Source organism: Amblyomma maculatum, chromosome 5 (assembly GCF_055883805.1).
Source record: "Amblyomma maculatum isolate TAMU_Amacu chromosome 5, ASM5588380v1, whole genome shotgun sequence".
Lineage (NCBI taxonomy): Eukaryota > Metazoa > Arthropoda > Arachnida > Ixodida > Ixodidae > Amblyomma > Amblyomma maculatum.
The window spans coordinates 116,144,814-116,208,379 of record NC_139348.1 but is presented as its reverse complement, the minus strand read 5'-3'; the positions used below and the strand labels follow the sequence as shown (position 1 = coordinate 116,208,379).

The following is a 63,566-nucleotide window of genomic DNA, read 5'->3' as shown; positions in this document are numbered from 1 at the left end:
GTAAACTGTCCTTCAAGATCTGCGAATACCTGCCAGATGTACTCAACCCTATTTTTGTTCTGCTTATTCAATTCTCGTGGCCCTGATCTCTGGTCATTATCTGCACTAAGTACCTAAGTACGGGTTGTGTGACGTAACCCAAACGGCTGCGAATGAACACACCATATCGCTACGCGCATTGTGTTTGTTTTTTAGGACTCCTAGTCTGTTCTCCCTCTCCCGCTACTTGACACCGGTGCGTCATTTATTCTGTTGGCGTCAACGCTCCATGAAAACTCAGAAAAGGGTGGCCTTTAAACGGACAGATATTTTTTACAGTGCACTTCCAACGCTTCGATGCTTGTTTTGAGCTCATCTTCTCTAGCGGGACTGATTAACAGTGCTTCCGTTTCCTAAGAAATAATTTTATACCCACCGTTCTGCTTTGCCGATATAGATTGTCGATCATAACTTGCAATCCGTGCACTCCGTTGCTAACTGTAGCATTGTCATTAGTGAGCCCCAGATACTAAGATATTCTTCAGAAACATTTCAGCCTCTTTCTTATCGATATATATTGACAACTCCTGTAATCACGTGAATATATTATTGGAGAAATCGGGACTTTCTGTCTGCCATTAATACTGTTTCTGTTAGAACATTGCTGGCTTTGCGGCCACTTTAGATATTTCTGGTGCTTTTTCATAAGCTTCCTCTGCACCCCACTCTCCTTACGCCTGTACTAGCGCTAGTGACTCAACTGAGTCAGAATTTTTTTATATATCTGTGAAAGCTATATACAGCTGCTGGTTGCATCTTGCATATTTCTCCATTACCGGATTGACAGTGAGAATATGGCTCACTGAGGAGCTATATTCACCTTCCATATTCCTCATATTCCTCCACATTGGTCCGCCAGAGCGAGAGCCCGGTCGTTTGGTTTACTGAACACTCTAATGTTTAGCTAATCTGGGTAGGTGGTCCCATAGTATACTCTTGTCAACAACGGACAGTAAGCTTATCGGTCTTAACGTTTTTTCACATCACTGGCATCCCCTACCTTAGTCATTAAGATTATGTGAGCATTCTTTCGAAATTCTCGCACGCTTTGAATCAGGATAGATTATATACATAGGACGGCCAACTATCCCTGCACAATCTTCCCCCTGTCTTTCAAGAGATGTATAGTTTATTTTTATCCTTGCCAATTGTTTTCACTGCTTGCACTGCTTGAAAGCCTTTTTTTTTTCATTGCTTCTATTCTTACCATCGAAATGTCGACTTCTTATGCCCCATTGCCTCCGCCATTACTGTATTATCTATATTAGTAACGTAGGTGCCCTCCTTGTCACATCTGATTTTCGCGTATTCCTCGTTTCCTTGTGACCATTTTTATAGGCTAACGCCCACTCGTCAACGTATACGCTCAATTTTTCCTAAATATAATACCTTGTGTCGGATAATTTACACTCACTGAATGACATTTTCACGTCTGCCAGTTCTATGGTTAGAGGCTTGAAAGTTTTTTTAGCCTTTTATCCGGACCTCTCATTTATTGAGATAGCTTACCGGTCTCCTGCGTAACTACCGCAGCATCCAGCAGGTAACTATATATTTACAAATTATCGTTCCTATCTTGAGCACATAAGTCGTTACCCTCAGTTCGAGCGAAATACCTCCCTACTGAAAAACCAAAAGTTCTATATGGCAATAACCTCATAAAATCATCGCGTAGGCTCTTATACGGTTCACATCATTATCATAAAATATCGTACATAATTATGATAACGTACAAGAAGCTATGAGTCCTTATGCAATTATATGCGAGTTGTATGTGATTTCTTATGTGGATTGAGTGAGATTGTGTGAGAAAATGTGAGGTTATTGCCCCATATAATTTTTTCAGCAGGGCTGTCTTGCAGCTGCATACTCAATTACTTCTTTCCCTGCTACTGCTAACTCATTTATGGGCTCTTCCTAACAAATGTCTTGCTTTCGTGTCTTGGACATAGCACATGTACAGTTTGTGTCTGTATTTTTTTTCTCGCATGCGGCAGCGCTTACCTCAGGCCATTTATGGGCTCTTCCTTACAAATGTCTTGCTTTCGTGTCATGGACATAGCACATGTACAGTTTGTGTCTGTATTTTTTTTCTCGCATGCGGCAGCGCTTACCTCAGGCCAAGGGCCCGCTTCTTTGTCGTGCTTCCCTCTCCTATCGTCTCCTCCTCATCGGGACGCGCCTCTCGGCCACCAGCACCGCTTATCGGGGGAAGGGGAGCAAATCACAATACAAATGTGACAGCAGACTGATGTCATCGCTACAGCTAATGTGGAGGCTCTTCCGATGCGCTCAGTTTTTCAGTGACCTAAGACTGTTGCGGGCGGGCCTCAGACAACCTACTTACTGTGTACTATAGTGTATATATCCTAATTTTTATTTTCATTCTACCAATTCTTTCTTCCTATCGGTCACCTCTTTAATTTCCTCTTCCTTACTATCCCTTTATTTCTGCCGCCCAAGTTCATGTGCTTCTGATACTAAAGAGCAGATGCTGTGGCCGGCAAACTTCTCTTCCTTATGTTTTTAATGTTTATTTAATAAATAACCACTTACCACTTACAAGTATAGGCTAATCCTGGATCTTACCCTACTGTGGTCATTACATCTGACTTTCACATCCCGCATAATGTTGTGTTCCGGTTGGGTCCCGCTATTCGGGCTCTTTCAAGTCCACTACCCGTTTTTCCGCTCGCAAAAGAATGTATATGTATACTAAAGTTCTATCAGATACTGCGTTCCGCGAATTTTGCTCGTAACTCACCCCTGCTATTCCTGGAACCTATGCCAAGTCACCCACTGCCTGGCCTCCTGGGTGCTTCTTACCTGCTATCGACACTGAAGTCGCCCATTACTACAATGTACTGCGTTTTTATTTTATCCATTGCCGATTTCACGTCTTCATAGAAGCCTTCGACCAGCTTGTCACCCTGACTGCATGCACGTGCGTAGCCTATACTACCTTCATTCTGCACCCCTCACTAGGTTTAGCTACGGTAACTCTAATGCTAAACAAATCCTCTGTGTCGTCGACTCTGCCTTTATAGACAGGGAATCCTCGGGTCAGCTCTCGTCTACCCACTAATTCAAGGTAGCACTGTTAAAGCTCTTCTGTATGATTAGACAAACAAAATTGCAAGGTCTCCTTAGAGATCTGTTAAGAGGTGAACAGCGAAAGCATAGTAGTAGTAGCAGTAGTAATTAATAGTCATTTTAGTCAATACTACTTATTACTAGGCATTCTTAGTCATTTCTAATCACTTGTAGTCATGTTAGACATATTAATCATTACAAGTCATTAGTAGTCAGTACAATTAATTAGTAGGTCATTTGAGTCGTTACTACTCATTACTAAGCATTTTACTGATTTATAATCAATTGTAGTTGTTACAAGTCATCGTTAGACTTATTGGTTATTATAAGTCATTAGTAGGTCTCTTTACTCATTACATGCCATTAGTAGGTCCTTTTACTCATTACTACTCATTACTATCCATTTTAGGCATTTGTAATCAAGTTGTAGCCATTGTTAGACATATTCTCACTACAAGTCATTAGTAGTCATTACAAGTAATTAGTTGGTCATTTTAGTCGTTATTACCGGTACTGAACATTTGTCATTTCCAGTCAATTACAGTCGTTAGACATATAGGTCATTACAAGTCATTTGTAGTGATTATTAGTCATTACTACTGATTCTAAGCATTTCAGTAATTTCTAATCAATTGTAGTCGCTGTGGTTAGAATAATAGTATTAGGAATTATTAGCAGTCATTGCAAGTAATTCGCTGTCATTACAAGTCATTAGTAAGTCATGTTAGTCAGTAATACTCAATGCAAAGCATTTTAGTCATTTCTAATCAGTTGTAGTCGTTACAAATCATCGTTATACATATTATCACTGCAAGTCACTAGTAGGTCATTTTAGTATACTGACTATTCAACATTTTAGTCATTTCTACTCAACTGTAGTGGCTACAAGTCACCGTTAGGCATATGGATCATTACAAGTGACTTGTAGTCATTGTTAGTCATTATAACCTTTACCAGTTTCTAATATAATACCTATTAATCACAATCACTATCAATCATTTTTCCTTCTTTAATCTGTCTTCATACGGTGGACACTTCCTGATGACGCATCCGGTGGTTTCTGCCGATGCACTATGAGCCTGGAAAGGCCTTCGCTTTAAAACATTACAATCGCAGCTAATGATCAGCTAAAATATTTAATGGCCCTGGTACAGCCAAATATTAAAAACCGATTAATACACAAGCTGAGCACCATAGCCCATAGTCAGCAGCTGTTGCCTTTAAATTTTATGCGAGTGACAAGACTTAGTCTGGGCAGGAATTTCCTTTTTATGGACAGGAGGAAAAGAAAGACCTCTTAAAAATTATTGACGGAGCGAACAACAAAACGCTTTTGAATGCCACCTAGAGTTGTAACGCTGGTGATTTCAAAATCTGGCAAATAGATGCTAACAGGCAATTAGGCGAAATTCTGGTAACGCCACATTGTATGGACAGATTCTCCATACTATGGAGACGTTCAAATAAAATGCCATGAACAAACAACGCAACCTGTCGAAATATGCTATGCTCGCACAGTTTTTATGTGTACGTATACGTAATGAGAAGAGAGGAGTCGCTGGAGAAAGATTTGATGTTGGGAAAAGTTGAGGGTCGCCGGAGAAGGGGTAGGCAGCGAACACGATGGTTAGAAGGCATCCTCGAGGCACTGCAGCAGATGAAGTTATGTGATGTTAGGAAGATAGTGAGAGACCGGAAAACATGGCGTGACATGGTCCATAGGGTCACGAAGAGTCGGACACGACTGAACGACTGAACTGAACTGAATTTTTTTTCAATATCACTATGATCAATACATATTGTCTTTTTGAAAACATTAGAATCAATGTATTCAATTCAATTTTCATATCTTGTATATTATTGTAAGATATGCAGGCATACCTATAACGTTCACAGGTTTTATACCAACAGCTACTCTAAAGCCTGAAAAATGTTGCTCCATTTTAAAGAACCGTTTAATGGCCTCGTATTTAATAAAACAACGTTAACAGTGGTTCCATAACCCTCTCGATTTCCGATGCAACGTTTAGGTAAGATGGGAAATCCCATCCCTGCACAAAACTCTAAAACAAATACCAATACCAAAACAAACATGTCACTTCCTGATGTCCCATCCGCGACTCCTTCACGCTCGACTCCACTCACAAATCCTCTCCAGATGAGTCTGGTTCTGTTTACTCTACTAACGCGGCGACACCGGTGTCTCGAACTGGCTCGTGTTCACTATTTCCAGACGTTCCCGCCGCAGTCATTGTGTAAACTCCCGCGCTGTTCCCGCCCAATTGTTCCTACTCTCGCTCTTTCTCGAAATAAATCCATTTCCCCTCCCCCCGCCAAGAGTGCTCAGTTTCAACAAAATAAACACAAACGCACGCCCACAAACCACCCACCGCTCTCGCTTAAAGTGCAAGAGCTGCTGAGACAGCGTCAACAACAAAAGGCAGGAAAAGACAGCGAAGCGCCAGGAATCCCTCCCCCTCTCCATCTCCGCCCGCACCCCTTTTTTCAACAGTCTAAAACTAAACTCAAAAACTGGAACGGGGTATTCGAGGCAAAGGAGGGGGAGTGGTCGAAGGCAGAGCCGACGCGCGTGGAAAGACGCGTGCTCTTTCTCGTTGGGAGACGACGCCGGCAGCTCCCAACACCGAGAGTCAGTGAGCCGCGCCGGTGAAGACCACACAAAAGGCCGCAGGTTTGGCCCCAATTCCGAGGGCGGCGCTCCCTCACTCGAGACAAGCACGCACACGCCGACGACGCCGACCGCGGACGAGCTAGCGAGCTCCCGACCGCGCCCGGAGAGGGGGGGCCCAAAATAGTGGGCCACGATCCCAGGAGCCGACAAGGCGAACAGCCGGCGCTCGGCGCGCTCACTGTGAAGCGAGCAGGCCAGCGTCGTCTCATCGGAGTTAGAAATTGCAGGCACAAGCGGTGTCCCAAGCCGACGCGACACGAACGGGCCGGTGCTGGCTTCTGTTCCCCGCTGTCTTTGTTCACAGTGAAACCTAGTTCCCGATCGCACCCATTCGCTTGGAGATGAGCGGTGAGCCGGGTGACGTGCGTCTCCGGTCACGCTGCCGGAGACAGTGCGATATTCGGAAGATCCGGTGTGCTATTCAGAAAAGCCGGCGTGAGTAGGGGTGGGAGACTGCGCTGATAATGCCTGTGTACGACGAGAAGTTTTCTCTGGTGGCGGCTCGCGTTCGGCAGCTCTAGCAATTGCTGACAACACCTCGTTCTTGTTGGATGAGGAGAGAGAGCAGAGAAGTCGGATCTGAAGAGGTCTGGCTAGCAAGACTTGTGCGAGCACGGCTCCTGTGTGTTCGTGCATCCAAATTCGGTCATGAACTGCCTGTTAAACCACGTGGAACCGTGACGGAGTCTTGTGAGATGTAGATTTCGCTGCTACCACGTGCTGCCTCTGAGAGGGCCACAACTGATGTTCCTGGAACGATAGTGGGCTCTTGGCCAAAGTAAGAAACCACGCGGTCAATGATTCCTCGCCGTCAGCCCAGTTACTCTGTCCCGTCGCCTGTCGTCGTAGTCTGGCAAGAGCGCTAAGAGACCGGGCAGCAATGTTGATCGTGGCCAAGCTCGTCGTGCTGGCAGGACTGACACAGGCGTTGGCTTCCAACTGGCGAAGCATCCGCGGAGACCGTCTCAAAGCGGGCCTGTGTCCCGATTCGGATGACGACCTCTGCTCCAATGGGCGGCCCGACAGCTCGCGGCTGACCTGCAAGTGTGACTACGCGTGCGCTAAGTTCGGTGACTGTTGCGTGGACGCACCGAGAAGTCCGAACCCCGAGCCGACCCATTCCTGGCGTTGCCACCCCAGCGGATTCTTCTCACTGAGAACGTGTCCCGCCCAGTGGCCCGAGAACGATGCAGTGCGAAGTCTCTGCGAAGGTTGGGAGGACCGCGGCGACGAGGACGATACCGGGATCCCCGCCTCTAAGCACTACCTCGAAGATGTACCGGCGTTCTCATCGGAATCTGAGCGCATGTACTGGAACGTCTTTTGTGCGGCCTGTCACGGAGACGCTCTTCGGCTCACCACGTGGCCCGCGAGTATCGACTGCGACAGCGACCCACTGGGCGGCCGAGGACCCGGACCCGTGGTGATCTTCGACGAGAGGTCTCTAAGACAGCTGGTGGCCGTCGGCAATCTGACATACGTGGGCGACAACCGGTTCCTGGTGACAGACCGCAACGAGAAGCACCGATGCATGCTCCGAGTGCAGCGGTCCAGCTGGAAGACCTTCTCGCAGGCGCACCTGCTTCGCTCGTGCGCGGCGGGTGCCGACGTGGCTCCGCGCTGCCCGAACGGAAGTGCCGAGCAGCTGGTATCGCGTTGCGGCGCCTACACTGCATACGTTCATGACCGCGTTGCGCGCAGGAACTACCGCAACTACCACTGCGCATTGTGCGACGTGACGCAGAAGCAGCGGCTTTCGTGCGGCGCGTACGCGGATGAGCTCGAACCAAAGGGCAGTGTTGTGTCGTATCAGTGGCAGATCGAGTTCCGCGTATGGCGCAACCCGGAGGACGCGCCGCTGGAGTGCCGAGATGACAGCCACATGAGGGACGACCTTACCGGGGCCTGCCTACCCGTGGGCTGTGCACCGGGCATGGTGCAGGGACCCGAACGAATGTGTGTGCGCGCTGATGTGTCGCAGCCTGACCCGTTCGAGAAGCCGATGCCCGAGTGTCCCGTCATCCAGCTAGGGTCGAAGTACGCTGCCCTGCTGCGCAATGGGTCGCTGCTACTGAACGTGAGCCGAGGGCAGGTGTTCGCCCCGGACCAATTCCGCCTAGTGGCAGAGGTGAGTGCTTGACTGGAGAAATTTGCAATGACCTTCATGGTAAAGAAATTTAACACGCGTCAGTAAGGGTGTAATGGTTTGTAAGCATTTACCGAAACATTGTTATGACTTACAAGTGAAAGCAGAACAACATTCACTGAAACTCCGCAGTTGTGGAAAAACTGGTCTTTGAGTGAGGATGACACCTTAGACCACCACTCGTAAGGAAAAGTAGCTATTTACGATGAATTAGAGGACTCCTAGACGGGTAGTTGATTTTTTTTTTTTTACTGTCTTCATTTTCTCAACTTTCCCGTTTAACCCGGAGTAAAAACCTGTCTGTTACTTTCATACTCAGAATATCTTCCAGTAAATGCGTACACTCCGAGGTTACCGAACAATAAAATGTAAAGCGAAATTTCCTCATAGTGTTAGACGAATTTGGACTTATTTTTGCACAAATCAGTACAGACCAGACCGCAGGCACAGCTGTGAAACCTCAGTGTATGCGTTCAAGCTGGCAGGCAGAGGTGTTGAGGGAAGAAAAGCGACAGTCGTTTAGTGTCGCCATCAGGCTAAAAAATACCGCTACAAGTTAAGGGGTTTACGAGAAAAACAAGTTTGTCTGTACACCATCACTCGGGGGTGTAAGAGCCGGAAGTCACACGTGAGAAGGCTATATATGTGCGTTTCTAAAGGTAATCCCTGCCAAAAAAAAATTAATTTGACAGACGGGTGCGGTAACAGAACTAGAACCGAAGCTCTCATGCTACGTATATCGCTTCGGTACGTTAAATGCCACAATTCAAATTTTTCGGTCTCACTTTCGTGTAGACACCAGTGAAAGAAGGAATACAGAAAGTGATGCCGCGACGGAGTTTTCCGAAACAGTATCGGCCGGCTGGGTTTCTTGCCTGCGCTGACATCGAACAGCTAGTGTCCGCATTTTCCCTTTCGCCTCCATCGAAACGTGGACGCCGTGGCAGGGTTCGAACCCGCCTCCTAGCGCTCAGCAGCCGAGTGCCGTAACCAGTGATCCACTACGGCGGGCAGTTTTCTCAAAGTGTGAGTGAAAAGAAGACGTCTTGAGCTTTGCTAAGTGGATTTGCATTATGCTCCAGGAAAAAAAAAAAAGCAGCAAAAAAGAACATGGTTCTTGGGTTACCTTTCATATTTTTAGTTGTCGATATCGGTATCCTCTCTTCGGATAGCTTATTGCGTTCTGCGGTATAAACCTTCCCAAGCAAAGCGGTCACCCCGAGCGGCAACACTGACGTCATCAACGAAGAATCACAAGCATGGCTCTAGCAGGTAGCAGGTGACGTGTCCGAGCCCTGGTTGTTTAAGAAGAAATTAGCGCTAATACCTGAACGGGGACAGAAGAAAACACACTAGTTGGTCGGCGGGTAGTGTGACGTCACGAGGCTACGTGATATGGCAGGAGCTGTCAACTTCCGAATTAGATGCCTTACCACTTAACCACGCAGGCTCGTTTGTGACGATTGATTAAACTCGCGTTTCATATCTATGATGGAAGATCTCTCACATATGTGGTAGCGTATACGACAGTATGCTAATGGGTATTTATGAGATAAATAGAGGCACAAATTAAGGGATTAATGATTGAGCGACTAGCAAAGTGCACATGCAAGAGTAAGGGTCCGTGAGAAGTGTAGAAGAGGTGAACCATTAGAGACCTCTATAGCGAAGCGGAGTTGTTCTAACGTAGAAGCATGCTGATTCAACGGACGCTTCCTGCGCACGCCGACAGGCAATTACGGCCACTGCACGTGCGCTGTGCTATTCTATGCCATGATATGCTATGCTATGTTATGCTGTGCTGTGCTGTGCTGTGCTGTGCTGTGCTGTGCTGTGCTATGCTATGCTACGCTATGCTATGCTATGCTATGCTATGCTATGCTATGCTATGCTATGCTACGCTATGCTATGCTACGCTATGCTATGCTATGCTATGCTATGCAAAAACTTCGGTTACGCTGTATCGTCGTGCCCTTCAATGCGGATCTTGAATGTCGCCCAATTCTTTTTTTTTTTCGTCTTCGCTATGTCTACACTCAGCGCACTCAAGTAACTAAACGCAGTGCCAACTAGCCTATTTTCTCGCATTAGTGACCCAATGCGTGCAGGAGAATGATCGACTAAGCTATAAGCTATACTACTATACGCTAGCTGTTATCCACAGAAGAGGAACACGCAGTGTTTCGTTTCGAATTATCTGTTGTATTTTTTGTTGTTTTAGGTGAAGTAAGGGTATCAACTGCCCCACTTTTGGCGAACACCTAAGCCACGTGTGAGGGAAGGCATGAGCGAAGGAATGAAGAAAAGAGAAGGACATGCTCTAGTAGAATGCTCTCGATCAATTTTGACGACTGGAGTGTAGACAGGCACGTATGACAATATCTGCACTTCGCGGATCAAGTGCTCTTGCTGTTCTCAGCATGACATCCACAGCATTCACAAAAGGAGTAAATTGAAAAAAAAACATAACTGATCGGATGTTTATACTTGTACTAATGCGAGTTTCAGTACCAGCTTGGGCGAAATGTTCACGCCAGACACAACGTTTAGTAACTTAAGCAAGGGTGATTTTTGCTGAATGGGTCACAGTACTAAGGTGCAGTCATGGGAATGAAGGGTAGAGGTGCGAAGTGAAAGAGGAGTAGAGGTCAGCGTGCGCTCACCCGACCTGACTTCACGTAAGGTCACTTGTAAGGGCAGAAAAGCCGTTGGGGTGGTAGTAGTGGTAGTAGTAGTAGTAGTCTGCACCGCGTGTCGGAAATAATTGAGGGCTGCGTAAAAAAACCCTCGTAATGGTAATTTGTGGCTCTAGTGATTGATGATTGACTGGTGTGCAATAGGTGATAAATTATTGAAATCATTGTAACGAGTGGATTAATTAAATAAATTGGGAAAAGAGGGTTCAGAAGTGTCAAAATGCTAAGAACAAAAAGCAAATGCTTTATGATGCTAATTAAGATAATTCCGACTGCGTAATTGATTAATTTATTGAAATAATTGAACACAATACAAAATTGGAAAAGGGGGAGCTCAGATGTGTCACACAAGCAGACTGTTTCGGGCGGCAAGCGCCGAAAGTCAAATGCAGGAAAAGATGCCAGGGATAGAAAAGCTGTTACCTAACCTAAATTCATTTGCTACAAAATTCTTTGGCATACCTATGCTGTAAATAATGCCTGTATGCCCAATTTCTATACAATTTATGTTATTCTTTCCACTAAGGGGCAATGTGAAAAATAAGATAATCAATTCAGTCGAAACAATTTATTTTTGCAGCCGATAGGTGTTCATCTATATTTTGAGAGAAAATTATTGCCAAAAATAAATAATAAATAATAGTTGGTCCAAGGAAGGGAAAGGCGCCGTATCCGTCACGCTTGTTTTTGTGGACACCTGAACCGCGCCGTAAGTTAAAGGAGGAAGGTGGGACTGAAAGTGGATAAAAAGAAAGAAGAGCCGTAGTGGAGGTCTACGGAGTAATTTCGACCATCTGGGGATCTTTAACGTGCGCTGAGATTCGGCGCATATTTCAGAAATAACCTTTTTCATATGCGGGTGTCAAAAATTACAACCGAATTAATCGCACTTATGATAATCTTGGCGCACTACGAAATTCGTGGGTTTCCAAACAATGAGTACTACACCACTGTAGTATCATTATGAAGAGGAGAGGTAAAATGTTACATATTCCGTTGGGCGCAGCGCCCCGCTTATCCATTCAAATGCGAAAGCGTACGACACGAGACGGTAACGAGGCAAACGCAGGAAGAAATTGCACTTCGTACTAAGCCCTGATGGGGCTGACAGGTAGGTCACCGCCGCTTGCGGTGGGGACTAGCCTGTCCGAATTTTTATCTGTTGTAGGCCGTCATTGCACCTACCACCGCTTCGGTGGTGGACGACGGCTGTTGTTGCGGCGCGCGTCTTTCTCTCCCTCTTGCTTTTCTTTCTTCTCTATTTTCTCTTCTGTCTGCACGAGGCAGCGGAGGTGGCTCAGCTACAGAGCCAGTAGCAGACCCGTGCATTTTCTTTTCCTTCTTCCTACAGCCACAACAACAACAAGAACAGAAATTCTAAGGCTGTAGTTGGTGTACAAGAAATGGGTTGGGGTTTGGTTGGGTTGTGGGGTTTAACGTCCCAAAGCGACTCAGGCTATGAGAAACGCCGAAGTGGGGGGCTCCGGAAATTTTGCCCACCTGGGGTTCCTTAACGTGCACTGACATCGCACAGCACACGGCCACCTTGCTTTTCGCCTCCATCGAAAAGCGGCCGCTGAAGCCGGGATTCAATCCCGCGTCCTTGGGAACCGTAGTCGAGCGCTGTAACCACTGCGCCGAATAGCATTGTATATGTCACACTTTCTCCGTGAACGCCTGATTGATTGATTGATTGATTGATTGATTGATTGATTGATTGATTGATTGATTGATTGATTGATTGATTGATTGATTGATTGATAGGGAAAGGTGCAGTAACAGTCACTTGTTTTTATGTAGACACCTCAACCTAACCGCGCCATAATGGAAGAGAAGGTGGGAGTGAAAGAATAAGGAAAGCAAGAGGTATCGTTTTGGGGTGATATGGAGTAATTTCCATTTCAGCTGGGATCTTTAACGCACTGACATCGCACAGCACACTAACATGTTTTGTGTTTAGCCTCCATCAAAGCACGGTCGCCGTGGCAGGACCGCGGCAGGGTTCCAACCCGGGAACTCCGACCAGCCGAGTGTCTTAAATACTGAGCCACTGCAGTAGGTAAACGATTTTCTCAGCTCTCACATTGCGTGCAGTTTCTGTAACTAATATTTGCAGAATTTCGCAAGCCGTGATAGTAGAATGAATGTGTTCGTTGCACGTGACTCCTAAGACGTTGAAGCGTGCTACAAAGCTCCTAATTTCTCTATTTATTTTGATAGTTCTAATAATATTAATAATTAGTTCGCAGGAAAGAAAAGGCGCAGTATCTGTGACACACTTTTCTGTGGGCACCTGAACCGCGCCGTAAGAGAAGGGAGGAAGGTGGGAGTGAAAGTGGAAAGAGAGAAAGAGGAGCCGTAGTGGAGAGCTACGGAGTAATTTCGACCACCTGGGGATCTTTAGCGTGCTCTGACATCGCACAGCACACGGACGCCTCTTCGCTTCGCCTCCATCGAAGCGCAGCCGTCGCTGTAGTAGCCGGGCGTCTTACCACTGCACCACCGCGGCGGGGCCTTTGATAGTTCTTAAATTGGTTTTAGTGAAAACAGTTGTTATGTAAATATGCTCGGTATTTTTTTTATTTTTCACAGTTATTTTGCGCCTTAACGACGGAATAGCTTTATCGCACGCGAGCGACCTTTTTCAAACATGCTGACAATTAAAACTAATTCATCGTTAATTTTTCTGCATCGTAGGGGTTACTTTACTAGAGTACGTGTTAGTTGTAGAGAGAGAGAGAGAGAAAGAAAATATAAAATATAAATGCAGGGAGGTTAATCAGGCGATGCCTAGTAGGGTACCCTACACCTGGGGAGGTGAACAAAGGGAGAAAAGGGAGAGAAAGAGAGCCGAGGCCAAAGAAAGGAGGAGTATGTCACATGTACAGAGATCTATAGTAAAAGAGGGTAGAGAGCGCACAAGATGAGCAGCCAGGCCAGACTCCTCCAGGGAGGCCAGCAGGAGCCGGTGGGCTGCCAGGGGACTCCTGGCCGGGAAAAGCACCTGGTCCTCCGTGGCAGCAGGGAGTCCGAGGGCGAGTCTTGAACTCAACCCCGAGTCCTTTAGATAATTAAGGAGCACCTCCAATCATCCTTCAAAGTTTTAATTAGTAAGCAACTATACCAGCTAGGTCAATTTTGGAGAAGGAGGAGGGAAAAATTAGCGATACGAATTGTCAAAAAAAAGTGCAGTAGTGAAATCAACATAAAAAGTTACAAAACTAAATTCATTTTCTCTCATTTCATAATTGTCCAGTCCTCTCAAGAGATATGCTTTGCGCAGCGACAGCACTATCAATTTACTATGATACAAACCCGCCGACGCGTGCATTAATGACCTCCCGCTAAGGGTCAGTTGTCACTGTATTTGGCTTATCAATAAGCACGACTAAGGCATGGGGGTCGAATCCCTGCCGCTGAAACTGCACTTCGATAGAAGCGGAATGCCAGAACCCTCGCGTGCTGACCGATGTCTCAGCCTCTCAGTGAACCTTACAGGTGCCGAAAGTAACCAGAAGCACACCACTGTGATGCCTCTTTTGGTTTGGTTTGATTTGGTTTGTGGGGTTTAACGTCCCAAAGCGACTTAAGCCAAAGGATATGAGAGACGCCGTAGTGGAGGACTCCGGAAATTTCGACCACCTGAGGTTCTTTAACGTGCACTGACATCGCACAGCACACGAGCGCCTTGCTTTTCGCCTCCATCGGAAAGCGGCCGCCGAGGCCGGGATCCAATTCCGCATCCTTGGGAACAGTAGTCGAGCACCGTAACCAAGAGCAACGTGTGTCCCATTAGAATGAAAGGTGGCACTGTCGTCCGCTGTCGGCGTCTGTCTATTGCACGAAATTCAAATAACGTCACTACGCCAGTGTACAATGTTACACAACATGTACAGATACATGTGTAGTCATGAATTGTGAAACGCAGCGTACTACGACCTGATTCATGGCTCATAATCCTTACACATAACTCGAACTCAGGATGACACCTAGCATTACTCAGCGCTTTAGGGAGAAACGCACTGCAAGATGCAGATTCTGCACAAACGTTACACAATCACACCTCTTAATCATGACTCATATTTATCATGCAAAGTGGAAGGACTCAGCAAATCAGAAGGTAACGCATTGTAAATTGTAGCTTCTTGACAAACTTAACGCAGTCATGCCTCACGGTCATGACTTCTAATTATTGTACAAATTAACATGGCTCAGGGTTTTTCGAAACACATATAAGCACGTACTCAATACTCGAACAGATGCAACATGGATATTTAATGATTTCGCCTTCTCACACGTAAGCAGCCTTAAGTGCCTCGCCCATTTTTTGCTTTATCTCCTTTCTCTTAAGCAGTCCCCTCAGAGCGTGGATCAGGTGTCCGCTGTGAATTACATCTTCATTTTCCTCATAACTACCCAACAAAGACCTCATATTCCCTCTCAAATGTGTTCGAGCCACTTGGCAAAATACACTGATAATACCCGAGCCGCTATGCGGCTAGGCATAACACTGCGTTGCTCCTATTGCGAACTGAGCATTGAAAAATGAAATGTACATGGATGATAAGGGTAGCATGCAGCCTTGCAATGTAGGTTTATACCTGAATAAAAGACATTTCTGCCACCAGTATTTCCACGCCTGATACCATCAGCATTTGTGCCCTTGGCTCCTGCTGACATGTACTTAGCGCAGAAGCCAAAGGTCACGAGTTCTAGATTGATGGCGTTCCTCGGCGCCGACGGTAGGAATAAGAATAGAACGGGTGCTTACGACGACGCTCGAGTATTGTACAGAACGAAATAGATCAACAGCAAAGTACGGTGACGACACCAAAGGCAGACAACTGAGCAAATTGGTATACATTCATCTTACGATAACAAAGGCACTGCATGCACGAACACAAGGAAGAGGACACAGCGCTTAATTGTAACTGAAAGGCTTTATTTGGAAACAATATATACATAAACCACCACCAATCCAGGGCAATCACGTATCATCCCATGCCAGAGAAAATGTTACCGTGCGTTCGTCATTCGTGTATCTAAACAGTCTATATTCCTTCCGGAAAGACTAACCGATGGATCACTAACAAGTGAATTCTCGTATTTTGATATGAAAAAATTGTGGTTTAACTCTAGTTAATCCTAGTTGAATTGCGATAGCAATGGCGGAAGCTTCTTTTGCCTGCTACACTATTCCCCTATCACGCCCTACCAGTGTAAGGTGTACATTATTAGGGACACTTGAGCTTATCCTTTAAGAGTATGACGCGAGAGCATAAGCTACCAGCCCACATATAAATGAGAAGGGTTCAAGGCTGCTGAATCGGATGTGGAGCGAAAGCATTAGCTGCAGGTGACCGAGCGTTCTTCGTCTTCTCCGCGGCTGTTCAAGGTCAAGCATGGCCCTTCCCGGGACCACACGATGGGCCGAAACCTGGCGTAGTATTGCTATCGCAATAAATAAAAAAAACACCTTCCACTATCTTTTATGTTAACCGATCTCGGTGACGGAACAGAACATTCGGTGACAAAACTGCTTTGGGGGACATTGAGGATTGCAACTCGTCTCCAACTTTTCACAATTTCCTTCATTGCTAGATAGTCGTTTTTTTTAGTCGCCGTGTTTGACAGTCAATGCAGATTAACGTGCCGGCACAGCTAACATGAAATCTTCAACCCCATTCCCGTCCCCCAGCTCTGCTCGGTTATCTATGTACCTCTCGATAATGCTTCTTTTTAATCACTACAGATCTTAGCTTAGACGTCTCACATTCAAACTATCCTTTAAGACCGTCGCTGATGTTATCCATGTAACGGTCAATCTAAACGCATATCAAAAGCACGGAGAGTGTGTTTCCGTTCAAAAGCAAATTACGTTGTTCACGTTCTCCGCACACTCCTACGCACCGCCTCCGGGCCAGTTCTTGGTCGAAATTTGAGAGTGCATAAAACATGGTTGATGTCGCCTACGCAAGCAGCCTATGATTGCAATTATTATAATTACCCTTTCGTTTCGTCCACTGCACGCAGGTCAATGAACAGAACAGGACAATCGGATGGTACGCCCTGGTGTGCGCCTGCCACCGCATCAGCTTCATGTGGACGCCCCCCTTGCTATTCGTGGCAAGGCTGGGGCTTGGAGTGTCGATTGTCTGCCTCGCCCTCCTGCTGGCCACCAGGCTGTTGGAATTGCACGTGCGCAGACACAAGATGGCCGCCTGTATGGCGGCAAGCGCCATCATCTCGCAGCTCACCCTGCTCCTGGAACCGCATATCGAACCTTTCGGCCGGGGCTGCGCGGCGCTCGGTGTGGCGTTCCACTACTGGAACCTCGCTTGCGTCGCCTGGACAACCGCCTTGGCCGGCGACACGTACCAGGCTCTTCACGTATTGCGGAGTATGCGTCCGGACGGACGCTCAATACGTCAGCTAGGCCTACTCTGTTGGCTCGGCCCCGCAGCCATTGTGGCCGCCGCGCTAGCCATCGACCGTCTGCAGCCGGAGTGGCCGTTGAGACCCCTCTATGGCGAGCCGCTGTGTCTGCTCAATGACTCCCTCGGCGCGTCGGTTTTCCTAGGTGCTCCCATCGCAGTCATGCTTCTGACTGCGGCCGCGCTGCTAGGCCTCGTCGGTCCGCGGCTGTGCGGCGGGCCACAGCCGCAGACGAAGCCGGCTAAAGCCGAGTTCCGGGCCGACCGCGTGCGCTTCTTCCGACTTTTGGCTCTAGTGCTGCTGTCATTCTTCATGTGGTCGTCGCCGCCGCTCGCTGTGGCATTGCGGCTGCACCAGCTGTGGTACGCCTTCCTCGGATGCTTCGCCGCCCAAGGTGTGGTGGCGCTCGTGGCCTTCGCGCCGCTGGGCCGTCTGGCTGCGCGGCTGCGTGGTACTCGGTCGGCCGGCGTGCTGGTGAGCAGTTCGTCTGTGGGTCACTTGTCGGATCCGCAGGTGCCGCCGCTAGTGGCCACCACTGTGCCGGCCGACACCAGCCCTTACCGCAAGCACTTGTCACAGGCATCGGCGGCGGCGGCGCAACAGAGTTCACCCACCAGGCGTCAGTCGTGCAAGCCAAACCTGGAGCGACGCTTCAGTACCAAGAGGCCATTGGTCATTGAAGACGAGCTAGAGAACAATGGGAAAGCGTGAATACTGGACACTTGTTTCTGTTGGATGTTCCTCCGATGTGTGGTTTTGAGCGAACTCATGCAAGAAAGCCAGCACAAAACGCATTGTAGCTGGTACCTGATCGAGTACGCACTCAAGTGCATATCGCATATCCACACTACACTTTCCTTGTGAATCACTATTCATAAGTGCCACGATTTCGGCTTAAAATCTCCTTCGCCGCATCCAGGCCGAAACGTACTCAAGTTTTTACTGCAGTACGCGGCCTTCACTTGAGGACATGGCGCGGTGCAAATGTTCTGATCAAGCGATCGTGTCTACGCTGCTAAACCAAGAGACAGAATGCACTTCTCGTTATGGTCAACAAAAGCAGTCAAACGTTGGTGCATTAACCCCAGTCACGCAGAAAATGACGACGCCCTGTGTAGTCAGTTGGATAACGAAGTCAGGAACAGGTCGTACTATCGAATATGCACTGCGGCTAGCAGTTGTATATGACAGATAAATACTTTATAATGATGTTTGTGGAGCACAAGGTGTAATGCGAAGAATTCTACGCTCACAGCCTGCTAAGCGAAGGTGCTAGCTAGCGAATCATCCGCCATCGCAGTTTGTGTGCAAGGTACTCCAGGTGCCTACGGGCACCTTGAAATGACGCCGGCCTTCTGGTAGCCCTCATTGCTTATGTGTCACGTATTCAGTGGACCCGGTGTACTAAACCGACACATTGTGGCTCTTAAATACTCTTAAGTAGAGTGCACCCAAATGCCGGAGGAGGTAAAAACATAATGGGCAAGTTTTTGCACACCGCAGATTTTTTCTGTTACGGATATGGAACTACAGTGCAAGTATACCGTTACTCCTGGAACTGCAGTGTCGTTGGCGATCAGTTCAAAACTTTTCGGCGAACAACTAAGCTATTAATTTGTTAGACTCGCAGAACGCAAGAGGTCGCCTCTATAGCTGTGCGAGAGTAATAATTTGTGGGAATTGCCCTGACAACGGTCTCCGTCCTGCCTTAACACGGCGGACTGAATAGAGCTGTTGATAATGATTACCTACCCATAAGATGCATTTTTTCCCCCTTCAGTTTCGAAGGTTTCTTCTTATTTTCTTTTGAAGATGCAAATAGAAATCTTAAATGCTTGTTATTCATGCTGATCTGCTCTGCGCGAAGGCTCATCGAGGGCAACGGTAATACGTGAGCTACCAGCCGAAAGACATCCCTGGCTGCATGTAGCTTGTCTCTCCATTAGCGCCTCGAGATGACAGTGGGCACAGGACTGCGTATGCTGCAGCCCCCTAACCTCACCCCTACCTTCCGCCCTCCTCACATTATCGCAAATTGCAGAGCCGTAATTAAAATACCGCGTCGTTATGGCAGGACGCGCTCGCGGAATCCTCGGGCTGTTATAAGAAGCAGGCCGGGTTGAGACAGCACTGGGGCGTAGGATCGAGTGAAGAGGCGTTCGCGACATTTGCGGTCTAGCGACACGCCTCGACCGAAACCGAAGGATGAGCGCTCCGTTCAGAAATACTTCCCCCGCCGTCGGGCGCCGCGCGGCCATCAGTCAGTAAAAAAAAAAAAAAAGTGTCGCCTCCCCAAAAATAAAGCGAGGGTTCAGCGCGCGTGTTCAAGCGCAACCCTACGGCCCGACGCCAAGAAAGTTATACTCATCTCGCGGTTCCACAAGCGTCTCGTATACGTCGACGTCGTTGCGAGTCAGCGACGATGGTGGCTCACATCTTTCCTTGACAGCTAGGTGACGTCAGACCCGACCGGGGCCGGAAACGAACAAGGGCCCCTAGTGCATGTGCTCCAATCGTGAGAAGGGTGTTGTCAGAAGCCACCGAAGAAGACGAATGGAGTCGGTCATCGAAGTTACCAAAGAACGCCTGTCGTTATAAATGTGCGTTGTGCTCGTTCTGGACATCCCAACTTCGCCGTTGTAGCTAAGTTTGCAGCATGCTCGACTTTTGGCGCGGCAAAAATGCCCGAAAGAAATTGGCACCGTTAGACGGGAAGCGTTAGCTTGGCGTCAAATGGCAAAAAAAAATAATAATTATTAAAGCGATGTGTCTTTATTTATCTTCCTTTTGTCGCTGGGCTCGAAGACCTAAACTCAAACCACAGCAACTCGACTGGCCATTTTTATTCCCCAAGCATGCTCATCACTTCCCCAGCTGTAACGCTTTGGTTCATTAGGAGCCTTTTGCAAGCTAAGTCATGTCACTTGTCAAGAGAGAAAGGATGAAATGTTGGCTTGAGCAAGAACATATGCTCTCGCCAAGGTTTACGTCAATCAACCCTATGGCTGTGACAATATATGCATGCAATATGCCCCATCGCAGTGGCTCACTGGCTGGGCGCTCGACTGTTAAATCGAAGGATGTGATATCGAATCCTGGCCGCGACGGCCGCTTTTTATTTGAGGCCAAAGGCAAAGTGCTCGTGTATTGTGCGATGTCAGTGCACGTTGGAACCCTAGGTGGTCGAAATTTCCGGACCCTTACACCACGGCCTCTCTCCTACCATGAATCGTCTTGGGACGTTAATTCCTTTACACCAGCCAACCAATATATGCAATTCTCTCATGGCTTCATTTACCTACACAACAATCTTTGGTTGAAACATTTCACTTTCTATTCCATGATTAATTCAGTTTTTCACTTCTTACTTTTGTATGCTCATTGCTTCTTTTATTTTTTGGAAAACAAATCGCTTGCATCAGGTTTCTTTGCTGCGTGTCTGATACATAAACGCGCTCAGCAAGTAATCCCGCGTACACTGTGTCGTCCTGCGCTGCACAGTGCGGGTGGCGATGCTATGTGCGAGTTCGCGCATGCACATGCTAGTCAACGCTTCGTGCTTGTGATAACGCGCAGCTGGAGCAGAGCGACGGTGTATGTGACGCAATAAGTGCAGAAAGCGTCTAACGCTGCTATGCAAAGACATATATATGCATGGCCGGATCAGCTTCTGTCCTTTTGATGCTTGTCTGAAGCCACTTCATATCTTTGTATATGCGCACATCTACCTGTTAATAAAGATAACGTTGCAACTTCGAAAACGATTGGGGCTCAGAGTTCTCAACTGAGAGGCGACGACGAACTCATCAGAAGCATACCTCCGCAGATGTATCAACAACTATGCACTGCGGATGACCTCATATGCCGCATAGATATGTGGCTAAACAGAAAATAACTTATTCGAAGAGGAAATGCTTGGTAACTATATTACGCTTCGACAAGCAGTGACGCAGTGCGTGGTTAGGGAGTGCGGCTGTCAAAGCGAAGGACGCGGGATCGAATCTTAAAAGCGGAGACCACTTTTCGGCTGAGACAAAAAGTAAGGTTCCCTGTGCGATATCAGTAAACGCTAAAGAGCACCAGGTGAGTAAAAATCATCCGAAAATCTCCAATACGGTATCTCTAGCTAATAGCCTGAGTCTCTTTGGAATGTTCAGCCCTGTAGGCGTGAACTACTCTACCGGTGTACACTTGGACCAGCAGGTGGAGTTGCCTGAAACCTGCCGCTAAAGTAACTGCCTCTAGGGTGCTAGGAAGGAAATGATGAAATAAAGAATACAGAAAGAGGTGCATAGCGGAGGGTTCCGGAATAACCTCAGCTACCTGTGTTTCTTTTAAATTGTGCTGACAACAGGACCCTGTACTTCTCTTGTGTTTCTGTGTCTTGCGCTAGTTTAATATGTTATATTCGCACCAACTATCCCAAATGGTCCCCTTGCTAAAACAGGACCCTGACTATGAAGAAAATTGAGACGCCACGTGATATTTTGATGTGTAGACTGTATAGTCAAAATAAAATAGAAGAACATAATGAGAATGGGGGCCGCACGTGGCAAAAGCAGTGAGAGCATAGAGCATTTAGTTTGCCGTCTAGCCGGAAGTGCAGAAGAGCTTGCATATCCACACGCACGCGCACACACGCACACATACATACATACATACATACATACATACATACATACATACATACATACATACATACATACATACATACATACATACATACATACATACATACATACATACATACATACCTCCTGCGTTACATGGGTCCTGCCCATGTAACGCCCTGCGAGAAAAGAAAAACGTTTTATGGCTCCCGGACAAGATGGGTTCCTGACCACATGTGTGTGTGCGTGCGTGCGTGCGTGCGTGCGTGTGTGTGTGTGTGTGTGTGTGTGTGTGTGTGTGTGTGTGTGTGTGTGTGTGTGTGTGTGTGTGTGTGTGTGTGTGTGTGTGTGTGTGTGTGTGTGTGTGTGTGTGTGTGTGTGTGTGTGTGTGTGTGTGTGTGTGTGTGTGTGTGTGTGTGTGTGTGTGTGTGTGTGTGTGTGTGTGTGTGTGTGTGTGTGTGTGTGTGTGTGTGTGTGTGTGTGTGTGTGTGTGTGTGTGTGTGTGTGTGTGTGTGTGTGTGTGTGTGTGTGTGTGTGTGTGTGTGTGTGTGTGTGTGTGTGTGTGTGTGTGTGTGTGTGTGTGTGTGTGTGTGTGTGTGTGTGTGTGTGTGTGTGTGTGTGTGTGTGTGTGTGTGTGTGTGTGTGTGTGTGTGTGTGTGTGTGTGTGTGTGTGTGTGTGTGTGTGTGTGTGTGTGTGTGTGTGTGTGTGTGTGTGTGTGTGTGTGTGTGTGTGTGTGTGTGTGTGTGTGTGTGTGTGTGTGTGTGTGTGTGTGTGTGTGTGTGTGTGTGTGTGTGTGTGTGTGTGTGTGTGTGTGTGTGTGTGTGTGTGTGTGTGTGTGTGTGTGTGTGTGTGTGTGTGTGTGTGTGTGTGTGTGTGTGTGTGTGTGTGTGTGTGTGTGTGTGTGTGTGTGTGTGTGTGTGTGTGTGTGTGTGTGTGTGTGTGTGTGTGTGTGTGTGTGTGTGTGTGTGTGTGTGTGTGTGTGTGTGTGTGTGTGTGTGTGTGTGTGTGTGTGTGTGTGTGTGTGTGTGTGTGTGTGTGTGTGTGTGTGTGTGTGTGTGTGTGTGTGTGTGTGTGTGTGTGTGTGTGTGTGTGTGTGTGTGTGTGTGTGTGTGTGTGTGTGTGTGTGTGTGTGTGTGTGTGTGTGTGTGTGTGTGTGTGTGTGTGTGTGTGTGTGTGTGTGGTCAGGAACCCATCTTGTCCGGGAGCCAGCTTAGCAACGGCGTCGCATGCGCTGCTTACGGAACAGACGGCAGCAACGGATCGCGACATATGAGAGGAGCAGAATAAGCTTACTTTCGCAAACTGCTCGAGCTGCTGTGCTGCACTGCATGGCTGACGTTCACGTCGTTCTCAGGATGGAATTCTGTGCAAGGCCATCTCAGTCTCCACATTAATGAGCTTTGTGTTTTGTGCACAAACTTGACGTGCTCGGTGACTGCAATCGCGACGATCGTTCGATGCTGTGCATTTCTGGAGACGGCCACTTATCACTCAGTGGCCTTCGCGCAGTTCATTCACCAGGATTCAATTTACGGCGGCGACTGCAAAGTGATGGTAAAGGTTTAGCGAGGATGTGTTGCGTTTCTGCATAAGTGTGGGTGCATTCAAGACAATTGAAACGCGCAAACGGTCCCCACGTTGAATATTTCAGTTTATATGTGCTTTTTCAGGCTCTCTTCAATAACACAATACACGGTGGAAATTCGATTATACGTCCTGCATTTTGCGACAACCCCTATTTTACGACAGACTGACATAAACTCGGCAAATCTCCATAGGAGATAATGCATTGGAAGCCTCGTTTATACAACGCAAAATCACATATGTGCCTGACTAATATGACGGTCGGCGGGACCCGTCTGGAATTTGAGGGGCTTGGGGAGCACTTTATTGGTAGACTTCAGGTCATCTCAATGCATTCCAAATAAAAATTGAGGTAGAGACTTGATCAAAAACGTACGAGGCAGTGAGTCTGCTTGAGTAAGAAATGCAAAAGCATTAGTGCTTGTTGCTACTAACGCTGAATCACATGACACGTTGTCACGTGACTCCGGGTGACATTATTCCTTTTTGAAGCTTTCCTGAATCAAGTGAAATCTATTAGTTCACTCTGGTATGGCATAATCAATTTTTTCAAGTCATCCTGAACCACATGACACTCCTTGTCGTGACAGTCATGATGCCAAATGATTAGTATCGTTTACGTTCACATGGCATCACATAACCCATTTTCCACCCTTTTCCTCATGACTATGGCAAGCGACTGGTCACATTACACGACTTGTTATAACGTCATACGTCTGGATATTATGCTACATGGTTTGGCACTACACTACTAACGATGATCTATGACTGATGAGATAACATACATCGTCCTACGACGTCACGTCATCTTTTTGGACCACGACTTCCGGCGCAGCTCACTCTGCGGGCAACTTTCCAGAACAGCTTTTGCTTCTAGTGAGATATATAGGGGAGATGATCTTACCAAGGGGCACTGCGTCACTATATATACCAGAATACACGCAGCGAGGAGGAGGAAACAACTTTATTCAACGCACTATTAAGCGTCGCGAATGTCCTGGGCCAGAGTCACCAAAGCCAACTGGTCCTTCAGCTGGTCACAGGCTAGCCACGCCCGCCAGGTTGGGGGAGGAGGGTGTGGAAAGCGAGGTGACTGTATTGCAACAGGGCAGGAAAACATGCAGTGTTCTAAGTTTGCATAATATTCAGAACAATTTGGGCATGTGGGAGAATGTCTGATTCGGTATAGAAATGATCGCACAGGAGTAAGGATTGTATTTAGTTGTATGCTTCTAAGTATGCGTATTTGCGTGGTAGTGAGGGATTTAACAGGAAGAGGAAGTGTACGAAGAGTTTCCCTAATGTTGTCATAGTGAGTGTTGATTTCTTTTTTGTAGTGAAGAGTAGCGTCCCACGTGGGTGGATAATTGGGCTACGGGCTACGTTTTTCTACCTGAGCTTGTTGTGGTCATTTATCTTTAGCAATGACAGACATTGGGAATGCACACCTTTTGTTAATTTTTGATCGACCGAGACGAATTCTGCCCAATAATCTGTGAAGCAGCATGCAGCGGTCTCAATTTTGTCTATACATATTCATACATGCCTCATCGTTGTCGACAGAAGGTAGTCAGCATAGGTGTCACGCTTTCGAGAGTGAGAGTTCAAAATAAATTAAAAACTGGCTGTGGTTTGACCAATGGTCATCCCTAGTAGGATCGCGGAAACAACGAATTAGGAAGATTTGCTCGCTTAAGGTGATCAGCCTCTGCTCGGCTCAACTTCTCCATGGCACTGCACCTGTCTAGGGGGAAATGAGGCCGCGAATGCGGCTGCCCTAGCACTCATCTCCCGGTTACTCCCGCAGACTCCATGGAACAGGATAAGGGCTAACTCCTCGTCAGATTTAAAGAAATTATATATTATTACAAAGATAATCATCGCCGATACCATACACCTGCTAAAGGGCTCGAGAAGGCGAACGAATGCGCGCTCCTGCGACTTTTTTACCAACACAATGTTATGCCCGGCTATTATGAAACACTTTGACCCCATGGTCACCGGCACGTGCCAGCACTGTGGCGAGGTAGCAGATACTACATGGTGTGGGCCTGCCAGCAGAATTCAGCTTTTGGCGAACCTGCCTGACTCTATGTACCAGTGCCTACTCGAATACATTAACGCAATCTGGACAGGGGAAACCCCCTTACCCATCGATTGGAAAACGGCACTTGTGACTTTCATCCCGAAAGCTGGCAAACCAATCGACACGGATGACCTCCGCCCCATTTCTCTCACCTCCTGTGTGGGCAAACTAATGGAGACTATGGTGCGCGATCGGTTATCCGAGTATCTTGAACACAGGCACACTTTCGCGGACACCATGTTCGGATTTCGCCCACAGATTCGCACAGGATGTCCTTCTCCAACTTGACAGAGAAATTCTCAACCCATTCGAATGCCCTCACAATGGCTTGGTTATACTCGCCCTAGACTTGAAAGGTGCTTTCGATAGTCACACGCGAAATCATACTGACCCACCTAAGTCAAGCACACTGTGGCAGCAATACTTTCAATTATATAAAACAATTCCTTACAGACCGACAATCCTACATAAAATACAAGACAAGGAGCACGGACCATTCATGCTCAGCACGCAGGGCACACATCAGGGCGCAGTTCTCTCCCCGCTGCTTTTTAACATTGCCATGATGTGTCTGCCGGCCCAGCTGGCTGAGGTCGAAGTCGTGCACCCCGCGCTCTACGCCGACGACATCACCCTATGGGCCACGCAGGGCAGTGTGGGCGACATTGAAACCTGCCTGCAAACAGCGGCAAGCATAGTGTACAGCTATGCCCGGCGCTGTGGTCTTCAATGTTCCCCCCAGAAATTACAGTTTGTGCATCTCCGTCCCTCTCCAAGATGCACCAGAAAAATCTCGCTCTCGCTTGCGAGAGGTCCCATTGATGAATCAAAAGAAATCAGAGTACTCGGTCTCTTCATTCATCACCAAAGACGCCCTGACACAACACAAGCCAAGCTCCGCCAGGTGGAGGTGGGCCGTATGGTCCGCCGGGTGTCTAACAAACGCGGGGGGTTGCGAAGTAAGTATGCCTTGCGGCTGGCAAACGCCTTCGTAACCAGTCGAATCCTGTATTCGACTCCTTACCTCTACTTCTGAAAGCACGAGGAGGATACCCTCGAGGTGATCCTCCGAAAAATCATGAAACATGCCCTCGACCTCCCAATCTCCACCTCTAACAGTCGGCTCATGGCCCTAGGGGTGGTGAGCACTTTCAGGGAGCTTCGGGAAGCACATTTGATGAACCAATATGCCCGCCTCACACAGACTGTGTCAGGTCGCTGCCTTCTTGCCCGGCTAAATAGTGAACATGAACAGTTCACAGAGCAGAGGCTCCGCATCCCAGGACTCTGAAGACGCGCCCTCAGAGTGCGGCCTCTCCTGCCAACATGTCACGAGAAGGCCATAATGGGCGGCACCTGGCGCGGGCGGAAGCCTTGGCCCGCCATTATGGCAACAAATCGGGTGTGTTCTATGTGAATGCCTCGGGCCCCCATCCAGGGGGCTGGTATACGGCCGCAGTCGTTCACAACGGGAACACAGTCGATGGCCTTACCTTCAAGGCCAAATCTATAACACACGATGAAGAAGTAGGCATTGCACTCGCCGCCTCAGACCACACTTCTAAATCATCACCGACTCACGAGGGACTTGTCGGAACGTCGCGCAAGGGTGGACCACCCCCTTAGCCTTAGAATATATCAAAATTGCAGTCGGGACACGGACCCCGCGTGCCGATATCTCGTCTGGGCTCCTAGCCACCAGGATCTTGCAGGGAACGAGGCAGCTGACGCAGCCGCCCGCGCGCTTTCTCTCCGGGCAGTTTCCTCGGGACTCGAATCGGCTGAGGACATCAATTCCAATCCGACCTACACATTCAAAGATATTGTATTTTTTATCAAAACTCGCATCGCAAATACCCCAACCCCCCAAAGGGTTAGGAAAAGCGAACGAGAGGCTGCTCCTGCGTCTCTTCACCAACACGATGCTGTGCCCGGCAGTACTTCAACATTTTGACTCCCAATTCACTGGCTAGTGCCGGTACTACGAAGAGGTGGCTGACACCTACCACATGGTATAATCCTGCCAACAAAATCCAGCCCTTCCCCCTATCCCTAACCCTTCCCGGAAGGACTGGGAGGCAATCCTGCTCGGCTGCTGCGACCTACAGGCCCAAAGGGCTTTAACGCGGCTTGCGCGGGCGGCGGCAACCGCCAAAGGGGTCCCTGACTAGGGTCTCCACCCAGTACTGTAAGGCCGAGGCCCTTAAGGCTCCGCGTCAAACAAACCTTCAAAATGTGTACAAAAATTTGGAGGACGCTTAAGCTTCGCCTTCAAGAGTGGAACGCGATAGCGTTATTGCACCTCGAAGAGAAAACTTATTAAACGCAAGGGTATTGGGGCATCCTCGCACCGGTACCCGCGCGGCCCGAAGGGGAGAAGCGGGTGAGCGAAGATAGTGATCTAAAGAAAGGAAAGACGCTTGATTCTACAATCCGTGAAGGTGCACGGCGAAACGTCAGGGGCGAGTGGCGCGCCACGTGTCGGGGCAGCGCCGCACATTGCGAGGAGGGGTTCTTCTGTGTTTGCCGCAAGATGACTCTGCATGTGCGCAGAGCGCAGAAGAAATGTAGCGGAAACGTACTTCGCTACTCGTGTAACTGCGACTTCCGTAAGTAACATGCTCATAATTACCGATATACACCGCAGTATAACGTTCTACGGCACGTTTCTAAGGCAACACCGCATTCACTAGAAGCGCTTTTGTACCGCTTTCAAGCATCGAACTCGTGACTTTTACTGATGTATTTGTACCAATTCATGCAATAAAGAAGAAAAAAACTCGTGGCTGAGTGGTAGCGTCTCCGTCTCACAGTCCGGAGACCCTGGTTCGATTCCCACCCAGCCCATCTTGGAAGTTGCTTTTTATTTATGAAGTGCATGCCGGGATTTATCGCTCACGGCCAACGCCGCCGCCGACACCGGCTTTTCTGCGACACGAGCTCCTTAACGCTATCGCGTTAATAAATGTTTTTACCACCACCAAGCGGCCCTGCTTGGCTGCTCAGATCCTCAAGCCCAAAAAGGACTTAGTCCAGAGGGCCAGGACGGCGGCTTCGACCAAAAGTGGCCCCGGACTAGGGACACCACCAAGTATGTGGGCCTCCCTAGGGGGTCCACACCTCTACTTCAAATAATTTTACTACTACCACCCCCACCGGCGCGGTACCACCTCGCATGCGCAGAGCAATGACGTAACTGCGCATGCGCGGCGCAGCGAACGCGGCAGCGGCGGCACCTCTGAGTCACCCGCGCAGCGGAGTCGGCGGCGGCTCCGACGTGGCTCTCAAGCAGTGCTCTGTGTGACATCACTCGTTCCTCGCGCATGCCCAGCTTGACTCATCGGCGACTCCACGAAATGGCTCACCGACTAGCGTAATGTTCCTTCCGCGTCAATAAATTTTCTCCACCGGGAATCGAACCTTCGCCCAGCACTTTCCAACTGCGCCACGCCCCGGATCCTGAAATGCTCTTTATATATTCCCCTTGTCTACCGCGAGTGACCGATACTACGCCTTTGCTTTCCTCTAAACGAATTAGAGAACGCCGGTGAACTTTGATGCGTTAAATGAAATGCTGGTTGTGTTCGATAAGGAGCGCGCGATGTACCGTCACGTTAGGTCATGACGTCACCAGGCGATTCATGCATTACGAAGCTGACCCCGCCGGGCGTCCGATCCAGGCGTCCGTGCGGCGCCTTTCATTTGCCGCTTCCTCGAATGCCGCACCACACAGCAAACAGAAGCAGACCCAGCTGTCTAGCAGACGTTAGTACAGTAGGCATCAGCGGCGTCTGAAATTGATTTATAGCATAGAAAAGGCGCAGTATCTGTCAATTATCCGCGTACACATGTACTACGCCGTAAAGGAAGGAAGGTGGAAGTGAAATAAGAGAGGGAGATAGAGGTGTCATAGTGGAGGGCTACGATCCACCACGCTATAATGGCTTTCGCCTCATCCCACTTTAGTGGTGCCATGTGCCCTCTAGAATTTTTCGATTTGGCAGTCCCCAAACGCAGTCTCATACATTGGATTACTCACCAGTTCCAAGTCCATTTAGTGCCACAGTCTCTCGCACACACTACACGTGTCCAAACTGATTGTTCACAGTCTGCTTCAAACGTCCGGGTAGCAGTTGCACTATCGGAAACTCGAATGGAGCGATCAATCACATTCGAGCTTAGTGCACGCCTAGGTGCACTGACACCCCAGGTGGTCGAAATTACTCCGGAGCCCTCCACTACAGCACCATTTTCTCATTCCGCTTTCACTCCCACCTGCTTCCCTTCCGTTACAGCGCGGTTCAAGTATCCACAGAACAAGTGTGACAGATACTGCGCCTGAGAATCGGTGTCGTCCGTGTATTGCGCGATAGTTGTGAACGTTAAAGATCCCCGGGTGAACGAAGGAAGGAAGGAAAGCAAAACTTTATTCAGCCCTTTGTTATTTTTGGGCGGTTTTCGGGGAGTCTTCAGAGCTCATTGTTGCATCCCTAGGAGTCTCCTCCGTCGACCTCGTCCACACGACGTGCCTTCAGCTCCTTTTTTGTTGGTTCCCGTTGACTGAACTCTTCCATAGGCACCATTTCGGCGACTTAATTTGCTCAGTCGGTTACGCTCGGCAGTCTGGCATTACCGTTTGGCAAGCAGTTCCTCTCTCTGGGCGTCTTCGCTATTCTCTCCGCTTTCTTACCCTCATTCTCTGTGCTGCTGCTATGCACCGCTTTTTACGCTCTGCCTGCGGCTCAGTTTCAAAATGTAAGAGAATCGGTGTCGTCCGTGTATTGCGCGATAGTTGTGAACGTTAAAGATCCCCGGGTGAACGAAGGAAGGAAGGAAAGCAAAACTTTATTCAGCCCTTTGTTATTTTTGGGCGGTTTTCGGGGAGTCTTCAGAGCTCATTGTTGCATCCCTAGGAGTCTCCTCCGTCGACCTCGTCCACTTCCACCCAATGATCGGTTGCCCTCAGTCCAGGGCTTCGCTGGCCACTTCCGCCCGTTGAGCTCGCTGTACCAGACCTTGCTGGTCTTCGCAGCAGTCGCTGGATAGAAGTCTCCCGTTACTCCGCAACCCTCCACTACGGCTCCTATTTCTCTCTACATGTTCTCTCCCCCACAGATATATTGCGTGCCCCGCTGTGCTGGTGCAGTGGTAAGACGCCCGACTACTGTGCCGGAGTACTCGGGTTCAAACCCGACCTCGGCAGCTACGTTTCGATGGAGGCGAAACGAAGAGGTGTCCGTGTGCTGTGCGATGTTAAAGATCCCCAGGTGGTCGAAATTACTCCGTAGCCCTCCACTACGGCTCCTCTTTCTCTTTCCACTTTCACTCCAATCTTCCTCCCTTCCCTTACGGCGCGGTTGCGGTGTCCACAGAACACAAGTGAGACAGTTACCACGCCTTTCCCTTCGTATAAATAAATCAGATATTGCGCATTTCCTTTCCTGTGAACCAATTTATCATTATTGCACTCACCATATTGGAGTCTCCGCTTGGCAGGAGGTTCTCTGTTCAGTCGTCGGCATGCGGCCGCAAGCTCTATATCATGCGCTGAGCACCTGTTGCTCCTCTCCGGTTTCCGCGCATGCGCACTAATAGCCTGTCTTACACACAGCGAAATGCGCTGGTAACTAGCGCAGCGTAGCTCTCGCTGCAAACTCTTCACGTCTACTGCGGCCACGTGGATGAAAGTACTCAGACGGTGTGCCAGAGTACAGTGAACTAGAAGAGGATTCTAGTTCCGTGTAGTCAGAGCCGTACCCTGCCGGGATGGCGCAGTGATTACGGCGCTCGACTACTGTTCCCAAGGACGCGGGATCGAATCCCGGCCTCGGAGGCCGCTTTTCGATAGAGGCGAAAAGCAAGGCGCCCGTGTGCTGTGCGATGTAAACGCACTTTAAAGAACCCTAAGTCGAAATTCCGGAGTCCTCCACTACGACGTCTCTCATAGCCAGAGGCGCTTTGGGACGGTAAACCCCACCGAACCAAACCGTATACATGCCTGACTGCAGACTGGCCTCGCCGATCGTAATGTCACAGTACACATGCCTCGAAGTTCTGGCTGTATAAGTCAGATCGAGTGCAAAGTATAGGAACGTTCGTCTGCTATGGCCGCGTTGATAAAAACACTCATCAGCGAACTGCAAGAGGATTCTAGTTCATTTAGTCAGAGCTGATCTTGGTTGTCATGGACTCCCGATTGGCCTATCCGATCGTGATGTCGCATTCCATGTGACCTGGCAGGGGTAATTCTAACAGTGCGGCATAACCGTCTTGACCTTTCACTACACCAATTTCAGAGCAAAAGCACTACTTTGCACAGTCACATGCAACCAAAGATGTGTCTTGTACTTGCCGAGCTCGACGAAATATCATCGGAGCGGAGGGGCTCGAACCCACATATTTCTCGCAGGAACTGAGTATGAGAAGCCGTGACTACCGCCACAGGTGATCGCTCCCGTGCGGGCTAACAAACGCTAAAACGCTACCTTTTGTTAGTATCCTGGCAGCATGTTCGCGAGATCGTGCTGCTTCCAATGGAAGCCGCACTTCTTCGAATTGTCGCATATCAGTTGGCAGTGTCATATGAAACGTGCCAATTCTAAAATCGATAAATTTTCTCAAAAGTACCGATGCAGAGTACCACAGACCGACCGTTACCGAGTAACAAACAGCGAAATACTCTGATTTGGAACTCGGTTATTGGGACTGTCGCACGAAGCATTAGTTTGTGCACATTGTTCGGTCCTGCACGAAATACACTGCCAGCTTTCTGGCAAATGCAGCTGAAAAGCGCACGGACGGCACATAACATTTGTGGTCGGCTGATGCAGAGAATGGGGGGGGGCCGTAAGCTTTATGTGGACATATGACCCCTGCTTGGCATTCTTTGGCGGCCCTACAGATCATTGAAATGCTACCGCCACCGCTCACCTCCTATTGGCACTGCCACTAGAAAATAGTTACTACCTCAACTTAGAGCTTTGACTTATTTTAACTCCACAAGCGCTGCTCACTGCTGGCAGGTGGCGGCAAGATTGAAGGGCAGGCGTAGTCCGATTGGCGACCTCAAAACCATGCAGTCACTATAGTGGATGTCGGAGATATCCCTACACCCCTCCCGCCTTTTTTCTGAAAGCACCTTTTTGTTTCATACCAAAAAAATCAATGGGAGGAATAGCTTGGAGAGGAAAAACGATGGTCATTCTTGGTGATCATCAGAGTACAAAAACTAAGGGATGACTTCAAAAAAACAGAGTATGGCAGGAAAATGTCTGACTTTGATGAGCAGCCGGGCCAAGAGTACGGCAGGAAAATGTCTGGCTTTGATGAGCAGCCGGGCCAGATACAGCAGACGCCTAAAGGGCGTTTCCATACTCATGCTCAGCCTGGGATCACCCTGTATGTCAGCAGCAGACCACTCAATGGCTTTGCTTCGCATTAACAAGAACACTGTGCCAATCTATCACCTCAATATTCTCGTGATGTAGTCAAGCTATCATTAGCATCTGGTTTACATTTTACAAAGTTTAACTTCTCAAAGCTACAACAGATATGTATTGGGAAGCCATATGAAATTTTTGACTGCCTGCATTTCTCTAACATGCACAGACATCGAACAGCTCACAGGACCTTTATGCTTCACCATCAAAAATGTCATCACCGCAGTCCCCATCAAAGCCGCATCCTTCGATCAGCCGTTTGAGCCCCCAAACCACTGACACATTGTGGAGGGTCACCATCATCTGGGAAATCTTTCGAAAACATCTGTGAGCACATGCGCAGAAGTGGTCAGTCCTCGCAGAGTGCACACTTTGCTTTGCCGTCACCAGGGAATTCACCCGGCTAGCATCAACTAATAGCGTTTGTCGTTTGTTTTTGTTGCTGAACGCCGCCACACGGAGGCAACACTGTGGTATCCTGTCATTTCTCTTCCGTTTGTACGATGCCATATATTGTTGCTGACACTGCACTGTACACAGGTGTACTATTTGCATTTCACCTCCATCGATATGTAACCATCACAGACTGGATGTGATCCCAAAAGCTCTGGATTGGAAGCTGTATGGCAAATAGTAGTGCATAAATCAATAAAGAAACCAGTAATTTTTCCCTTCTATCCTGTGTGTGCATTTGTAGCGAAGGCAAGGGCCCCACCCACATATGCTCAAATTCATGAAGCTGCAATTCACAGAATGCCTACAGATTATGAGAATCCATGGATGAAAACCGGAAAGTAAAGTATAATAGTGCAGTGTTAAAAAAAATTTGAACCACAGACCAAGCAGTACTGGAAATTGAGGAACTGGGCTTCAGGGCCTGCCACTGCCCATTGCAAGACAAGAACCACACTATTTTTCAGCACCAGCCATACAAACAAATTGTTTATTTTCATAATCTGCATGGCACGAATGTATGCCAGCTTGAAACAGGCAGAGAGAAAGAGAGAGCAGGAAGTATTTATAACTGACACCAGGTCTGGGTTCAGGAGCTGCCACTTCAAGCCCGGCATATGCTGAACCAGAAAGAGCAAGCAGTTTGTTGCCTGCAGGGGAAGCAAAGAGGCATGTCTTGAAGACACCAAGTGTCTGCTGTGACACACTTTCACCTCAAGGCCACGGATAGCAGGCGAGAGTGAACGAAAAAAAAAAATAAAACAGCAATTCGACAAAGCTGTCTCAGACAGAGCTGAAACAATTTATATATTCCGGTTTCGCTCTTACGTGGCAGATTTTCATAAATGCAATGAATGTAACTTCATAGCAAATTCACCATACATTCATATAATCAACATGGCTTCGTCCTTAGTGACAGAATTTAAATACATTAACAAATCCGGCTTACTAAGAGAGAACTCAATAAATTAGCAAATCTAGCTTCGTAAAGCGTGTCATAAGTGATCATAATCGTCGCCCTTTGGGGAGTTTTGTGCCTTGAACTTTCTTTAAGGTCATACTGTACAACACCCCTTCACAAAACAGTGGATCACGGCAGTCAGTTTCGTGGTGAAAACAAACAGGGGAAAACAAAAACGACGCATAAAGCAAACCGAAAAAAAAAAAAAAAAAAAGATAATCCTCTCGCTGTAAAGCTATGCTTTGAAGTCATAGGTCTGCTGCTGACTTTTCTTTTCTTTCCTATTGCGGGAGACTGCACATTTCACACACTTTGTCAGTCCGGGAATTCTGGTACGTGCAGTGCTGACATGTCCACAGCGGAGCGGACTGGCCTTCTCTGTGTTCGACAGCAGCCCCTGCAGAAGCGAGATCGCAGCACGGTTAAAAGGTTGCTTGTTGTTGCATGCCTGCCCACAAATGACTCATTCATTTGCAGCGAAAATTGCATTTTAAAAAATTCCCCCCCCATTAATTTCAAGCTTGCAATGTCTGCAACAAAACTCGCTGTGCAGCCAAGTCCTAGGTACCCACGCAAAAAAGGCCGTTTCCATGTCACCACAGTCTGCTAGGGAGAAAAGTTGGCTATGACACCACCTTGATTTCCTCCTCCATTCTTTTTGGGCTACAAAAGCTCTGCTTTCAGAGAAATTAGAGTCTTTGTCGTTAATATGCAGCAAACTTTTAGGGAGAAAAGTTTGCTATGACGCCACCTTTATTTCCTCCTCCATTCTATTCAGGCTATAAAAGCACTGCTTTCAGGAAAGTTAGAGTCTTTGGCGTTAAAATGCAGTAAACTGTTGGTATGCAGGATAAGCTGACAGCAAAACTGCAACCGCAAACCTAACTGCTTCGTGCAGTGGGACAGTAATGCTAATGGACAGATGCCTGCAGTGCGTCACAAATGCCGTCAACTCAATACGGCTTTTCTTACAAGCAACAAATGGGTCCTGAAGCCATTCTCTAGATCAAGAGCATTTTTTTTTTTCTTCAGACCTTCAGACTATGTGTCAAGGAGAGCCAGGAAAAGGAGGAAGAGAGGAGGAAGAGAGAAGGAAGAGGAGACGTTCCGTTGAATCTTGTCTTGTGGTGCCGGCTGTGTGAGCCTGGCCTGTCAAACCTGCCAGGAAGTCTCTGTGGACACGTTGCGGGCATGACGATATTTTGTGGTCTCGAGGTAGGCGGACATGGCCTCGTTCATGCGGAACTAAAACTTTCGGTGTAACGATTTCTCTATTCCGCAAGCAGTGCGACCCTATCTGGGTAGCAGCTCTCCAATCACATGGCACAATGGCTATCGACAACGAGCCCCGACAACAAGGCTGGCGAGTATATTTTGACTTAGTTTTAGTTTGGGCCTGACTTCAGCTTGGATTTCAGCTTGTGCTTGAAAAAACCACATGGTGTATAGCCAATTATGATACTCTATGAACCTTCCTTCAGTGCGACTGTACAGCAACTGAGCGTGAAACTCATATTGCAGATGCCTCAGAAAGGAATAGCAACAGCTACCGCTGCAAAGAGGTGGCCCAGTTACTGAATCAATAACAACTGGCTGTAACGGAAAGAAACTGTCTACTCTAAGCAATTACAGGATCAATATTTCGAAAACGAAATCCGAAGAAAGAAGGCAATGGTATCGATTTAGGTGCTCAAAGGACCCAGAAAACATTTTAAAAAATGCATTTGAAAATGCTTGCTCTACGGCTTACGACAAGCCGTACAACAAGGAGACCATTATAAGCAGCCCAAATCAGTCTCATCTCGTGGTGAAGAGTGCATGGCAAGCACCGGATTTGTGAAACTACTAAGCTTTTAGGAATGTCACTGCCCACCCAAAAGGAAATACAGTACACGTCTATCGAATCACTACTACAGCAATGACAATCTCAGCATGGAGGTTACAGCACTTACCCATAAGCATTTGGTCATGAGTTTTTTGACTAATGCAACCCTTACTGCAATAAGGAAGTTCCAACAGGGTCATGAACGAGGGTATAACACACAAGACCGATGAAAAAGCCATCACTAATGTGGGACCCCTAAACAAAAACCTGAATACATTTTTTCTGACCTGCCAATTATTGCTGAGCACAAGCAGCATAGCTGCAACTCGCACTCCTTGTTTGGCAAAAAAAAGCTGATTGCAAATATAAGCACATGTTTGTTGCACTGGCTAGCCAAAAGAAAGAGGAGCATATTTTGCTGTTTTACTGTCAGACAGCACTCTACCATGTGCAGCTCGAAGCAACGCATGTGCAATCATGATGAAATTGCAAGGCCAGTGGAGGTGAGATTGAAAGTGCTAAAACAGCACAACTTCCTGCCTTGCTCTAGTGTGCGGCTTAGCTGCCTAGCCAGGTAGGTGGCAAAACAAACCGCCAACGATCCTGCAGGTTACGATCCCCGTGCAATGCACATTCCGGATGTTACCGTAAGTTTGCTCTCGCCTTGCCTATCGTGCCTATACAATGACTGCAGATACGAGCAGAATGAGCAAACAATGTGTAGTCTAAATTTCCACTAGCAGACTCAATTTGAACAATAATTAGTTACCTTTTCTTCTTCACATGTGCAGCCCCAGGAAGGGTGCAGCATGAGGTACGCACTGCCTAGTGCTTAGCCGAAGCTGCCAGAAACTGATTAAATATGATGGCTCTGTATACTGGTCACCCGTATCTCGGCCACTCGTATCTTTTCTCACCCGTATCTTTGGTCATCATTGTAAAAGAAAAAATTGACTGGATTTGGTGAAAATCCTAACATTGTGCAAAAGTGGTGCTGCACAGGTTTTGCTATTCTGTCACCTAGTTTTGCATAGTTGGCTGGAACTAGTCACAGATTTGTCACCAATTATATCTCTTCTCTTGTTGACTGGCCGTGCAACTGAAGCGCCATAATGCAGACTTACAGTCGCCTCGGCCTCAACGCTAGCATCAGAGCCAATTTCGCTTTGTCAAGTTCAAGGTCACAGTTCAAGATCAAGTCACGACTGACTCTGGTCATGGCTGTCATGCACTATAGGCTCAGTGCCATGACTACCCATGGCCACCTGCTATAGTGTTGCTATGCACGGGCTTGGTTCCACAACTAGGACAAGATTTTGCTCGGGATAGCAGCCCCTGGATCGGTACCTTGGCACTAAAAGTACTTTGGCACAGATACACTGCTGTATTTTTGTGAGAGTAAATTAAGGGCCTCTAACCTGCAGTGATCAGAAAGCAAAGGGCATTCTGCGAGCTTGCCTGTCGCCACAGAAGTAGGTCACCCAATACTATACTATAGTGTTCTAGAATTAAGAAGTGTGCCGTCAGCCGCTGGCGAGCTGGTCGTTTCAGCGATGACAGGAGAGAGGGCGCTGTGTGCAGGAGGAGCGCAGTGAGCGCGGAGCAGACAGCTGGGTGAACCGTCACCGCTAGTTCAATCGGACTCCGAAGGCGCAATAAATTGTCGCTTTAGCTCCCACACGCTTGTCTAAATGTATTAAAACGATTATGTTCATGAACAAAACAACTAGTTCCCTATAAAATAAGCGGCCGTCATCAGGGAACGGCAATACAAATAGAGGCAATGTAAGATACAGATTGCCGACGAACTGACAAGCAACGGCAAGATATATTTCCTGAACATATTGGGTGCTTTATTTCTCGAACACTAGTGGGAGGTTCAATGACGAATGTCTAACATATTTCCATGATCATGTAAATTTTTAATATTGGATGCACCGGTTTATGCGGGCTAGACTGCAGTCTTCCATCGATGCTCGCACGTACTGAAAACGCAGTGAATGGTGTTTTAGGCTAGGCTAGCGTACTTTTTGCACCACATGTAAATAGAGGTATGCGAAGATTGCTTGAAGACAGAAATTATGCCAGCGCTTACTGATGACTTTATTTAAATGTGGGCGAATACATATGAACTGGCAGTTCTACTCAAAACGAAATGAATGAATGAGAGCACATAGCAATGAACGAAACTACATAATGGACGACGTGAAAAAAAAAAAATCGCGACTTAGTGCAAGAATATGGTACAAACGTATAAAACTGTACAGAACTATATGAGAATATTAATGACCTGTACTAGGCCGTGAATAAATTAAGCTGCTAAATTTGAAAACACACAAGAGAAAGGCAGAATGATTAAAGTCCTCAAACACGATTACTTGCACCTCCTCAGCTTTAAGTGCTTTACCTGCTCTGCTTTAGAGGTCTGCTCTTGGTTTAGCGACTTGGCATAAAAACGCAATCGCATGAGGACATAGAACTTCACTTCTTTGTCATGAGTAGGGCAACCAAACTTGGAAACCTCTGCGCTTTGCAAAAACAAAGCAAATTCACGCATGCTATTTGCGTTAATCTTTCTTGAACTAAAACAAACAAAAAAAAAAACGTGAAAGACTCTTTCAGCGTGTGCACGAGCTTTGCAAGCTCCGAGGACGGATAAAGAAGACCTCCGTGGTCGAAGTTTGAGATAAATTGATTTTCTTCTTTTTGTACCGCGCACGATTTGCTTCAAATGAGATAAGCGGAGCAAGTACTGCATTTTGACTTCTTTGTGAATTTTCTAGCGACATATCCTGCCATATAAGCTATGAGACGGCTAGAACTGTGCCTAGTGACGTATCTGTGGTCATCTGAAAGAAGGGAATTCAAAGTAGCTTCGACGTCCTCGAGCCTTCCCTAGTCAACCAAACGGTCAAGCTCATCAATAGGATTTGAAAGAAGCTGGGTAGGTTTCTCGCTTGTACGGCTAATTCCAAGCAAGGCATTTACAATTTCAGCTTTACAATTTCCTGTCTTTGGGGGCTTCGCTAAGTTGTAAAATGTCAGGGCATTAACTGTCACCAAAAAATTGAGCCGGCGTGGGATGATTGTTGCAGCCATTAAATTGCCTCACGATGCCGAAGAGGTTTTCTAGTTTGTCTTGGCTTAGTCTCGATGTGACAATGTATGTAAAGCCGCATTTTGCAGATAAGTAGTCAGCGAGGTCGACTGTGGACTGCAAAGTTACCCGAAGGCCTTCCGCTGTGCTGCAATTGCTTAGGAAACCATGCTTTGAGTGTATTTCGAGAAGGGAAGGGTTCGAATAGGGAAGGCAGCAGAAAGAGCGCGCAATGAGCAAGAAGAAAGAACGAAAGGAACGAAAAGAGCATTCAGTAAAAGAAGGGGGGGGGGGGGGGGGGGGGGAGAGTCATACGAGATGGACGGAACTGTTACTGTGCTCTCTGCAAACATGTGTTTTTCTGCTTGACCAATCATCGCTCTTCGCTCAACAACGCGCCATAGTACAACAGCCAGAGAAGCAACGCGATGCAACAAAATTCAAGCAGGAAACGAGCCGCAGAAGCAGACGCCCCAAGCGTTTCCTCTGCGACGCGCGCGCTTGTGATGCGCTCCTACGGCTTACAGCGCCACCTACGCTTTTCATCGCTCCGGCGACCACGTCGCTCCCATTGCCGCGCGCCGAAGACAGCACACTTCTCAATTCTAGAACACTATAACTATACTATGACAAAGGAGAGGGAAAACCCACCTTGTAATATCTGCTCAAAAGTCTGCCACTGGTCATTTGTCGTCCACTGCTGGGCCACCTCGTGGTTCTTAGTGCGGACTGCCTCCAGCAGAGGAGCCATGGTCTCCTGGAAACGGAGACAGCATCCTTCAATGTTTATGCTTAAAAGAGCACCATCTTGTTTGGTTCATGGGGTAGCACTGTTGGTGGCACAACAACCCCACGGAAAAGTGGTTTGGCAACATGCGGGCAGTGCATCACACCACATTATTGCACTGGCTCAAGCTACTGTATTTACACGATTGTATGTCAGCTATTTCTTTAAAACTCGAAAATCCTAAGTTGAGGAGGGTCGACTTACATTCAAAACCAAAGCATGGCACCGTTAATAAGAGCAAGACAAAAGCCATATCAGGGAGGCTATGGCGAATCTGTTAGCTCTACAGCTTTAAGTGCAAAATTCAGTTGCTGTGCGTCGACTGACCTTCGAGTCGACTTATAATCGTGTAAATATGGTAGCTGTTTATTCTCACCCATTTCTGTCTGGCAATGACTAGTATAGCCAACAGAACACAACGTGTGGCCTCTAGTTCCAGTGAGTGGTAATTAGTTTGATAAGTGGCCCCCAGTTTTGACCAGTGACCACTAGCTCTGCTGAGTCTAGTTCCGGTAACCAACTTCTAGTTAAGCGGAGCAACTACCAAGAAGATGTGGATCCTGTTACAGCTGTCACTAGAGGTGTGTGTGAATACCAACCTTCGACGGCGAAGTGAATAGAAATGTTTAAACTGGCTGCGAATTATGCCAAATATTTTCAAATATTGGTACAGTCGGTTTAAGCTAACAATACATGCTTTTTCCCCAAAAAAATAAAAAAGCATCCACTAAGGAAACAGAGACATAACAAATCATTTTCACACATAGTTGAAAACCTTTAGAACAAAGAGCTCGGAACAGAAATCCTTTTGTATGCAGATCACTCCCTGAAAAAGCACGCTCAGGAAAAGAGAGAAAGCCTCATGTAATGTCAATTGAAGACATTATTAATGAAGGCATTATTTTACGACATTCCCCGCAGCAAAATCTGGAAGCAACGCAAGGTACAGCTTCCAATCGCTGAATATCACTATTCCCTGCCTTGCCGAAATTACTGTTACAACGCATAGTACTCATTGCAGGGAGGATGGGAAGTGCAGGGCTAGTTCCAGTAAAGTTGGCGTCAATTCGTCACCTAATAACTGGATCAGTTCAAAACGTCCCGCCCCCTGCAACCACAGATTTCGACCCAGTGCTTGAATTTCTTGTACAGAGAGTTCACAACTGTTAACGCTCAGCAATTCATTTGCCTCGTGAGAAAAGTCTTCACCTACTATATGCTGTGCTTATTCGCCGCCATGTTTTTATAGTATAGATTCAAAAGCTTTTATAGGTTAACCCAAGATTTAATGCTTAGTGAGCATTAAAAAAATGTTCTCTTTGCTGAGTTTCCAGCTCAATAAAGTTTCCAACAGCTTGCTACTGTGCGCTGCTGTCGCGCACTGCACCTAGTTTAGTTTAGTTTAGTTTTTTATTTTTTATTTTGTAGTGCAAGCCACTACCACTACATGCAGACAGTGCCGCTTGATGTATTTGTTGTGAAACAACAATTAAGCCATCGGGAAAACCTAAATCCTTCATTGTACAGGCAAATTTATTGCAGTGGTCTTTGCTGAAAAGGCCTTCACAATGCATATCGTTTCATTGTAGAGGTGTTCAACTGTATCACCAGCACAATTACCTGCAATTAAAGGCCTACTGGACTTTAAATAAGGGAGGAAGGGTCACACAGTCCTATCAGTTATAAACTCTGTTTTGCACAGTGATTGACACCTTGTTTACAATTCTTTGGATAATGATTGCATTCACAGAGACAAAGTTTTACCTCAAAATTTTTTAGTTTTTGCATGATAAATTAGCTTACTGAATGCTGTCATGAAAAAGACGACGCTCCAGTTGTGATATGTCGCCCCAAATGCAATGCTCTTGAGCACCCATGCGCCATCATTTTCGCTGGGTTGAAAAGATACAAATAACCAGCCTAAACAGTGTTTCGAACTGAAGCCATAAAAATGAAATCGCGCCATTCAGTGCCCGCGCATGAGCCGCAATATACGCAGTCACATGAGCTGTCCTCAAGCCCAATTTGCATCGTATGCATTTTGCTTGTCCCCTGTGACCCAAGACCTAACCGGCCGAAATTGCAAACGATCATCGAGCTCACCATGAAGCAACCGTAGCAGTACAAGCTAACTGCACCTTCATCCCTTCCTCCCCAAGCCAGGCTCCTTCCGTGTCATCATCATCATCATCCTAACTATGCCCACTGCAGGGCGAAGGCCTCTCCCATATTTCTCCAAATAACCCGGTTCTGTGCTAGCTGCATCCACTTGACCCCTGCAAACTTCTTAACCTCATCCACCCACCTAACTTCCTGCCGCCCCCTGCTACGCTTTCCTTCCGTTGGAATCCAGTTCGTTACCCTAAGCGAGCATCGGTTATTCTCTCTTCGCACTACATGTCCTGCCCATGCCCATTTCTTCTTCTTGATTTCTACTAGAATGTCAGTAACTTGAGTTATTTCTCTGACCAAATCTGCCCGCTTCCTATCTCTTAATGTTACCCCTACCATTTTTCGTTCTGTGTACCATGTTTTCCTTCGTTTTCCTTCTGTGTACCACGCCCCTTCTCGTACTGTGATCTAAAGTCGGGGAACTACCATTAATTGTGTTCATATACCGCTGTCAATGACGCTGTGCCCTCAATCCTCTTTGGCACACCGATTTTATGCAGCGTGTGGGCTTTTGCCAAAGGGGGAAGAGGAAAATCATTCGCGTGACAAATGCACGATACAGCTGTCCGGAAATGCTGCTATGTTACATCAAAAGTTGACAAAAACAAGAAATAAAAAATTTGAGTGCTTAGGAGCTTCGAATAGCTTGAATAGTGAAAGTATGGTTGCTTGGTTCATGAAAACTTTATTTCTATTAGGTCCAGTATGCAATGCATAGTATTTCTGTCCCCTGCGGCCCCGTAATTTCGACTATGGCTGCCCACTAGCACGGATGCACAACTCACAGCATGCCATCGACCTGCTGTGCTTCTCATGGTCGCTTACTGAATGGGACTGGTTCGTGTTTTCTGCAGACAATACAAATTATCTGACAAAAATCTGTGTTCCGCTAAATTTGATGACAAAACGTCAAGGCTTGGAACAGTTTTGACACAACGTGGCGTTTTGGATTCGGGTCGGCTATGAAAGATGCAGGCTTGAAGAATTTTTAAGCTAGTGGTTTGCATGGCGTTGCCCGCAGCCAGGCCTGTGAAAAGAGGAGGCCTAAGCTCTTTCGCCCCAAAGCCGACATCCGCACTTTACACTCTCAGGAAGTAATAAAAATTAAAACAAGAATCATTTTCACCACCAATAAGAAGCGCTTTCACTGAAACTTCTTATTTGGGCCTAATGATGCTTTTTCGTTCAATATTTCAAACACTTATTTCGACTAAGTTTGAGATGGATAATCTGCAAGGTGTGTGAATGCAACTATTCATATTTAGGGTTTGGTGCAATTGTTTACTGCATGATGATGATGATGATGATTAAGCCTAAATAAGCCTAAATATTTTTCAGGTATTTAGGCTTATTTATTATATAAACACTTTTTAGGCTAAATTTAATATTTAGGCAGCAGCCACAGAAAGTGACACATTAGACTGTCTCAGACGGGTACACGCTAAAAGAACATTTTTTGCTTGTTTGTACCCAGTGTAGTTATAGAAGCAAGGAAGACTGTTTCCCGCTGCTCTGTCACGCTTATGGCTTAAAGCAGCTGCACATGTATGCATTGCTTTCCACTTATGCATCGCATTTAGAACAGGAAAGCATAACTCTATCTTGGAACTAAAAGCAGATTTGGAGAAAGGAAATTACAGTAAGTGGTTCAGTTTTCAAGGTGCGTGCCTGCTTAAAAGGACACTAAAACAACTCCAGTGAATTTTTGTTCGTAGTGTAAACTGACTCCATTGCCCTTTTTTGGCAGGGTGATATTTGCCCATAAACCAAGGGTGCGGCTACTGTTGGCCACATTTAATTTTTTTACCTTTTCCAGCTTACCAACGATACAAAATCAGTGTTTAACCTAGCCACACGGGTTAACTTCCATTTGTCCTCTGCATCCTTTTGATCATTACTGTCACGCATGAAGTACACTACAAGGCTGAAACCTGCCCATAAGCCCACCTAAAAAAATACCTAAATATTTTTTTTCCTAACAGCTTCAAATGTATTCAAAGTAAGTGACCAGCGGGGTTGTAAATGCCGACAGGTTCCTCACCTTAAGCGGCACAATGTCCTGCGAGGCCAAGTAAAGCAGCAGGTGGAAGTCGGAGAAGGCCTCGAGCACAGCATTCTGCCCTCCATTGTTGGCCGCCGTGAATCGCGACAGACGGGCAGTCACTGCTCCCAGGTCCTGGATGTGACCCTCGAGGAGTCGATTCTCCACGGGGAAACAGTGCTTGGCACTGAAGGTGAACAGGGGCTCCTTGGGCGTCGACACGGGCACGTCCACCAGCAGGTACTCGATGGGCAGCGGCCTTGCCAGCTGGGTCACCTCGTTGCCATAAGAGTCTGTGTACTGCGCAAGGCATCCAGAACGAACAGCTCATGATCATGAAGTCACGCAGATGAGAGATGGTGCGCGACATCCCCTTCCCTCGCTCTCTGCCCACGATGCCATCATGCCTTCCTGCTTCTTACCTTTGATACTTGTACCGTGAAAAACTGCACCAAACTTAACACACCACAAGAAAGAAGACGAGACAAAGGCGCTGTGAGTAGCGCCTCTGTCTCGTCTTCTTTCTTGTGGTGTGTTAAGTTCGGCGCAGTTTTTCACAGTACAAGTATGAACCAACTAGCCCAAGAAACGGTATTAATGCAGTACCTTTGGTACCCCGTGATCCTCGACTTCACCTAGACAATCAACCCACTCAATAATCCCCGTTCTCAGAACTGACTAACTGCCCCCGATGACTCAGCCGAATGCAGAAGCATTTGATAGTTGGTTCGAACTAAATACTATCAGCACTGGCCTGTGCAAAAACCCATTCCTACACGCACACACCTTGTAGAAGACATCCGGCACATACTGGGCATTAGAGGATTCCCGAACATAGCCCAGCTCGGGCGCATCCCTTGTGGGCACCAGGCAGTTGTCCCGCACCAGCGCCATGCACTGGTTCGACACCTGGTAGCCTTCCATGTGTACTCGGTTCTCCAGGTCACCTGCACCGGATCAGTGAAAGCGCCAGTGTCAGACTGTGACATGCATCCGTAATACAGCGTCCCTCTTTGCCAGCTCTCCATGCGTAACGCAAAGCCGCATCTCAGTACACTCTCCGAGATAATGAGGAAAAGTTCATGAGCACCTACGAGACACAGATGACACCTTAAGTAGCTTACCCAAGCAACCACTGTTCTTTGCCCTATCGGAGCCACGCGTCCGTGAGCAGAGCAATTTTGATGAAATTTGCTCCTGCTATTTAACTTTGTCTAAAGCCCACTGGCCATCTCAACTGGTCACTGTGAGTGACAGGCAAAGATGGCAGTGCTATTTAACTTTGTCCAAAGCCCACTGGCCATCTCAACTGGTCACTGTGAGTGACAGGCAAAGATGGCAGTGCTGAATAAAGTACAGCTGCCTCGGAGTCAGTTTCAATTTTTCGCTGCTTTAAGCATTAGCACGCCATGCGACGCAGCTCAAGTTTGTGTTTATTACAGGCTGCCAGATTACATGATCAATATTGATCATGCAAATGATGAGGAAGACCAGGTATGTTTGACTGATGGCCTATGTCGTACATTCTCTACTTTCCTTTATGGCGTGAACATGACCCAATTTAATTATATGTTACACACACTGTTACACCTGAAGGTAACGAACCTCCGCATAGCGAATTCCTCAATATTACGAAGTTTAAAGTTCTCCAATGCAGCCCCTATCAAAGTGCCTATATTTGAAACTTTCGTGCAACAAAGATGCTGTGGCGGTTGACCTTATACCACAAACTCGTGGCACTCACTATCTCTTAACTAGTGCTGAATTACTGTAAATTTGGCAGAATCCCGCAAGTTTCATGATGATAAAATGCGAACCGACATGAGGGGAATGTCTGCGATAGCAATGAGCGACCGCAGTTGATGCGTGCCATGTTCTACAAATAGTTCAATGTGGCACTACAAATAGGTCATGTTCAAAACCAGCGAAAAATTACAGGACAAAGAAAAAAGGGCAGGGGGCAAGCAGTGTGTGTCCATCGCCGCCATGCGGTTGCTTGCGGGCATGCCTCCTCGCTTGGTGGCGGCGCCAACGCGCGTGCTCTCTCGCAGACCAACTCCTTCGCCATGTCGGCCGCTTTCCCCACTCAGTCATAGACCTGTCCTGAGAGCTGCAGCGCAGGTGAAGGCTACTGACATAATCACGCCACACCCTCAGCGCAATCTCGAAACGTTTCCCCCCACCATGTTTCACCGAAATATTTTACTTTGAGTAATTCTGATTTACTGTAAACACTTTCAAGGTGATTTCCCTCACATTCAATTCTCAATCTGGTTTTCATTCTGCAGTGATTGCCCCACATCTGCTGTTGAAGCTGTTCTGGCTACCTAAATAAAAAGCAGCGTCGGACCAAATTATGTCACGAATTTTGATACCTCTGGCTCATTTGGTATCGCAAACTTCTGATTTCGTTTACTGTTCAGCGGAGTAATACACATGCCCCTTATCACAGCCGCTAGTCAGCAACTGCTGTTTTTTTCTAGGTTGTATCCTACTAAGTACAAACTCCTTTGCTACGATTTGCCGATGGCCTAAGCTTATTTTTTTACAACATGATTTCTATACTCAGTGACAGCTTTCAGTGGCTATGCAGCCAAGGCAACAGAGGTGGAGATTTCCTCATAGCGTTACTAGATCAAATATTTCAGGCATACTGGCGTCAGTCAAAGTTTCGGTTCTGCATTAACATCAAATACTACTGCATTTACACAATTGTAAGTCGAATCGAATGTAACCCGACCCTCCAATCGCATGTCCTCCATCGAAAAGCTGCCGCCGGCCTCGGCGGCAGCTTTTCGATGGAGGCGAAAAGCAAGGCGTCCGTGTGCTGTACGGTGTCAGTGCACGTTAAAGAACCCCAGGTGGTCGAAATTTCCGGAGTCCTCCACTACGGCGTCTCTCATAGCCTGAGTTGCTTTGGGACGTTAAACCCCCAAAACCAAACCAAACCAAATTAATTGAGGATCTGATACTGCAAACTGCCTCCCAAGTGAATCAATTCCCTGGCATAACAAACCAACAACCCGTGAACCAATGCAGCATGCTCGCGTAAGGAGGTCCAATTCGTCGAATACCAGTGACAGAAGTGTTGCAAAACAGACAAAAAACAGGCTAAGGATCCTCCACCTCATTGAGTCCTATTATGCGATTGCCAAAAGCTTTATCCCGTTGTTCAATCTAAATACCTGATGAGAGAAATTCGGACGAAACAGAACAGATTTAGATGATTTCCAAATGAAAAATTATGCATCAATAGAGACTTTTAGTATAGCGTACACAGACACACGCAAAGGAATAGCGCACGCCAAAAATATTGTGACAGGCACTGCGCATGCGCTATACGATAGCCGAGACCGAACTCTTTCGTACGATAGGCCAGCGTACGCTGAAACTTGAGTTTATCGTACGCAGCCCTCACGTACGATGGGAGATCAGCGTTGACAAGATGGCGGCGTCCAGGCCGCCCGCTTCAGAGTGAATTTGTCTTCGTTACCACGTTTTTGTGCGCGCTGGCGCCTATAAATGGCACACGGGGTTTTCGCTTTGCCTCGTGTAGCATTTAGCACAAATAATTAGAATATTTACCTCTATTTTTTATTTTGCACCGCGGCAGCGCAGTCCTTAAGCCTGACGAGTAGCGTTGCTTTGTTGGTATGGCAACGCTATGAAGTCAATCGTCTTGGCTTGACTGCTTACACGCATGTATCCGTAAAAATATGCTTGGCAGTACGGGCTTGGTACGGGGCTGAAAGGAGGCCGTTATGCACCATGATGGCAATACAAGGTAAAAGTCGTCAGCGCAGGAATACCAGCGTTAGGGAGTACAACAAAACTGCCACAGCAAAGAAACTGGCTCCGGTGCGACTTGGCTAGGTTTGGCTTGCGAGTAAAAGAAAGCCCGAATATGTTTTCTTATTCTAAACCTAGATGTCGCCACTGTAGTTTGCGTTCGCGCTTTCGTACGGTCAACTAAAAGCGCCGATGCCACACACGGAATAGCGTCCCATAATTTTCTAGCGTTTATCGTACGAAAGCGTCCATACGCTATACTAAAAGTCTCTAATGACTATACCAGAAGATTTGGCTGGAGCAGATGGAACTTTCCATCAAGCGCTTCACCTCCAGTAAAGCCAAGTAGCTGGCCAGGGAATGCTTCAGCCCGTTACAAAAACAAAAAACTGCTCTACTTCTACACAGCTACTTCTATCTATAGCTAAAAATGAGTGTTGCCAATCTGAACTCTTTTAGAAACAGGCCCTCAGACAAGACTGTAAATTTCTCAAAAAACACAGAGCAATCTGCCCATAAACTAAACTCACAGGCAGAAACACACAACTGAACCCGTAAATGAAAAAAAAAAAAAAAAAAAAAAAAAACGAAAAGTGCAACGTTCATGGCAAGGCCTTTTTTTTATTTTTTATTTTTTCCCATTTACCTCCTGCAGACGGCACTACTACTACCTTTACTTTACGGACACAAATGTTCAGTTATGAAACTTGGCAGGTCAAACTCTGGTTATCTGCAAACTAGGTGCTGCTCATGCATCAATTTCATCTGCACCTATATCGCGAGCTGCCCAGCATGTGCCATCCTTCGGCTCGCCGCTGAATGAACCGCGCGAGTAATGTCAACCTCATAATCATGTGACCACCAGCATTGGCATGCGCTCCTCCTCTGCCTCGCCACTGGTTTTAACCGGTGCTCTTGCCACCACGACAGCCGGTTAGAGAAGGTACATATGCTGCTTAACTGCAGCTCGCTTCCTCAGCCTAGTCATGGATGATGCGGTGCCTGCACCATCGATGTCTCCACTCTGTCACGTCAGGCTGAATAAGAAGATCCTGCTGATGTAGCACAGCGCAAAGCCCAGAGAGCTTACGCTCGTTAACTAGGTTCAGCTGAGTTGAAACCTGCCTACTACTTTATTTCACTCATCTTTTTGAAGTGCATCACGCTGATGGCAGAGAGCTGTTTGCAGCTGTAAACATATTGAAACGTGAAAGAGTAAAATGGCCGGCAAACCCTAATACAACCTCAACCAACCTGTGACGCAGACTGTGACAAACTTGGAGCCAAAGTAGCCGTCGGGAGAGAGTTTGCAGGGATTCGGGTGGTTGTTCTGGAAATGACCGGCCATGATGCATTCTTGCGCACTGAGGAAACAGGACTCCTGCAAGAGTAAATGAAGTTCTCAACACAAATCAACTAGGAGTATGCCAACACTAGAGAATTTCGAATGGAGATTCAAATATCCTGCTATTTCAATTTGTTATACGAATCACAGTGCCCAGTCAAAATTACCTGAATCAAATCAAATGTGTTCTCTAGTTTCAAAATAGTTCTCAAATAAATGGTCCCAAGTTTGAGCTGGAGACCTAACACATTTGTCTTCCACAGATACTACAAAATTGGGAACGATACGCATCATGTATCACGCTGACTCCGGTAATCGCTAGCACGAAATACAGTGCTGCGACATGCACATTCGAGTGGCGCCGCTCACAAGCTCATACATGCTTTCAGAGGTCAAACAACACCCAGGCCTCGCCTTACTGTCTGGCCTCAGAGGGCATGACTATGTATTAAGGTGTGGTATTACATATTTTTTTTCCATCATGAACAGCATAAGCTACTTTTCTTGTGCATATAACTTGACAAATAACGAGTTAGTACACTGGCATCATGCCAAGACCCCCAATAGATCAGTATTGCATCTTATAAAAACTATTTAAAAATTCAAAAACGACTAGCACTATGCAGCTGCACAGCACCACCTCCACCAGTGCTGTGCTTAATTGCTTGCTAAATCTTCGTGCAAGTAATGAATATTCACAAAACTACTCAATTCTATTCAATTCAGTCCTCTCCCTAGAGTAGCCGACCGATTTTTCAGACTCTAATATTAATATTGAATCCAGATTTGCACGATATATTGGACTTCACCATATTGCTGCAAACAAGACAGGCGGGCAGTGAGTCGTGCTAGGCCCACTGGTCATTAAACCATACCTCATCAACGTACCACCCCATTCTTTCACCCAACATCAACATTTCGGATGTTTTGGAGTCAGAAAGTTCAATTTTCCAAAGCAAGGCAACAACAAAGCTGTAGAAGTCATTTTTAAACAAACAATCACTTTTTCATCCCGACACTATTGTCACAATCAAATGGCATTCCTAGTGACTAGATCCTTTAAGAGTGGGGAGGGGAGAGAACTCGGTCTGTTTCATTCAATCACTTTTTCATCCTGACACTGTTGTCACAATCAAATGGCATTCCTAGTGACTAGATCCTTTAAGAGTGGGGAGGGGAGAGAACTCAGTCTGTTTCATTAAATAATTGCTCCATGCTTTATTCAGTACTTACAGCAAAATCTCAATGATTCAACCACCAACAATTCGGATAATTACAACTAAGAGGAGCTCAGTCCTGGCCAATGCTCATTTATGTCTACGGCATCATATGCTCAGACATGGGTGGGCTCGCACCAGTTTGTTCAGACAGGGGGTCAAATCGAAGTAGGACCCACATATGTAGCGACCACCAAAACAGCAGAAATATGACAGCTCGACCCAGTTTTATGAGGCTCTTCCTGCACAATTAATAATCCTGTATAAAACTTATACCAGATGTTGGGATACACTTCTGCGCGATACTAGCTTAATTTTGTTTGCGAATGCCACGTGCATCCTGAAATAAGACTAACAACGCTGGGTATTTTTTAATGTTTGCTAGTATATTTTTTTCCGCTGAGCAGATAATTTGATTAGGTATTAAAGGCTTTTTTTTCCCATATTAATTTTGATTCATATTCAAAATTTTCAGCAGCCGCACAACCCTAACCACAGATGATATTTAACGTGCCATTTGGTTCATTTAGCATACTAAATAGATGGGGGTTCAATTCACTGTTCCAAAATTTTTAATGTCTGCATACCCTTAGACAGCAATGATGAGGACGACAATGTTGAGGAACCAAGTCCTTCTGAGATGTCCATTTCTGGTACAGAATAACAATCTGTACATAACACTTAACAAGTGTCCATTCTTCAGATGTCAAGTCAAGAAAGGCAACATACTCAATGCCGCTGGTTGTCACTATGGCAATTAAACATCAAGCACTCTGCTAACTAACATGGAAGATCGTGCAAAGTCAAACTACCACAGAGTGACGGCATGACTTACGATGTTCCGCAGGTGCTTGACCGTTCCCTTCTGGAGGTCCTCGGGCACGAGGTCAGTGAAGATCCAGCCGACCCGTACCAAGCCAAGCCGAGATGCCAGCTCGTCAACCAGGGGTTGCTTCTCGTCCGGCAGCAGTTTGATTGAATCCGGTGTGCTGTCCTGGAAATCAGAAGGCACGCCACATGACACACAGTTTGTATACACTGCACACTGCTTGGCAGGGTTGATCTTCAGACCAGCTGGTAATTCGCGAGCTGACGACAAATATGCATGTGGAATGAGTGTGCGGGGAGAACGGAGGTCACAAGCACACAGGCACTCATCCTAACATCTAGTGCTCTTCTTACGTCTTCACTGCAGACGCACATGGGCTGTCTACAGTTTTCCATGTGACCGCTCTGTGCATATGCACCTCACCTGCCCCAGCAACTCAGGTAGAAAGCGAACCACGTGTCACCACTGAGCAAGCGCGGTTCATGTTACATGTGACAGATGGTAGCAGCTGTCCAGCATCCAACTTGCTGATTTGCAGGCACAGTAGGTTCCTCACGGATCAGACTGCGGCAGTGCCACGGAGCAAGAAACCATTTAGGAGGTGAAACTCCTGTCAGCACGAGCGAGCGCGGGCGACAAGATAAGGTCCCAATTGTAGCGCCGACGGCACGAAGCATGACGCGGCCGTATGCAGTGGCGGCGGCATGCGGCGCATCGTAGAAGCCGCAGCGACAAAAGGAAACCTAGACTGGTTGCCTTGGCAACTGAAACGGCGGTAACTTCTTTCCACGCCGACAGGCGCCGCCAGCATGATAGTGGCGCCGCGGGCTTGTGACCTTTTCTGGTCGCCGCAAACAGCGTAGTTTCCCCTCCTAAAGGTTTCTTGCTCCGTGGGCAGTGCCTAACATGCGTGTTTGTTTTCAACCAGCCTCAGAAGAGTTTTCACCACTCCACCGAAGTGTGCCGCACCTTGTGAAAATGGCGGTTTCATTGCACTTTGCTGGACACAAGATAGTGCATCACATGAGAAGATCCTCACACTGCCGCGAAACAATTAACTACACCAATGATTTTATACTCGTCTGGAGAAAAACATGTGAGCTTGCAAAAAGTGAAGAGATAAGAAAATTCCACATGCTTTTTCTGTTAAATTGCAATTTCGATTTTTTTTTGTACCTAATATTTTTCTTTACCTGTTTCCACTGCTTGGATCAAAGAGGCAAACTAGGTTGGACACGATGCTCTGAATTCCGCAACGCTCCAAATTTCGCATTTTCTGGTGGTTAGGTCAGAATTTATTACATCCTTCTCTGACTTTTTCGTTGATGCATATGATACAGCAGCGCAATTTATATACAATAAAAAAATGGCACACCCCTGCACCCTATATTAACTTTGTAAGAAAGCTACACCATCAGTAACTACGTCCTGAAAACAGTATTAAAAAAAAAGTAATACAGCTACTTTCATAATGTTACCTCATATAGGTAAAATCACACAAAGTTGCCGTACCAGCCAGTCCAGCCATATTCTCGGAAGTTTTCAAATTCAGTGTCACATCCGTTTGACTTCACACAGGTTATGCAATTTTCTTGGTCAACATTCAACATGAGGCCACTCCAAAATGCTGTTTGCGACAGGGTGTGACTCATGCAAAAGAAAATAAGGTACTCATCCACACTCACACATCTTCTCAAAGTTAAGAGTGTGAAAACATTCAATATAATTTATTAATGAATTGAAAACACTCCTATTCAATATTGCAGACTAATGAAATAACGCATATTAAAACTTGGAAGCACCGCCGCTACCATGTCACTATTACACGGGTATTCATTTTGTACGAATATTTGTGTAAGCAATGGATATAACTACCATACTGACTCGTGTAATGAACACACTTTTCTTTCTTTTTCAAGAAAAGTTGCCATCAGTTTGAGGAGACGGTTCAAGTATGCGAGGAAAAAGTTTCAACAGTTTTCTCTTTTTTTGCATGATTCAGAACTTCACATTGTACGAACCAACCGTCGGCCTGTCTGAACGTACACCTACCGATCCGCCCATTATTAACAAAAGCACACGGTGTGCTGTGCTCATGTTGCTGGCACTGTTCACCTCGCAAGGTGTTTGCTGTCATCGTAATGCGATCTAGCAATTTTGTGATAGTGGGCATGAAAAATGCAACATTCACCTGAAGCATACAAACAGCCCCTAAAAACGTGTCAGCCAGTTAACCGATCACAGTCTTGCAGCATTTCTATCTGTCACTGGCAGCACTGTACGTTTTCCGCGTTTGCATCCTTGTTATTCTTTCACTGTTCCGAAAATGTTCGTGAAGCGCCATTCAGTGCACTGTGTGGTGGCGCAGGCTGCTTCTGGGGGGCCCCACCACTACTGCGTCACGCCATGAAGGATGTGGGGGGGGGGGGGGGAGGGGCCTTAACATTTTTCAGCCGCTCAGCTTTGAAACTACCCAGAGTGCGCATGCAACAAACCACTAATATAAATGCGCAAAATGGTCAGTGTGACCCTGTCCTCATCTGAAAAGCAGGTGACCACTGCCAAATTATTCGGCAAATAAATTTAACTGCAATGCAAGTGGTGTCTGTCAGGCTTTTTTTTTTTTTGTTACTCAATAATTCGATATTTTTTTCTTAGTCCCATAAAGTTTAAATGAACGAGCTTTTACTGTAGCACACAGTAAGGAAAGGCTAGGTTTTGGCTTTGTACAAAACTGTGAACCTTTTCGGGGAATGTGTTCAAGAAGTCTGTAAAATTTAGGAAGGCAGACTACTGCATGGGGCACGCTTTTATTTTACTGTAGTTCAAGCACGATGAGACCCTTGCACAGGACCGGCATTTTTCCATTAAATTTTGCCAACTGCATTGCAGCAGCAATTCCGCTTCCCGTCCCCCTTTAGTATGGTAAATAATATTTTTATGACAAATTACACAGCACCAATAAATCCTTAAAGTACATAATGTACTTAAACTTTAGATGGTACGACATGTACCTTAGAAACGGTGCAAGTTAACCACTAAGGGCAACACAAATTGTTAGTCGTAGCTTGATCAATGCGTTTCTTTACTGACAAGTATCACGCGGTCGCAAAGTGTCAAGATCCAGCACTTCTGATGACGTGAAGCAGCGCTCCACATGTGCAATTTGTGGCCTCCTCCTGAGCTGCTTTTCCACACTCGTCATCAAAAACCTTGAGTAAATCAAATATATGTTTGTTGAAATGTGAGGTTATTGTCTGACAGTAAATTAGTAAGACTGTTAGACTTTTTTGATTAACTGCGACCAGAATAAAATAATTCTCACTGAACCTCCGACACAATGGAAATTAGACCCGAGTACTATTGGGGGAACAGAGTGTTGCTATGATGTGCATTCTGCCAGCACATTCTGACGTGAATGCCGGGCACATAAGATGTAACAGCCTTGAGAGGCAATGTGTTCATGGTTACAAGCCAAATCCGGTGCACGGGACAACCGTGCAATTGTTGTCGACGGAACGAACCCTTGTGGTCCAAACCCTGCACACAAAAGCTTTTCTGGGCCCAAATTAGGCCTGTGGCCCTTAAACGAGTATAACGAGCATACAGCACTTACAACAGACACAGAAAAGGGTCCATCCCAAGAGCAGCCTTAGTGACAGCTCACCTGTGGCGGCTCATAGATGGCGGCCACCGTGGCACGGATGCCCAGGGGTACGTCCTTGTGGTGTTCATACCGCCCGTACAGAAAGCCGATCCGCTGATGCATTGTTTCGCGCCAGAAGTTGAGGAAGTGCTCGACGATGGATGGGTTCTCGAACATGACCGAGTCCACGTGCCGGTACACTTGCCGGTTGAGGGTCAAAGCGTTGGGCTGGCACTTAGTGCAGATGCCCCGCGGCCATGGCGCATGGTCCCGGCAGCCCGACCGCAGCTTGCAGCTGATATTTTCAAGGGCTGCAAACTTGCCCCTGCAGCACACAAGACAATGTCAGAAAACGGCTGCACCCTTCAAACTTCCTTCTGCCTCAAGAAAGAAGGTGCAACAAGGGCTGCCAAGGTTACATCGAGCATCCAGAGGGAAAGTGTTAAGTATTGTCACTTATAAATGCTGTAGGTGTCAGAGTGGCACATGTAACCTATAACATTAAAAGGGTAGATAACTGAGCTAGGTGGTAAATAATTTTCAAGCTTTTCAAGCAGCAGAATCAAAAACAAAGAGGACGCAGAAAGAAACATACAGAACGAGTACAAGCTGCATTCACAACTAAAATTCTTTAACGGGATACTGTGTGTGTTTCTTTCTGCGTCCTTGTTGTTTTTGATTCTGCTGCTTCAAAAACTTGAAAATAGCCTATAACCTCTGAAAGTTTTGTAGCGAAAGCTACACTGGCTAGGTTTTCAAGCCGTTGATGTGGCACCACGGCACCATGTTCCATATGCTGTATGCTCCGCGAAGCATCGCACTGTTGCCTAGCAACTGTCACGTGATTAGGCCGAGAGTGTCCAAAGAAAAAAGAGAAGGCGAAGGAAAAGAAGAAGAATACAAGAAGGACAACAAAATAACAAAAGAAAAAAGAAAAGAAAAAAAAGGAGGCAAAAAAGAAGAAAAAGAAGAAGAAGAACAAGAAGTAAAAAAAGACGACGAATAACTCAGTATAGCGAACGCCAACAGCAAGTTGCTAGGACAGAAGGTTCGTTCGAACGTTGCGATGGCAGTGTGCCCCTGAGTTAGACGTAGAGATGACGTCATACCACTAGAAATCTACTACACCCGAATGAGAATGGTCAACGACGAGAGGCAAGGGGTGCTCATAATTAAAGTGAATCCCCTATGGCATAAATAAAGCTGAAACCATACAGTAAACTACTATGCGCAAAAGACATGTTTTTACTTTGAAGCCGAACCTAATCATAGCCATGCAGATTGCCTAAACCACAGCTAATTTTTTTTTTCTTTTCTGTCGTGATGGGCAACATGTTAGTAAGTATAAGCAGCCCCGTAAAATTCGCCTGAACTTGGCAAATAAAGCGCAGCCTAATTTCTTCTATTATGTTGCACCCCATTTCGTTTCAACGCCAACACGATGTTTATGATGTCAAAGTTGCCTTCATGTCAAATGGGGCATAAGTGCAATGCAAATGCACATTTATTAACTGCCTTTTCTGAACCCTGCACGTGCCGTTGCCAGAATTCTAGTGAATGAAAACAATGAAGCAGTGATTAAAGTAATTTTTTAGCATCACTTTAGCCAACCTTGACAGCACAGCCATTACAGTTGTGAAATCGAAACAGAACAGTGTGAAAAGAGAACTTCAGCTATATAGATTATTTACCAAATACAGATTTCCATGCGGAGAATCATGGTATACTAATTATGTCTGGTGCATCACTCAAATGAAGAAAAACCCACAATCAAAATGAACAACCCTTAAATGAAGGGAAAAGCACAGCACTCACTTGTCAAGGCCCCCGGTGATCTTGCGAAGGTAGGAATGAAAGGAGAGATGCTTGATTTTCTGCTCCCGCAGGTAACCCTCATCATAACACTGTGAGGACAAAAATTAGATGGCTGTTAATACCCAGTCCATGGAGTGCACAATAAATATACATAGACTGCCTAGAATCCATGCCTGTGTAACAGTGCTCCCAAAAACGAAACTCGTCAACTCACCTCTAGTGGTGCACAGTGGACACATTTGGCATTGGCCCCATGATGACAGCTGAGGGGACAAATGACATTACAGATGTTCAAGATAGAAGCTCAGACGCACTAGTGTCTGGAAGGCACCTCATAACAGAAAAGTGGATGACTCACACCTCTCAAAAATCTGGGCAAGAGTGTCCTAGCATCCAAATTTGCAACACAGTAACAAAATGGGCCTGTAGATAACAGCTTAAAAACACAGCAACTACCAGATAGCCACTGCCAGCTGTGAAAATTCAACTTGTTCTTAAAAGCTCGACTACATGAGGTATGCAGTGCTGGCACAAGCAGACCGCTTAGAAAATTGCAAATTATTAAATTTTAGGTCAAGGCTGGTATAGGGAAAAGATGAACAAGATGATGTAGGAGCAAGCCTGCCCAGTACACAATGTTGCATGCAAACATACAATTTCAACTACTGAGAAAATGCAAATGCACCGCCCAATTTGCTCATCACAAAACATCAGCCTATAACGCTGTCAGCCATGAAGGTTTTTTAACATACCTAGACAAAGTTTGTATGCATTCAGCAAACTTTTAAAATGTCAGCCACTGTCAGCTTGGTAGCAAGAAGTTTTGTTCACAGCACTGCATTGCATGACCCAGCACGCCAATGTGGACACCATGATTAATGTGGTCGCTCTGTGTCAACAGGTTCAGTGAAAACTGAAGAATACTCCCTCATACGGCTACAAAGAAAAAAAATTCTGCAACTGAACTACAGTGCTTTCACAACATACAGAATGGCGCTCTCTACTAAGAAGAGGCCAAGCTCGCTCAAAATAGGGCACCCGTTAAGACTGAACTACTGAAATGACACAGTAAGGAAAAAGTGAGCTCCCTGAAACGGTAATCAAAAACCAAACTTTAGCAGGACCGGCACAAAAGGATCACACATATTTTCAGGCCTGCACTGACGGCATTGTAAGAAATGACGTGCTCATTAGAGAGACAGCCTACACACCCAAGAAAGGTCAACTACCTCTCCTATCACTGCTAGATAAACACAACTTCAGAACATGACAGTACTAGACCAACAGTACTACTGGTCCCAAAACTACACGAGTGCTATGCAACTATAAAGAAGGCAGCCACATTAACCTCAGTATACAGTCTCCAAGATCACACAAGTTATCGGCTTATGCAAAAGAACCTTCATTTACTCTAACCACTCACTGACATCGATAGCTAGCGCAAATAGCCATTTCCACACACAAATCCACATTCCCTATGGGATTGTGGCTACAGTGGATGCCATAGTGAAAGGCACCAGATTAATTTGAACTTCCTGGGAACATTTAACATGCACCTATGTCATACAATACATGGCACTTCTTACGTTTCATCTCCACGCAAGTACAGCTGGCATGACTGGGTGCTCAGGCTTCGTACCAGAGTGCCTTAGCCACTTAGCCACTGCGACAGGCATTCGAGATTACAGTCTGGGAATATTTTAACATATTTCACCTACTTACCTACTACATAGCACTACCTACCAGTACCTAGCAGTGTACCAAAAGAGAAGCCATTGAAAGCTCCTTGCATTCAATCTATAAGTCGCAACAAAAGGAAAACAACTGCGCACAACACTACCAAACTGCAATTGAATACGACTACAAATTGAAAATCTGCACTAAAGATGCTCCTCACTTGAAACCTTGTGAAATTCAGGTACTAGCTGAATTGAATGCAGCTTTTTGAATGCAGCTGCATTCAAAAAGTGCACAGACATTAAAGACAAGCTGTCAAAATTAAAAGCGATTAAACTGCAAGCTGGAAGTACAAAATTTCGAGATATGGAACCAATGTACTGGGGCATGATGTCCTCCTGCAGGCAAACGCTACTACCGTTAACGCTTTTAAAGGTTCATGACGAGCGATCGCCGCCTTTTTACTTATAACGAGCATGGGTGTTTGGCGACGATCTAAGCGGCTTTTGACGAGCCCAAGTCGTCAAATGGTGCTTTCCTATTTAAAACATAGATGGCAGCACGTGTCCTGTGTTTTGCCCATTTACTGAATTATAGTTTGAGCCCGAGATGGGGCAAGTGCATCCTGCATTTCCTACACTTTCCTGCCCTTTCAAACAAACATTGCATCATCCGTGAGCCATCCATTCTAGTGCAGGAGATGATGACTGCCATCATCCATCAGATGATGACAGTGCAAGTGATAAGGATGTAGACTTTTTGTTTTATTCTTCAGGCGAAGAAGATAGTGATGATGTTTTATATCGACAGCAAGTCTGAAGAGGAAGAATGCAGCGAGGAGACGTTGGCCAGCTCCAGCGATGGTACCACACTTTAAGCGCTATCACACAGACGGTGATCAAAGCTAGTCTGGTGTTAACTGTGAAGGAAAGTACAAGCGTGCACGACTATCCAAGGAAAATCTTTTTTCTACCCTTTCTTGACATTAATTTACTTTTTATATCACACCTAAACAGAGCCACGTATGGTTTATTACTGCAGGAAACAAGGAACGGTAAATAAAATGTTAATAGCTGCTGTATATTTTTTCGCAAATATTTTCCTATTGTTATCGAAGCATCTCGCGTCATAAAAAATATGGCAATTTTGGAACAGAATTTTTTTTTGTATTAGAGACCTTAAGGGGTTATGCAAAATACTCACAGCTTGTCATCACGTGGTCTGTCTATCAAGCCAGACTGTTTGGAGAGGAACACATCCACCTCGTCTTCGACTACAGGTGCTGCAGCTACCGGTCCTGCAGTAGCTGCAGCAGATTGGTGAACTGGCGTGGGGCTGCTCCGAGCTCCCTCATCGACAGCATCATTGTTGACTCGTGCGACCTGGTCCGTGAGCACTAGATACAGCATGTCACCATGTCTGGTAAAAGAAAAAGCAAAACAAAAATTAGCTTTCTTCACATAAGATGGGCTGATACTTCATAAGACCAGGCGTCAACTTTCGCCAGCTGAACAACAAACTCTCTTACCAACTATAAAAACATGAGCTAGCAAGCTCCCTGAAAAAACAATAAAAAAAAAGGGGGGGGGGGGGGGGACAAATTAAATACAAGTCATCGCATTGCAACCATTAGCACCTTTCGAAACCAACAGGAACCAACTTCGTGCTCAAGTATTTTCGCTACAGATGACTTCGGGTTAACAGAGATACACGGCAGTGTTGAACATTGGATTAAAGGTGCAATGACCGGTATGACGCTGACACTGCACTTCGATATCTACCGGTCGTCAAGAAAATAACTCGGAAGGCAAATAAATGACTCACTTCAAATCATACGCGGACAACCTTGCGGTATTTTGTAGAGGAATTCTGTTCGACCTCTCCTTGTTTTTATACACGACGAAGCACACGTTGGGCAAGTCGAAGGCACTCTGTATCTGTAAAAAGGGGGGAGGAGGGTGAGAGAGAATTACTGGCCTTGCCAGCGGCTGTCTACCACAACGACAGGCGTTGAGATTGATAATGCACCACAGCAGCGTCAACAGGTGAGCCGCCTTGCATGACTTTCACGCAGATCTTCATACCTTGCTGTAAAGATGAGCGGGCGAGTCCCCCACATCGCATTCGACCCTCTTTGTCCCCTCCGGAGACTGGACACGGAGTATCTACAAAAGCAAAACCCCAGCAATTAGCTTGAGTCGGGGAGTAACACGACATCCACAGCACTCGCACAAACACAATGAATCACACTAGCACGTCTCATGTTCAGACGCTGCCGATACTTCCTGCGCCGGCACAAAAGATGAGCATGCCCGACCACTGACCATCTTTGGAGGCATCCAGCACGGCTCTCGCAGCCACGAGGGACGGGTTACCGGCAAGAGGCGAAGGGAAAATCAGGCGCTTTGCGGCGTAGCGAACACGATGAATTTCATCTTTTGCCTCCGCTTGCCATTGCGGCCATGTTTGTGGCCTCGGAGAGGCAGGTGCACGACTTCTGACAAACGGACGGCAATGGTTTGCAAACAGCGGTGCTGCCACCTCACCAAAAACGAAACCGAAACTGCAGTTCCGCGTGCAAGGGCAGTGGTGCCGTGTTGATTGTTGTTGTTGCGACTGAAGGAAGAAGGAAAAGAAAATGCGCGGGCCTGATACTGGCTCTGTAGCTGAGCCACCTCCGCTACCTCGTGCGGACAGAAAAAAAAAATAAAGAAAGAAAAAGAAAAAGGAGGTGAAAGACGCGCGTCGCAACAGCCGTCGTCCACGCGTACTTGGCCCCGAAACAGTAGCGGGTGTAATGACGGCCTACAACCAAGGGCCTACAAATATATGGTGGCAGGCTAGCCCCCGCCACAAGCGACGAACACAATCTTGCATCACGATACTGAAAAAAAAAAAGAAAATACTAACGACAAGTTGAGACGTTTCCTTTCATTTGCTTCCATCTACTATCCGACAAGAGCCTTCATCGATTCTCGAACACATCTCACGTGAGAAAGGCGAATAATTTTGCCAAGCGTGCCATGGTTTAATTACATTCTGCAGTAATACACACGGGCTTCTGCTGCCGAAACCAGGAAACACAAAAGGCCCACTTCCCCGCGCAGCCGCGTCAAAGCACTCGGGGCGCGAAGTGTACGGAGCACAGCTGCGATCTCCATTTTTTGCATGCCACCTTTCACGGCGAACAGCCCGCTTCCATGCACAAGCTCCGCAGCTCGGTACTTTTTGGAAACCTCTCAATATTTCGGGACTATTATTTTTTGTTCACACCTACCACATCAATTTGCGCCGCTCGGCAACGCGCCGGGCTCAATAGAACATGCTTAATGTACTTAGGTGGAATGTGAGGCCATAACCCTTCTTCAGCCTGTTTACACATCCGTAGGCAACGCAAGAGGCAACATTATCAAACAGTTGGTGTTTACATGCCTGTCGCGTCAAATTGCACTCAAATAGCGCGCGAAAGCAGCCGCGAGAGAGACCCGGAAGACTGAATCATCCCAGAGCGCACTGCTGCGCAGCCGCGGGCGTGCTGTGGTATGCCTTTTTATACTCTCGGCTGGCTGCGCTGTAGCCGCATCAAAGAAGAAAATGGAAGAATCGAAGTCTGATTTTAGACTTGCTCGCGTCAGGCTTTGACCCGCCGGGGTGGCACGGATGTGGTGCACTGGCACTGCGACTCCGCCCCGGTGGGAATAAGCCAGATTGCATGAGCCTCATGGCTGGGTAAAAGCCCGCTCCCCGAACCCCCCCCTCTTGTGGTGCAGGAGGCCTTGCCTGGGGTTGCATGATCGCTGGTTGAGATCTGTACCCTCACAGGACTGCACCTGGTGCATCCTCCCTTCCATCTGATAAGGCAAAGGACGCGCGGTCGCTGCCCCGAACGTCATCGAAGCATGTTCGGAGGAGCGGGGAGATCCCGTAGGTTCCGCTCTATATGTGAGGCAGGAGATCCCGTAACTTCCACTCTATAGGTGAGGCAGCCTGCGAGATAATACTACCGATACGTATGACGTCGTTGCCAAGAGAGATGACGGCCCCACGTTCCGGTTGTTTCAAAGCGCCTTATCTACTCCTCAATGCGGAAGTACTCCAGAAGGTTGCGATCGTATCACATGAATAATATGCTCAAGTGTCCCCATACATGTCTGACACATTTTTCTTCTTGCTAATGATGCAGTACTGCAGACAATTTACCCTGTGGTTTTTATCATACGACTGCTAAATAATTTGTAGCTGGGTTCTTTCTCATCTGCTTTAGTTTCAACAGCCTAATTTTAGGCCATGCAATTAGACAAAAAATTATATAATCGCTTCTCCGCTCACAGCATTTGGCAGCTTTTTTCACGCCTTGCCTCCGTCATAGCCGCCATTGCTCGAGCGATTCTTGAAACCAAAACAGGCAAGAAAAAATTGATTATAAATTACTTAGTGGATATATGCAAATAGCATGCAGCAAAGAGTGTATAGAAATCTTTCGCACGATTACGAGTGAAACACGCGACCTAAAATTGGGTGCCTCTACCGCTTTAATATCCATGCAGATTTCCTTCGGTGGCTCAATCACAACAGCTTTTTTAAGCAACTCCACATACATCTGTCCAGATTTAGCACACCTAATTATGTTTGGAGCATTGGCTTTTTGGTGCGAACTCCACACCAAACATGGCTTCATGCTTGGGCACCTCGGAAAGCTATGCTCGACCAAGTCACTCAGCTGGTCATGAGTCAGATTAGCTTTACACCGCCAATGGTGCTCCCTCACGAAGTGCTCTCTTTGACGTTGACAGAGGGGACAGCTGCAATCTCAATTCACCTGACAGAAGCTGCTACTCCCATCTCTAAATTTAAGGAGGTGGAAACTTGTGAGGTGTGTTTGAGAGTGCTTGTGAAAAGCGTGCTAGTGGAAGCCCTCACCTTGTCCTTACTCCTTTCACTACTCTCACTGGATTAAAGCCATTGCTCCACGCTTTCAGCTCCAAAACACCCATCTGCGTCTAACAACGAACTTCAAACAAAATGAAGACTCGCCCATGTACAAATTTTCGACAGTTTTATTGTTTTTTTTTTGTCTGCCAACACTGACCG

At 46.8% G+C, this 63,566-nt stretch overlaps 2 protein-coding genes across 2 annotated transcripts; one reads left to right on the top strand and one right to left on the bottom strand.

Annotated features, from left to right (window-relative positions):
- The first annotated feature begins 6,139 nt into the window (after nt 1-6,139).
- Nucleotides 6,140-19,246, top strand: LOC146189291 (uncharacterized). The gene is made up of 2 exons (XM_084603239.1): nt 6,140-7,952; nt 16,700-19,246. The coding sequence occupies exons 1-2, from the start codon at nt 6,705-6,707 to the stop codon at nt 17,810-17,812; spliced, it is 2,361 nt and encodes a 786-aa protein (XP_084459365.1). The 5' UTR covers nt 6,140-6,704; the 3' UTR covers nt 17,813-19,246.
- A 14,487-nt stretch (nt 19,247-33,733) lies between these two features.
- Npl4 (nuclear protein localization 4) lies at nt 33,734-60,994 on the bottom strand. The gene is made up of 13 exons (XM_084604150.1): nt 60,800-60,994; nt 60,560-60,640; nt 60,300-60,412; nt 59,679-59,894; nt 57,013-57,061; nt 56,799-56,887; nt 55,005-55,308; nt 51,344-51,502; nt 49,201-49,327; nt 44,944-45,104; nt 44,158-44,457; nt 39,809-39,914; nt 33,734-34,632 (listed from the first exon to the last, which is right to left on the bottom strand). Exons 1-13 carry the CDS (start codon nt 60,812-60,814, stop codon nt 34,517-34,519), a joined length of 1,836 nt encoding a protein of 611 aa, XP_084460276.1. The 5' UTR covers nt 60,815-60,994; the 3' UTR covers nt 33,734-34,516.
- Between the last annotated feature and the right edge of the window lie 2,572 nt (nt 60,995-63,566).

Excerpts from the sequence above, each read along its gene's own strand:
- LOC146189291 (XM_084603239.1), top strand. The coding sequence starts at position 6,705 with ATGTTGATCGTGGCCAAGCTCGTCGTGCTGGCAGGACTGACACAGGCG. Across the intron at positions 7,953-16,699 it reads AATTCCGCCTAGTGGCAGAG|GTCAATGAACAGAACAGGAC; the intron begins GTGAGTGCTTGA and ends CACTGCACGCAG.
- Npl4 (XM_084604150.1), bottom strand. Across the intron at positions 56,888-57,012 it reads TCCACTGTGCACCACTAGAG|TGTTATGATGAGGGTTACCT; the intron begins GTGAGTTGACGA and ends TTGTCCTCACAG. Across the intron at positions 45,105-49,200 it reads TGTCACAGTCTGCGTCACAG|GTGACCTGGAGAACCGAGTA; the intron begins GTTGGTTGAGGT and ends GATCCGGTGCAG.